Genomic DNA, 72089 nt, shown 5'->3' with positions numbered 1-72089 from the left:
CTATTTTTGGTGCTTGGACTTTTCCTGCTTGAAGCTCCTCTTCCCTTTCTAAAACCTTTTCTCTAAACCATTTTGATCAATGCTAGAATATATATCTTACCACAGCAACTTAGCGTCTCTTGGGAAGCTTTAGTTTTAACTTGAATTTCTCATTGCCTGAACCAATTGTTGTACATTGTATTATGTGCTTCCTGAACCAATCACTGCATATTCTATTATGTGTATTTACACAAAAATATTATGTCTTTCGATTCTGCAAGAGCTCAGTGTTTAGTATTAAAAACTCAGTATTACAAGTATGTATGCACTGCAAGTCATAGGAATGTGTGTAAAACCAGACATTTTTTTCCTTATGAACTAAACAGTCCTTAGTAAATGTATCCCTAGAATCTCTGCAGTGACATTATAGCAGAGTTTCAAAGCTAAGCAGGTGACTGGCAGCCTCATTCACAGGTTAGAAACCTTCCTGATTATCAGAATGCCTGTGGAAGCACAAGTGAAGAAAGTTATGGCATCAAGCCATCTGCTAAAATGTGTACTTAACTCAAGAATGTGATATTTGCATAATAGGTACTATATACTTAAAGACTCAGTTAACATGATACAAGCGATAAAAGGACTTTTCATTAAGGCATGATTGCCTATTTGAATCAGTGTGCATATTTATGTAATGAGAATGTTGATTAGCAAAATACTTGAGTGTCTGTACTCACAATAGTTGGTTCTTCAAAAACCACTGAGACCACCACCTATTTCTGATTATAGCCATAGAATTCTCTGAATCCCTCTCTCCCTAACAGTTTGAACTTCCTTTTAAACTGCTCAGTGCTAAGTATACCTTTCCTGTTCCAAAGCCACTCATATGCTTTTTCTTTTTTCTTTTGCAAATTATATTCCTATGGGCCCTATAGAACCAGAAGCAGCGCAAAACCAGTTCTTATCAGCTGGGCTGCAAAATCAAGCAGAGGAGATGAAAATATTAACTCTTTCAGTGCAAATATAGCTTCTTAACCTATCATAAAGATGGTCAACAATTATTTTGAATAATAATGGGTTTATATTGGAAAGAGAGATTTTGATTTAAGAAATGTCCTGATTAAATGACACAGTGGTATAGCATGCATATGGTAACAGTGACACAGGATTCCCAGAAACAGATGCAGAACTCTTACATTAAAGTTTAGCTCAATTGGATTTACAACCAAGTAAATATAGATAGGGCCAGGCTGGAAGAGTTGCAGAGAAAGGGGAATGTTAGGGAAATAAGATTTATTGTTTTTTAACTACAGGCAATTTCAGAAGCAATATATGTTTGGGTGGATAGGAATGGGAGACTGGCCATATTTATGAGAAATGTTGTGGGCATAGCTACACTACAGACTTAATTGGACTGGGGCCATGGTGCTTCTTGGAATATACTACTTCATGTATAGTACAAGGAATGAAATAACCCTAGTTGCAATTTACTTCTCAGGCAGTTAGGGACTATGGTAATTCCAGGATTAGGTCTTCATTTGAGAGGTCTATTTGCTATATCTAGGACATTAAGCAAGCCCCAGTTTGCAAATCCTCTGGTGTGTGCTCTTAATTAACAGCATTACAGAGAACCGTGGGATTATAAATTAGACGCAACATATTTTCTTTTATCAGGTGCCAGTTTAAGCACATGGACACAATTTTGACTATGTTATTCTATCATTTGATCATTTCAAACTAACCTGGTTTGGACAATTTATTATATCTTGTTTTTTCCTCACTTGAATTTTTTTAACAGGCCACAGTATTTTCTTCAATAAACCAAGAATTGCTTATGGCCTGTATGACTACTGCTGCAAGGTTTCTTTTACCAAACGAACACAATGTAACATTTTTTTAAAGCCTAATGTATTATCTTTAATCTAGCATATGGAAAGGAAACTTCACTCTGGTTTTGTTCAGTCAAAACATCTAATGATATATTGCATTATGAACATCTCTCTCCTCCTCATCCTTTTTTGCCCATTATTGACATTCTCCCTCACCCGCAATTCTGTTACTCCAAGGCTGAGATCCTTTGCACATTTGAGTGGGAGTAAGCCCCCTTGAAAAAAAGATACACAAAGCCTCTATTAAAAACCACTTGGAGTTATTGCCTCATCACATAAGGACTGGGAGCCTTCAACCCTAAGATGCCTGGACTGGGGCTACAATTGTTGTCCTCATATAACTCATACCTTACACACCCATATTTACCTGCCTTAGACAAACACTGTTGACATGGAGGGCGAGGAGGATTATGTACGCCACCTTGGGTTCCTTGCAAGAGGAAAAAGGGGGGATATAAATGTAATGAATGAATGAATGAATGAATGAATTACATGGTTGTGACCTAAGTAGGGCACAATCTAAGCAACCTTCCCCCGCCCCAGAGCCTGTCTCCCAGAAGAATACCAGTGGTCTGCAATGTCCAGAGTCTTAGAGCTTTTTTTACATGAGGGTGTTAAATGTTATATCTACTTTTGGTTTCATCACAGAATTAAGATCTGAGCTCTACACAAAGAGCTTTTCCTTTCCTCCTTTTTCACTACATAACCTCTAGGTGGTGCTGTTCTATAGCAGAATATCAAATTACACAAGTAGGAAAATTCCTTTTCTTTCACTTTCAGAAATAATACCCCATTTTCCCCACTCTAAAAAAATCTTGGGAAAGTGCTCTTTAAAAACAGAACTGAAACTGTACGATCACGACATCATCTTAAGACCTGTAAACAACCATGAGTAAAGAATCATGAATGCACAGTAAATTCCTTGTGTAGAAAAGCTCTGACATTGAGGGTCAAACTACATCTTACTTTAAAGACTAGCTATGACTTTTTTCATTTCTTTCTTCTTCTTCTTTACTGAAAAGTAAGCACAGGGTATCTGATCCAGGTTGAGGTCCTAGCATGGGTGGGGGGGAAGTGGCCTTTAACCCTTTGCCCCAATGCAATGTTGGTCTGGATTGGGCTCCCTGCTCCTATAATTTACATTGCCAAAAAGTGACCCATTGAAACAAATGGATCTTCTGCTGCAGACACCCAAAACATCAGGCCACATAATAAGGTGTTGGTTTTTGACCATAGCAGTGATTGAAAATTCAGTTCTTTCCAGTATTTGGATAAAATAAGACTACAGGGTTTTAAATTCATCAAGTTGGTTCTGCAAATAGAACTCATCATTCATTTATCATTATGGGAATTCATTCAGCACCACTATTTTATTCCCAGTTTTAACTAGTAAAGGAGCCATGTTTGGGATGTATCATGAGACAAATATCAATTTGTTCCCAAACATGTGCTTCACGTATGACATATGTTGAACACAGCAATGGTTATACATTGGGCATAGTGACTCTTCTCCATCTAGTGCATTTTATACTCTCAACATATGGTATTTTACTAAAGAGAGTGCTGCTTTTCAATGTAAGCTGCTGCATGGAAACAGGGAAGAAGCCAATTTTACTATTCAAATTAAGCCAATTGTACTATTCAAATTAAGCACAGTCCTTCTATATTCTCTTTGAATTATATCTGCATGGATTAGCTATTAGATGTGTGAGATTGTGAAATCATATATGTGTAGCCATATTCCAGTCTGACCTCAGTTATCCATTCTCTGGTGGAGCATCCCCCAATCTGGCAGCCTCCAGATGTATTTGACTACAACTCCCATCATGCCTAGCCACTATAGTGAGGGATGATGGGAGCTGCAATCCAATAACACCTGGAGAGCCACACATTCCCATCCCTGGTTTACAACTACTTAGGAAATCCAATACTATTGGATATTGTGATTAATCTTCTCTGATTTTATTTATTTATTTATTTATTTATTTAAAACATTTATATCTCGCCCTATATTTTTAGGATCTCAGGGCAGCATTCAGATAAAATCAATTTAAACAGTGTTAAACAATCATTTAAATAGCTAAAAACATATTAAAGCATTAAGCTAGCTAATACCAATTTAAAATCTGAAACAATAAAACAGTTAAAACAGTGTACAAACTCAGGGAATCCAATTAGCTCTCAAAGACTTTGGTAAAAAGCCATGTTTTAACTTGGTGCCTAAATCACTGATAACAGTGATCACTGATAACAGTGATCACCCTCCATCTAATTACTTTATGAAACTGCTTACATATTAGTTCAAAGTGTCATTATAATTCAAAATTACCCATTACAAACCAGCTGGATGTTCTTGCCTTTGTTACCCATGCCCTGGTAATTTCCAGTTTAGACTATTGTAAATGCATTTTATATGGAGCTGTCCTTGAAAAGTGTTTGGGAAACTACAGCAGGTTGTTATTTGGGACTTCCCACTTCGCGCATGTCACTGTGGTGTGAAAGTATCTGCACTGGAACCTGGCCTGTTCTGAGCTACAACTGAAGTGTTTGTATTGACCTATAAACCCTTGAATGTTTGAAGATCAAAGCATCTAAAGGATTGCCCTCTTCCACATTAACTTGTCCACTTGCTAAGGTCATCACTGGAGGTCAGCAGAAGTTAGAAGGGTGGTGACCAGAGAGGACAGGGTTTTTTTACTGGTGGCCCCAAGCTAAGAAATTCCCTTCCTAGAGATGTTCTGCCTAGTGCTACATCTTTTCTCCTCTCAGTAGCAGATTAAGATAGCATTTGAGAAAGGAGGAGTATAACATTATGCTCTTTTGTTGCTGTTTTTATTGTTTTCAGCTATTTTTGTTAGCTTCCTTGGATCCCTTTAGAAGAAAGGCAGGGAATAAATATTTTAAAGAAATAAATTAAGTTTGAGAAATAAATTGTACAGTTACTGAATCACTACAGAGTAGTAATTTAGTGTATGTGCATTAATAGACACAGAAATCTGTTAATAATTATGATATACTGAAATAGAAATTATTACTATTAAAATGTATTATTCCCATGCCAACAGAAATATCATATAATAATACTCTATTAATTTCAAGACTATTGCAGCAGTCACATTCTGCAGTATAGCTAAAAATATTGGTATATCATTAATCAAATGCAGCCTTCCCAAACCTGTTGCCCTCCAGATGTGTTGGACTACAACTCCCAGCATTCCCCAGCCAGCCATGGGGAAGGCTGGCTGTTGTAGTCCAGCACATTCTGGAGACCACCAGATGGGGAAAACTGACCTAATACTATTCCCTTCCTCCCTTCTCACTCTGCCTTTTTCCTTTTTGTCCTTTTTCCTTGCCTTATGACCAGTTGATATTTTCTTCCAGCAATACGATTACCTATAGGAAGCCCAGTTGTGTGATATTCCAGTCACTGCGTAAGCTGTTTGTATGAAAGTCTTGTCATATTGATCAGGCCAGCAGTTATCCTACTGAGGTCCTCAGCTCATATGTCATGGCTTCATACATACAGCTATCTATGCAGTTGCCATACACTGTCTTCCCAATAGCAACCGCTCTGCAAGGATAATCAAAACAAGCCCTTAAAAACCTACATTTTTATCGGTGGAGGCTTGTGGCTCCGATTTCGGTGGGGCTGTAAATCCATGCTGGGTTTCAGTCAGAACCAGCCAGAGCTCTAAAGGAGCTATCCACAGTGCTGAACCCTACCCCAAACTGGCTTCAGCACCTTGGATAGCTCCTTTAGAGTTCTGGCTGGTTCTGACTAAAACCCAGCATGGATTTAAAGGCCAAGCAAAATCCAAGCCACCAGCCTCCATGGCCTTTAAACTGTTTTTATATTCCAACTTTTATCCCTGACTTGATCCCCTTCTCCATTTTGTGTCTTCCCTTTCCCCTGTCATTTCTTTCCACGTTTTCCTCTGGCTTTCTTCTCTGCTTCTTCACTTCTGGTCCTGCTTCAGTTCAGTCACAGCAACTTTGATCATCCTGTCAGACCTTGCTTAGAGTTACAACACAAAACATGGTGAGAGATGCGGGGCCTTTACATCCATCGCCCAAAGCTTTTGAATGAACTTCCCACTGTTCATTGCCCTTCCAGAGGTGATTCAAACTGCATTTCTTCCATTTGGTTCAGCTAGCAATTTTCTTTTTTTACTGACACAGTTTTTGTTCCTGGTTTGTGAAAGTTGTTTCAGGGTGCAATCCTATGCATGTTTAGACAGAGAAAAGGCCTACAACTCCCAGCCTGCCCCAGCCAGCAATGCTGGCAGGCTGGGAGTTGTAGGCCTTTTCTTTGTCTAAGCATGCATAGGATTGCATCCTTATTCTATTTTATCTGTTATTGTATACCATGCTAAATGCTGGAAAGATAAATACACCATGGGTACAGAACTTCTTTCAGTCTGAGGGCTGAACTCCATTTCGGAGAAGCTTCTGAGTGCTGCATTCTAGTGGTGGGCAGAGCCAAAGGCAAAAGGGGCCGGCCCAAAATACAGAAGATACCAGCATATTGTAGTTCAAAGCTCTTACTGCCAGGAACTCAGCCTTTGGAAAGGCATTTCAACCTTTTAGACAGGGTGGGGGGAGCTGCACAAAAGCCAGGAAACCACTAAGCGATTGGTAGTTGGAAAAAAGAGGGTGGGGCCAGGGGGAGATGGGGCTGACCATTTGCGGAACTCTCTTCACTCTACAACCTATTCTGCCTTAAGAACTTAAGAAGAACCCTGATGCTGGATCAGACCAAGGGTCCACCTAGTCCAGCATTCTGTTCACACAGTGGCCAACCAGCTGTCGACCAGGAACCCACAAGCAGGGCATGAGTGCAACAGCACCTTCCCACCCATGTTCCCCAGCAACTGGTGCAAATAGGCTCACTGACTCTGGTACTGGAGGTAGCACATAGCCATCAAGACTAGTAGCCTTCTCCTCCAGGAATTTGTCCAACCCCCTTTTAAAGCCATCCAAATGGGTGGCCATCACTACATCCTGTGGTAGCGAATTCCATAGTTTGACTATGCATTGTGTGAAGGAGTCCTTCCTTTCATCTGTCCTGAATCTCCCACTATTCAGCTTCATAGCAGCCTTACTTGTTGCCTTACTGGCTACATATTGGGACCCAAGATGGGCCAATTTGGCCCTTGGGCCTGAGGTTCTATACTTCTGATGCACACGCAAACTCTAGACTCTAATAGCAAACTCATTCATCTAGTGTGGATCCTTATGGCAGAGGCCAAAATGGTAACATCCACGCACAAGAGGTAGATAGCAAACAGGCTTGAGGAAACCCCAAGATTTGCAAAAGCAAAAAAAATCCAAAAGAAAAAAACCCTTTAACCCCCATAATATGATGCTGTGCCTCTCTCTCCCTCTCCCTACCTTCCTTCAAATTTGTCCTCAGAGCCTTTTGGTTAATCCCTTAATCCTCATTCCCCTCATACTGGGGAAGCTGGAGCTAGTGCAGAATGCAGCAGCTTGGCTGCTGTTGGGAGCTGCCCCTTTCCAGCATGTAACTCCTTTGCTGAGTGCACTGGCTGCCTATTCGCTACCAAGCTAGGCTTAAGGTATTAGTACCAGTGTGCAAAGCCCTAAACAACTTGGGGCCAGGATACCTGAGAGAGCGCCTTCTTCTTTCCAACCTGCCTCACCGCTGAGGTCATCGGAGGGCTTGCTCCTGGTGGTTCCACATGGACCTATGGCCCGGTTGGAGTCCACCAAGAAAAGAGCTTTCAGTGTGGTGGCCCCCTTCCTGTGGAGTTCCCTGCCATTGGAGGTCAGGCAGGCAACAAAATTGTGTTGTTTTCAGCGCCTCCTGAAGACATTCCTATTTCGAGGTGCCTTCCCTAAGTGACCAGCTTAATAAACTGAACTGCAGTTTATTAAGTTCAGAATCTGTTCTTTTAAAATGTTTTAATTGTTTTTATTATGGGACTTTATTCTTTTATCTTGTTGTTCACTGCTCCAAAATCTTTGATGTGGAGTGGTATAGAAATATTGTAAATAAATAAATAAATAAATACAATACAATACAATACAATACTGAAACTCAGTCTAGATATGTATATCTGAACTGAGAGCATATACTTCCCCTGTTAACCTTGCCTCCTGTGCTCTTCCCTTCCTCTATTGCTTCCTCTGTGTCAAATTTTATATGTCAAGCTTCTTGGGAAAGGGTAATGGCACTATATAAACAATACAAATAATAACAGAAAGGTCATGGCATATAACGTGGGCAAACAACAACCAAGGCTGTGTCATTTACTAGAATAAATATTTGTGCCATCTATTTCTGCCAACGCAAGTCAGAAAAACACACACCATAACCTCTTATTTCTAAAATACATTAAAAACTTGGGACAGGGCCTAGAAAAAGTTTTCAAACATTACCTTTAGCCAGTTTGCATATATAATGGTTTTGTACTTCCCATGTAAAACAAACAAGAGAGAGAGAGAGAGAGAAAGGGAACTGGCAAAAAAGGGTGACTCTTCTTGGCACTTCATCCTACCCTGGCAGATATTTCTGAGAGTAACTACCTCTAGAACATGCTGAACATCATCTCTTTGAAACAATAAAGCACCTCCCTGCACCAGCACTGCTTTGACAGGACTGAGCTTCAGTTTGCTGCATTGTAAGTGTGAGTTCACTGTTACTTTAAGGTAAATCCTTTCTTAGCAGTACAGCTTAACTAGATTCCGAATGCGGCTGTAAACCACAAATATCGTCTTACACATGCCACCATAATAGTTGGTTTTACTTTTCAAAAATACTTTACAAAGAATTGCATCATTTATTTTAAAGACAGACGACGAGGACTAAAGTGTTGGATTAAAGATGGATTTTTGTTATGTCTTCCATGTCTTCCATGGCATATTCAGTATAATTTAAAAAGAATGAGGATTTTTTTTAGTTTCTGTATGGAGTTTGAGAGAGAGAGAGAGAGAGAGAGAGAGAGAGAGGAATATAACTGGATTATTTTGCCAATCCTACTACATTTAATGACTGAGAAAGTTACAGGAACACAAAGGCTGACAAGTAACAGTGTTTGATCAAACAATCTAATATGAACAAATATGTAAATGACAATTTCAAGTTGTTACAATGTTTATTTTTTCATGAACTTGAACTCCAATTTAATGTGACATGTAAAGAACTGAACGAGAAGTCCTAGGATTATACTTAGACTCTTATGAACAGCAGTTAGAGAGGGGCAATCCTTTTCATGTATCTGCTAAATTATCATCTCAGGTATGCTTTCCCAGATGTTTTAACAATATGAATCTCTGTGTGTGTGCACATGTGAGAATATACATTTTGTTGTTGTTCAGTCGTTCAGTCGTGTCTGACTCTTCATGACCCCATGGACCATAGCACGCCAGGCCTTCCTGTCCTGCGCTCTCTCCCATAAATATACACATTAATGTTAAAACTCTGTTTTAGCAAAGTTCTTTTTTACACTAAAACTGGTATGTGTAAAATGTCTTAATACTTACATTTATATTCCCAACGGGGGACTGCCATATCAGAATTGTCTCAGATGGAAAGAGGCTTCTGTGCTCAAAGCTACCTTCAGATCCCATAGGCAGTCCCATGGAAGATGTAAGCAGCAATGGGCGAACGAATGACATTTGAGATTGTGAGGATTCTCCCAACATTGCCTTACTGCTCATCTCATCCCCAATTCCCATTCCCATTTGTGATCGCTGTTTGCTTTGCACAAATTAAGAAGTGACTGAATGTGCGATTTGCACAAATCTCCCAAATTTGTGCAACTTTCCTCCATAGACTAAAGCAAGGTTGATTCAGTCTACTGAGGAAATTTGCACAGATTTGTGCAGTTCAAACTGGAAATCGGGAATGAGATGAACGTGAACATGTGTTTGACAAGTTGCGAACATTTTCGGCAGACACGCGCTCACGTTCGAGGCTTCAAATGGGGTACGCTCGCATGTTTTGCAAGTAAAAACAAATTTGCATACATCCCTAGATGTAAGTAATCTCTTGCTCGTAAACCTGTAATAAAGACACAACACACAGCCATTGGAATGAACTAAGGCAGGAGTGGGCAACCTGGGGCCCAAGATACTTAAATGGCCCTCAGCCAAATTTCATGCGGTGAAAGGGCTGGCAGAATGCAGGAGGAAAGGGGGTTCCCCCCACTTTGGCATCTGGCCCCACTCACCACTGGTCAAGGCGGGAGGATGCACATTGCCTCCATGCTAGAGATGTATGAGAAATTTGTTTCAGTTTGGTTTTGATCAGGAATTATCCACTGTGCAGCTTCCAGACTGAACACAGACTCAGACACAATCTGCAGTTGAAGTTCATACATTTCTGGGCTTACAGTGTAATTTGCAGAGACACCCCCCCCCCAAAGTGTTCGACAGCATGCCTACATTTGAAAAATGCACATGAAAAAGTTTGCACAAATACACTTTAATCAATGGGAGGAGTGTAGTGGTTAGAGTGGTGGAATGGGAGTCAGGAGATCCGGGTTCTAGTCCCCACTCGGCCATGGAAGCTCACTGGGTGACTTTGGGCCAGTCACAGACTCTCAGCCCAGCCTACCTCACAGGGTTGTTGTGAGGATAAATGGAGAGGAGGTAGATAATGTAAGCTGCCTTGGGTTCCTTGCAAGAAGGAAAAGGGCAGGATAGAAGTGTAATAAATAAATAAATAAATTTCAAAGTTCCACACAATTGATGTGTACATTTGGGAAACTATGCAGGGATTTTCATGTGAAAAAAAACAAAACACAAAGCTCACAATCTGATACAGACTCAGATCGGAATGAACTTCAACATGGAAGTCAGAGAACTTCAGTAAGCTCAGTTTTGCTGGACTATAAGGAAGGCTGAGCGCCGAAGAACTGATGCTTTCGAACTGTGGTGCTGGAGAAGACTCTTACGAGTCCCCTGGACTGCAAGGAGGTCAAATCAGTCCATCCTAAAGGAAATCAACCCTGACTGCTCATTGGAAGGCCAGATACTGACACTGAAGCTCAAATATTTTGGCCACCTAATGCGAAGAGAAAACTCTCTGGAAAAGACCCTGATGCTGGGAAAGACTGAAGGCAAAAGGAGAAGGGGACGGCAGAGGATGAGAGGGCTAGATAGCATCACGGATGCAATGAATATGAATTTGAGCACACTCCGGGAGAGTGCGCAGGACAGGAAGGCCTGGCGTGCTATGGTCCATGGGGTCACGAAGAGTCGCACACGACTTAACGACTGAACAACAACAACAACACACACACACCCTCTGCTGCCACCTCCCCCACTCAGTGCTTCACTCTGAGGGGTCCTTCCTGAGAACAAGGTGCTTGGGCTTGGCAGGCTTTTGGGGGAAGCCTGCACTGGCCACTTTCCAGAGCCCACTTGCCCACACAAAACCTCACTCTGAGGAGTCCTCAGAGTGAGGCATCAGGTGGACAACTATTCCAGAGAGCTACACTGGCTGTTTTCCTGTTAAAGTGGGAGAGTGGCCTGCAGGACTCTCTAGAGTACCCACTTGCCTTGATGCTTTGCTCTGAGGAGTCCTTAGAGTGAGGCATTGGCCTAGGTGGTGGCAGTAGCTGGCAGGTGGTGGCATGGGGCAGGTGTCCCTCCTTGCAGTGATGGGGGCATGGTCCACCCCCTCCTGATCTGCCACCTCAGGCGAGAGACTCACCCCACATCATGGGAGGGCTGGCCCTGAAGGAGATGATGTTGTGCCAAACCTTTGATAAGGCTCTTTGAAACACATTTCTCTGTACATATGCTGCTAACTCATTATACATGCATGAGTACTAAAAGAATGCTAAAGCTGACCATCATAGCTAGGAAAAATAATAATTTTCCTTTACTACGATGTTGATACCTGCCTTATTTACTTACTTTTCTCATTATCTTAAAGCTTGCCAAAATGACTAAGGTGTTGTTGTTTTTATCCTGGATTTTATCAAGTTCTGTTTTCAGCAAGCAAACCATAACAGACTTAATCCTCATCAGATTAGTGGGTTTAACTTCCATCACTATCATAAATGTCTTCCTTCCTTCCACTGCTCATCCTTCTCATATGTCAATGATCTTTGATGAAGCATGAAATGTTGTTAGAGATTTCTGAATCTCTATAGAGATTTCTGAATAGAGAAAAGAATGCTATAGCACACGCAGTCTGTGATCTATTTTTCACTTTTCTCACCTTCTTCTCTCTCTAATGATATTTTTTTTACTGGAAAGGATTGTTAGGGTTGGAGGGAAAGAGGGAGGGGTGGAATGGAATGGAATGGAAAAGAGTTACTGCATCTCTCACATGTGAAGAATGACTACCCATGCTTATTTAAATATGTGGCAGCTGGGATCTTATAATGCCATTACTGCAACCGAAATGTGGCAGATGAGAACTTTACCTTTTAACTACCCCACTGCTCTCATCACCAAATGTGGAGCTTGCATTGGTCTTCTTATAATACCCCCTAGTACCACCAAAATGACACTGTTTAAAAATGGTGCCTTAATTTCTGTTGCAACGTTTCATTTCCTACTAAAACCATATGCCTTCAACACATGATGAGTAGCGAGGCTTTTGGCTATAGGCATGGGATAAACAGACAAGGAGACTTATTTAAAAGTTAAAATAGGCATGAGTTATTGTTTATTTAAAACAGGGGTGGGGAACTTATTTAAAACTTATTTACAGATTAAATTTACAATTATATAGCAGGTTAGATGTTACCAGTAGGCTTTAGTGGTTGATTTCTTTAAAGGTCCTGTTTCTTTAAGGTACCAGACATATTCTAGTCCCCCATTAAAACATAGCTGCCAATTACCCTACCTTCACCACACTTAGCTCACACAGAATGACACAGAGGACTAGGCCTGAAGCTCTGTCTCTGACCAGGAACTTACTGGAAGGGTTGTAAAATGCCTTTTTCAGATGTCTCTCCCTTTGGACTCACAGATCCCTGAGATGAATGATCTTCCACTGGCAGGCCTGTTTCAGCCTCCCCTGAAGTCTTATTTCTGGTCAGGCACTTGCTGAGAAGGTCACAGCAAAAGAATACACCCCCCGCAAAACACAGTCAGTCACCTCCTTCTGAATCACTGTTTCTTGAGGCCCACTACCTTCTGTTGACCATTTGGCCAGAAGCCCCTCATGCAAACTGGTTCTGTAGTTTTCCTCTCCTAGCAGATCTTCACAGCCTCTGCCTTCAGCTCCCTTCTTCAGCTTCTTCCCTGAGGTTATGCTTCTTCCTCAGGCTCTCCTCTGCCTGAACTGACTGACTAACCTGCTCCAACTGACCCTGGACAGTATTGGGGACTGTCCCTTTATACACTCTAGCCAAAACTACCTGACCAATTACCTCTTTTACACACCATTATCTGCCAATCCAGTGTCCTATATTCATGAGCCAAGGAGAGTAAATAGAATGATCATTAACTGGCCTGTCATAAGTTGACCCTTTTTATTTTCCTATCCAATATATAAACGTGTGTGCATGTGTATCAGTATCAGCTTTACTGGCAGTTGGCAGATTGCCAACTAGAGCCTAGGCCTGGGTTACAAAGTAACTATTTAACATCAGTTAGAATTAACCAATCACAGCAAAGTTTATTTATTTGTATTTATTCATCTAAACATTTCTATCCCACCCTTCCGGTGTTTACTCACCACTCAGGGCAGCTAACAACAATTAAAAGCAATAATAAAATACAATAAAATTCCAAAAGTGTGTGGGAAAACACAATATAATAAAAATTGCAGACAGATGCAGCAGATAAAACAGAGACATTGGATAAAACTTATCCATCCAATAAAACAAACACCTGCCTAAATAAGAAGGCTTTTACCATATGGCAAAACACCATAAGAAACGGGGCAACTGAGAATTCCAGGGCAAAGAATCCCACAATTCAGGTACAGCCACAGAGAAGGCCCTTTCTCTCATTCCCATCAACCATGTCTCCACCATAGTTGAGACATAGGAAAGGGTCTCTTCATCAGATCTTAGGGCACAGGCAAGTTGGAATGGGAGGAGGTAGTTCCTAAATTATCCTTGTCCTAAGCCATTTAGGGCTTTAAAGCTCATCACTAATACTTTGAATTGCCCCTGGAAACAAACTGGTAACTAGTGCACCCTTTGCAGTACACGTGTAATATGATCCCATCAGCAAGTGCCCACCAGCATTTTTGTTGCTGCATTTTGGACCAATTAGTTGCCAAAAATCCTTCAAAGGTAATCCCATCTAAATAATATTGCAATAACACAATCCATGTGTAACTAAAGCATGTGTCACTATGGCCTGGTCTGACTTTCGCATGAATGGTCACAGCTGGCTCACCAGCCTACGCTGGGCAAAGGTACTCCTGATTACAGCTGCCACCTGAGCATTCAGGTGCAGATCTAAATCGAGAAGCAGTTCCTTGATTCTTCAAGGTAGTACTAACCCTTCCTATTCCAGAGTTCATCTTTCTCCTGTCCAGCAGCTCATCTATTTTGTCTGGATTGTCTCAAATTAACAGCCCTCATCCACCCCATTATTGCCTTCAGGCACTGTCAGAACATTAACAGTTTCTCTAGTAGTGAACAGAAGCTGCATGTCATCCACATGTTGGTGCCAGTGCACTCCAAATCCCCAGACAATTTCTCTATATGGTTCCATCTAGATATTCAGTAGCATGGGGGACAAGGTCAAACCCTTAGGAAAGCCAAGGGGTTCAAAAAACATCACCTTCTGAAATTGATACTTGAGGGAAGACTGGAAACACCATAAGAAGGTACCTCCAAAGCCCATCCCCACCAAGCAATCCAGAAGGATACCATGGTCAATGGTACTGAATGTTGATGAGAGGTCCAGCAATCTAGCTCCTGGTGTATATCATCCACCAGGATGAACAAAGCTGTCACAGTCCCAAACCTTGGCCTGAAGCTGGAGTGAAATGGGTCTAGATAATGGATTTTATCCAAGAAACCCTGGAGCAAAAATGCCAGCACACCCTTAAGTATCTTGTCCCAAAATAGCAAATTGGAGTCTGTTCAGAATTATCCATCATGGTGGTATCCAATGGGGCTTCTTTAATTCAGATTGCACAACAGCCACCTTAAGGTTGGATGGCATAACATTTTTCTCCAAAGAAGCATTTACTGCTTTCGGTGCCCATCTAAGCACAGTTAATGTATATATTATGTGATCTGACTTAAATTAGTACTTTCTATATCTAAACAATATTTTCCTGTGCTCCAATTTGTTCCTAGATGTGGAAAGAACAAGCATTATGTTAGACATTAAAGATTTTGTTATTAAGGAGCAGGTTATTAGACACTTTCTGTAATAACTGATAACTAAATTGCTGCATGACATGTTTCATTTGTGGGATAATGAAAAAATATCAATTTATACAGCCATAAATGAAACAAAAGTGACTGAACAAATGCTATAGCAAAATTCCTTTTCATTTCCATGATTTCCTTTATTCTCAAACAATCTGAAAGCTTAGCAGAGACAGAGGGTGTTATAACACCGTTTGGGTGTCATAGCAGAGGAGTTTCCAGTAGGTTGTCCCTGCTGTACCATTCTAGTAGAAGATATGAACGGAGGCTGCTAATACCCCCACCCTCTGCTGAAGAAAAACATAGTTTCTTTGAAATCCATGCTGGCTGTCAGATTCTGTGTTCAAACGTTGCAACTCATAATTTTTATTTATTTTTATTATTTATTGCATTTATATCCTGCCTTATTTCCTCCTGCAAGGAACCTAAGGAGGTTTACATTATCCACTTCCTCCTCTCCATTTTATCTTCACAACAACAACCCTGTGAGGTAGGCTGGGCTGAGAGTCTGTGACTGGCCCAAAGTCACCCAGTGAGCTTCCATGGCCAAGTGGGGACTAGAACCTGGATCTCCCAACTCCCAGTCCAACACTCTCACCACTACACCATGCTTGCAGAAGAACCAGTGGTGGCTCTGATATCAGTGGGGCAGTGAATCTGCTCTGGGTTTCAGTCAGAACTCTAAGGGAGCTATCCAAGGTGCAAAGCTTCTTTAGAGTTCTCTCTGAAACCCAGAGCAGATTCACCACCCCACTGACACTGGACCATCAGCCTCCACTGAGAAGAACACGAATCCTCCACAAGAGCAATTCACAAATGACTTTGATATACACTGCTGTCCTAACAAGAGCAATAAATGCCTATGGTCCAGTGGAATGTGAGCTTGTGAGGAAACTCCTAATCCAAGTAGTTTTTTTGCTGAGTTTTTATGCAGGTCCGGGGTCAGAACCTGGCATTCATAAGCAGCTGCCAGTGTCCCAGCAACCCCACAGTGAGCTGAGTGCCCAAATGAGTCTGGGGGGACCACAGTTTTAATTCCCACAATGCCCAAGAGCACTGCTACATCAAGCTCAGCTGGGCATGTATCACATCAGAGAGCTCCTGCTGCTGCTTCCTCCCTCGTCATAGTGGTCGCCCATCATCACCTGGTAAGCCCACCACAGGGCGGGCAAATGCCTGATTTTACAGAGGACAGTCCTCTGCTTTGAACAGCTGGCAGAGGACTGTCCTCTATTTGAAGGTGTCCTTTATTTGATGAGCTGCCAGTCCAAGCCTGGTTTAAAGTCAAAGAACCATAAGGAGGGAGATCAGCACAGGCCTTGAAGTTGTCCAGCAGCAGTTAGCACCTTGACAGCAGGCTGAGCAGGCACACAGGTCACCTGGTCAATCTTCCCCACTACGGTGATATGTCTTGTATATTTGTTTAAATTATAGTTGTTTCTAAACTGGCATCTATACATATACATTAGCATAAGCAAACGTTATGCACATTGGTGTTCTCTTCATCCTCTTTTGGGGTGATGTTGTTGTTCAGTCGTTCAGTCGTGTCCGACTCTTCGTGACCCCATGGACCAGAGAACGCCAGGCCTTCCTGTCCTGCGCTCTCTACCGGAGTGTGCTCAAGTTCATATTGATCGCGTTGGTGATGCTAACTAGCCATCTCATCCTCTGCCATCCCCTTCTCCTTTTGCCTTCAATCTTTCCCAGCATCAGGGTCTTTTCCAGTGACTTTTCTCTTCGCATTAGGTGGCCAAAATATTTGAACTTCAGTTTCAGTATCTGTCCTTCCAATGAACAGTCAGGATTGATTTCCTTTAGGATTGACTGATTTGACCTCCTTGCAGTCCAGTGGACTCGTAAGAGTCTTCTCCAGCACCAAATTCGAAAGCATCAATTCTTCGGTGCTCAGCCTTCCGTATAGTCCAGCTCTCACAGCCATACATTACTACTGGGAAAACCATAGCTTTGATTAGACGGACCTTTGTTGGCAAGGTGATGTCTCTGCTTCTTACTATGCTGTCTAGGTTTGCCATAGCTTTCCTCCCAAGGAGCAAGCGTCTTTTAATTTCATGGCTACAGTCACTGTCTGCAGTGATTTTGGAGCCCAAGAAAGTAAAATCTGTCACTGCTTCCATTTCTTCCCCTTCTATATGCCAGGAAGTGATGGGGCCAGATGCCATGATCTTCGTTTTGTTAATGTTTAGTTTCAAACCAGCTTTTGCACTCTCCACTTTCACCCTCAACAAGAGGCTCTTTAGATCCTCTTCCCTTTTTGCCATTAGGATGGTATCGTCTGCATATTGGAGGTTGTTGATAATTCTCCCGGCAATCTTAATTCCGACCTGTGATTCATCCAACCCGGCATTTCTCATGATGTACTCTGCATATAAATTAAATAAGCAGGGTGACAATATACAGCCTTGTCGTACTCCTTTCCCAATTTTGAACCACTCGGTTGTTCCATGTCTGGTTCTTACTGTTGCTTCTTGACCCTCGCACAGGTTTCTCAGGAGACAGGTAAGGTGGTCTGGTACTCCCATCTCTTTAAGAATTTGCCACAGTTTGTTGTGATCCACACAAGCAAAGGCTTTAGCATAGTGAATGAAGCAGAAATAGTCATTTTTCTAGAATTCTCTTGCTTTCTCCATGATGCAGCGAATGTTGGAGATTTGATCTCTAGTTCCTGTGCCTCCTCGAAACCCAGCTTGTACTTCCGGTAGTTCTTGGTAGGGGTGTACGAAACCCCGCTTACCTGGCTCCGCTGGGTTCTGCTGGGGGGGGGAGGCGCTCCGTCCCTCCCCCCGGAATCCTCGCTGGGGGGAGGCGCTCCGTGCCTCCCCCCGGAATCCTGGCTGGCCAGCTCCGCTCTGCAGGGATTCCGCGGAGCCACCAGCTGGCTCCGCCAGCAGCCAGACATCAGCCACTGGCTAGCAGGGACACAAATGGCGGCGGCTGTAGCCGCCGCCGTTTCCCTGTATTCAGCCATGATAGGCTACATAAAGACTTACGTAGCCTACCACATCTGGGTTAAAAACAAAACAAAACACGCGTATGCAAATGGCGGTGGCTACGGCCGCCGCTATTTGCGTTCCTTATTTTTGGCCGACTTAGTCTATGTAAATATTTACGCAGACTAAGACGGCAAAAATAAGGGGGAACGCAAATAGCATAGCGGGCGCTATTTGCGTTCCCCTTTATTTTCACCGTCTTAGTCTATGTAAATATTTACGTAGACTAAGATGGCCAAAAATAAGGAACGCAAATGGAGGCGGCCGTAGCCGCCGCCATTTGTGTACGCGTTTTTTTTTTAAACCCAGACATGATAGGCTACGTAAGTCTTTACATAGCCTATCACGGCTGAATACAGGGACGCAAACGGACTGCAAATGGCGTCGGCGGCAGCAGCCATTCAGAAGAGCAGCAGCCGCCGCCGAAGCCGCCGCTGGAGCCGCCGCCATCTGGAACATCCACCCCAGGTAAGTCTCATCCCGGGGGGGATCCGCAGGGGGCGGGGGGGTGGCAGGCCGTTCCGCCACGGATTTCGGGGGGCTGAATGCACTGCCATTTGGCCTCACCAAGATCCGTGGCGGAATTCTCTGACATCCCTAGTTCTCGGTTCACATACTGCTGAAGCGTAGCTTGTAGGATTTTGAGCATAACCTTGCTGGCATGTGAAATGAGCGCAATTGTACGGTAGTTTGAACACTCTTTGGCATTGCCCTTCTTTGGAAATGGAATGTAAACTGACCTTTTCCAGCCTTGTGGCCACTGTTGAGTGTTCCAAATTTGTGGGCATATTGAGTGCAGCACTTTAACAGCATCGTTTTTTAGGATTTTAAATAGCTCAGGTGGAATACTGTCATCTCCGCTAGCTTTGTTGTTAGTAATGCTTCCTAAGGCCCACTTGACTTCACCCTCTAGGATGTTCGGCTCAAGTTCAGTGACTGCACTATCATGGCTATCAGGGACATTCAGATCTTTCCTGTATAGTTCTTCTGTGTATTCTTTCCACCTCTCTTAATCTCATCTGCTTCTGTTAGGTCCCTGCCTTCTTTGTCCTTTATCATGCCAGTCTTTGCACAAAACGTTCCCTTGAGATCTCCAATTTTCTTGAAAAGATCTCTAGTCTTTCCCATTCTATTGTTTTCCTCGATTTCTTTGCATTGTTCATTTAAGAAGGCCTTCTTGTCTCTGCTTGCTATTCTCTGGAACTCTGCATTCAGTTGGATATATCTTCCCCTTCCTCCCTTGCTTTTTGTTTCCCTTCTTTCCTCAGCTATTTCTAAAGCTTCATCAGACATCCATTTTGCTTTCTTGCATTTCTTTTTCTTTGGGATGGATTGAGTTGCTGCCTCCTGAACAACGTTACAGACCTCTGTGCATAGTTCCTCAGGCACTCTGTCTATCAGTTCTAATCCCTGAAATCTATTCGTCACCTCCACCGTATATTCATAAGGGATATGATTTAGGTCATACCTGAATGGTTTAGTGGTTTTCCCTACGTTCTTCAATTGAAGCCAAAATTTTGCAATAAGAAGCTCATGATCTGAGCCACAGTCAGCTCCAGGTCTTGTTTTGACTGACTGTATAGAGCTTCTCCATCTTTGGCTGCAAAGGACATAATCAATCTGATTTCGATATTGACCATCTGGTGATGTCCATGTGTAGAGTTGCCTCTGTGCTGTTGGAAAAGAGTGTTTGCTATGATCAGCGTGTTCTCTTGGCAAAACTCTATTAGCCTTTGTCCTGCTTCATTTTGTACACCAAGGCCATGCTTGCCTGTTATCCCGGTGATTTCTTGACTTCCTCCTTTAGCATTCCAATCCCCTATGATGAAGAGGACATCTTTTTTTTGGTGTTAGTTCTAGAAGGTGTTGTAGGTCTTCATAGAACCAATCAACCTCAGCTTCTTCGGCCTCAGTGGTTGGGCCATAGACTTGAATTACTGTGATGTTGAATGGTTTACCCTGGATTTGTACTGAGATCATTCTATCGTTTTTGAGATTGTACCCCAGTACTGCTTTTCCCACCCCTTTGTTGACTATGAGTGCTACTCCATTTCTTCTCAGGGATTCTTGCCCGCAGTAGTAGATATAATGGTCACCTGACTTAAATTTGCCCATGCTTGTCCATTTTAGTTCGCTGATTCCCAAGATGTCGATGTTCAATCTTGCCATCTCATGTTTGACCACCTCCAGCTTACCTTGATTCATTGATCTGACATTCCAGGTTCCTAACCAATATTGTTCTTTACAGCATCAGACTTTCTTTTCACCACCAGACACATCCACAGCTGAGTGTCCTTTCGGCTTTGGCCCAGCTGCTTCACTCTTTCTGGTGCTACTTGGAAATTCCCTCTGCTCTTCCCCAGTAGTATATTGGACACCTTCCAACCTGAGGGGCTCATCTTCCGGCATCATATCTTTTAGCCTTGTGATACGTTCCATGGGGTTTTCTTGGCAGGAATACTGGAGTGGGTTGCCATTTCCTTCTCCAGTGGACATTTTGTCAGAACTCTCCACCATGACCTGTCCGTCTTGGGTGGCCCTGCACGGCATAGCTTATGGCTTCACTGAGTTACGCAAGCCCCTTCGCCACAACAAGGCAGTGATCCATGAAGGGGTTGGGGTGATGTACTTCCTCTTTTTTGGATGATGCATAAGTGGCCACCCCACCCACTAAGGGCACCCACCAGAGAGCCTCTGGCCTAGGGCCTGCTAACACCTGCAGTCATCCCTGGTTTTATGCATGCAGCAGGGTTTCCAAATTCTCTCTGACCTCACCCTATGCCACTCATATAAGCCTTCCCTAAAATTAATGGCATCTTTCTTTGGGGGACAGAGAGCATTTTTGACACACAATAAGGCCAACTCTGGTAGATGGTACACTGCAGCATATTTGCAGTGCTCTTTGGAGCTTATGTTAAAGATGCTCTCCTTCCCTCTGGATATAATTACCAATTTTGTGGAAGTCCTATGAGAGGTCATATTAATCACTGAAGCAATGTAAGGCTTGTGGAATATACCGAAATCACTGAAAGGAGGCAAAGTTGGATTGGTACAGCAATTATTGTAAGAATAAAACATTTTCAGATGACTGCCCTCCCAGTAATTTTACAGAATGTTCTAATTAAGGGCCAAGAGCCATTGTTGTTGTAACCAGTGTAGCTTGCAATTTTACTGCTCAGCTGCTGGTAGTTATTCTAGCCTGAGGCTTGGCATCCAAACCAATATCCCAAATGGAAATCTTTTGTTAAAAAACTATTTTTGTGGGTTGAGGCCAGCTTTATTACTGAACATAGGAAATAAAAGTCATTTCAGTACAGTTTAATGGTGGCCTGTGGGGAGTCATGCTACTGTTCTTTCTATTAAATTTAGGGATATGCTATAGGGGTACAGCAATTCAGGCAATGATACATGCCACAGGCCATCCTGTCATAAGGTTCTATCTATCTATCTATCTATCTATCTATCTATCTATCTATCTATCTATCTAATCAGCATATGTCAAGGTGAACCAGTTGAGGTTTTTATTTTATTTTATTTTATAAGCTGCCCTAGAACATTATTTTCCGGGCAGCTCACCACAAGAAATAAAGCAATTTAAAATTCAAACACAATAAAAACAACAACAGAAAAAAGACAGATTGCAGAAATAAAAACAGCTTAAAAGCTGAGACCGGTTAAAAGGCCTGGGAAAATACAAAGGTCTTTACCTGGCACTGAAATGACACACACCAAAGTAGGCTCCTGCCAAGCCTCTTGTGGAGAGCATTTCCCACCTGGGGTTCCACAGCTGAAAAGGCCCTCTCTCCCATAGCAACCCACTGCACCTCACACTGGGGCACTCAGGTAGATCTGCGAGTAGATTCATGGCCCAAGTGCAATGTTGTTGTTGGCTTTTGTTCTATATGTGTGTGTTGTGTGTGGTCTTCACCCACTGATTATTGCTATTGTTGTGTTGTGTCATATCTATGGACAAGGGTTTGTGGTTTAAATGAGTCATTTTTGTAAACTAAATGCTCCGTTTTTCAGGACTTTGCTGAGAACAATAAAGGGGCTTAAGGGAACCTGCTGCAGGGTGCAAGAGAGAGAGAAGCCACATACACAATCCATCTGCCATGTTGGCACCACTTCAAATTGCTACCAGCTGTCTCCATGGGGCCACCCATTTGTGTGCAGCAGCTCAACACATAATTCTTTCTCCATGTGCCACAAACTTGGGTGTGTGTTGGGGCGGGGGGGGGGAAGTATGTGAAGTGGCAATGCAAAAACCATCCAGTCTGCATAGTGAGCAAACTGCTGAACACATGGAAACAGCTATCATGGAGTGATGTGAAGCAGCCAATAGTTTATTTATTTATTTTATTAAATTTATATCCCACCTTTTCTGCAAAAAATGTCACTCAAGACCAAGGGGAAGAGATGCATGCCATCATGAGTGAGTTCACTCATATGCAAAAAAGAAGTTCCCTATGGCCTAAACTGGATAGATGGGAGTGAGGGGATATGATTTCTCTTGGATAAAGTCCACATGGTTAAAATTTGCTAACAAAATAAAGGAAAATTACAATCCAACTTTAAAGGCTCAGGCAAAGTTCAAAATATGGACAGATTCTGTGATTTTTACTGAACTGAGAAGTTCATTGCTTCCCAGTTTACTCCAGTGAAATAAATGAATCTATTTGTGGAGCTGAAGCACTACTTAATGGGATAGAGTTGGACTATAAGAAAGGAAAGCAATTAACTAATAGCCTTTGAAAGCTTTGGTTTTTCCTTTGGTCCAGATTAATAAGATAGAGGTCCAGCCTATATCCAATAGTGCATATTATTTATTTATTTACACACACACACACACACATTCCATATTTCATACAATATGCTTCTGATTTCTACAGAACAGGCAATTAGGCCTACCATATCACCTATAAATCTGTGTAAATCAGTGCATTAGATTGTGTTATCCAAGCGGCATGAGTGAAAGACAACTGGTCTCAACAGCAGTTTTTTTTTCATGACCAGTTCCATAGCTTCTTCCATTTTCAGTAAAGGACATGTTTCCTCAGTATAACTTGTAAAATGTTAACACAAAGCAACACACCTTTTGATATTTTCTCACATTCTTCTTTGCTCATGCATCTGGAAACAGGAAGTATATCTGCGAAACAGAAAAGTATTGCAGTTTTTTAAATATAAATAAGTTTTAATCATACCATTTTAACATTTAGTACAGAAATATCTGGATCAGAGAAAACCATCGAGAGGAAGGTTAATAAATGCTTGTGCAAAAAGAAATGGTTCAAGCCAGACATTTCATCTAAGAAATACACACCCAAGTTTCCAAGTTCCCCTTCTGTAGTTTGTGTCAAATCTGATCTGCTTGTTTAATTACTCACCCAATTTATTCAGTAGAAACAATCTAATAACAGAAGACCCCTGAGTTCTAATGAATAAGAAAAATGATGCCAACATCAGGAATGTAGCATATCAAAAAGCATCTACATATTAAAAAAAACATTTGCACATAAGGCTATATCAAAGCAAAGGGGATTTCAAACATATGCTCATGTATATGCTATAAATCTATGGTTGATCTCATCCCGAGCGCAAGCTCTTTCACCTCCTGAGGTGGGAGAGAACACTGCATTGCACCCCCTCCCCTGTCACATGCCCTCTTCCCCTTACCTTTGCCAGGTGAGGTCTGTCAAAAGCCCTGCAGCTGCTGCTTCTGGCTGCATGGCTCTCCACAGATCCGACACAGCCACAACAAATGTAAGGGGAAGGGGGGGGCATGCAACAAGAGAAACAGAGGGTGGGCAGCTGTCCAGAGAGCCGTGCCAGCCACTCTCTTGTTGTGGTTGATGGAGCTCTCCAGACCACCCAGTGGAGGCAGAGGGGCAATGGCAGTGAGTCCTCCTGGTGGGGGGACAGGGGAGAGCAGCGCAGTTCACTGCACCTTCTATTCTCCCACCTGATGTGGGCATCTCACCCTGCTTCATGATTAGGTGCCTGTATAGAAAGTAGGGATGGCGGAGAGTTCCGCCACGGACTCCAATGAGGCCAGATTCTAAAGAATCCCCCCCCCCCAGTCCATGGCAGAATGGAACACTTACCTCCACCTCCCCACGGAATCCTTTTCGGCCGGATCCTCCAGCTTCCGATTGCCAGCGACAAGGCTGCCATGCGTAGCCTATCAAATATTTGCGTAGCCAAATATTTGCGTAGCCTATCGTGTGAATGAAAAGCAGGGATGTAAATGGCATCCGGGCAGCCATTTGGCATCCATTTGCAGCCATAAAGGTCTTAGTTTAAGCTAAATGTAGCCATTTACGGCTGCTTTTACCTCAAACTAAGACCTTTACAGCCACAAATGGCGTCCTGGACGCCATTTACATCCGCAGTCATTCCCCTTCAGCCAGCGAGACAGCATGGCAGCCGTATCGCTGGCACTTCGGAGCCAGCTGGCGGCTCTGTGGAATTGCTGCGGAGTGGAGCTGGCTGAAGAGGATTCTGGGGGGAGGAACAGATCGCCTCCGCCCATCCCTAATAGAAAGCTGACGGGCTCATACAGCTATTGTGTGATCCTTTTGGAGGAATTGGGGTATATGAATTCTAAATGAATGAATAAGGAGGGTGTGAGGCAACTGGCTGGAGTAACAGCTGCTACCTCAGCCCAGCTAGTTAACCCCACTGGGAGTAATAGAGTACATATGCTGACCATTATTCCACTGCAGATCCTTTTAAAGTCATGACCCTAATTTTACCTAGAGCTTTGAGTCATATTCTCAGAGCATATGGATTACACAATTCTGCTAGTGCATACTGAGTTTTGAAATTCTAAGTATATTTATGTTTTTGGTGTGAGGTGTGTGGCAACAAAATTGTGCAAATTTACAACTTCAAAATGCTGAAATGAACATAGTGTTTCAAAACGACTTCATTGAAGTATGTCACAAAAGTACAGTCTCATTTGACCTGTACAGTATGAACCCCTGGTAATTTTAGTGAGGAGACAGTTATTGCCTCCATCAAATTAAGCTTCCAAATGTTGGAAGCTATGATTGCTGGAAGTTACTCCAGACATTGGGTTGGATCCAGAGTAGCACTTAGTAGGGTTCTACTCACAGTGGAGGAAGGGGGAAGGGAGGCAATCTTTTCAATTCCTCCTTCCCCCTCATGTGCTTCTCGAAAAGGAGCTCCGTGGGGAATAAGGACCCTCTAGAACAGCATGCGAGGGTACTGGATGCAGGGGGAATCAGTGAAGATTGCCTCTTTACCAACCTCCTCCAGCTGGATCCTGGTACTTTCTGTGAATGGAAGGAGCCCTTCCATTCATGGTATGGCCAGTCTGGATTCAACCCATAGTCTGTCATCAACCACTCCAATGTTGAAGGAAAGCAGAGTCTAGGAATGAGAGTATTCTGTGTCTTTATTGTTCACTCTGCATCCCATTCCTTGGTAAAACACCACACAAATAGTCATAGTCCATCAGTCATTTTTTTGTTTTTGTTTTTAGCCAACCACACAAATAGAATCTTGATAAAACTATGCATGCGGTCACATTGTGTTTGTTTTTTCTCAGTGTTTTAATAAAACACACAATCATGCAGATTGGTAAAACACTGCACCAAAGAAACAATGCAATAATACATTATGATCACACTGAAATTGCTTCTTTTTTGCAGTATTTTATAAATTGTTAATATGTATGTACATGGACAGGTGGGGGACACACAAATGAATGGAAGGATCTAAATATGTGCTAATTGCACATGCACTGTGTTATGTGCAATATTTGGAAATTTAAAAATGGAACAACAGAGAATTCCAAATGCATTGGGTCCTCTTTGGAAATAACACCATACTGGATTTCCAACATCGAGGAAGAAATTTGGACAAGAATTTTGAAAATGTGATAACTCTGCTGTTGTCCCAGCATAGCAATGCAAAAGAGTGCAATGTGAGTGGCAAGGGATAGTTATAATGGTCTTCCTAACATAATTTTGTGCATATAGTTGTACTTTGACAATGTGTGTTGGATTGTATCAAAGTCTTCTCTGTGACAAAGACTACATCTTCCTTCAGGACAATGAATCATAGCTTCTTTTAACTCACACCTGAAAACTTTCCTTTTCCATTTTCTTAGTGATGAGTGACAGTCTCACTTCCTTTCAACATTTTGTGACACTTACGTTAAGAATGTTTATATAATTAATTTTTGTTTATTTCTTGCACTGAAGTTAAACACCAGGAAAGAGTCAAGGGAGCTTGTTAATGTTGATTCATGGCAGTTTCTGATAGAAGAAATCTTGCAGTGAAATGAAAGCAACTTTCAGTTTCCAGTTCTAGCTGTCATAAGGAATACATTTATCTTGCTTTAATAAAACAAAAAGCTTAGTATTGGCTAATACGTAAATCAAGAAGATAGAATATAGTGTAGTGTATGTACACCATACAAGTTTATTATATACATCTGCTTATATTGAATGTTTGCTCCAGCAATGATTAAGCTAAATAGTTTTTTTAATCCTTTATATTGGGAAAAATGAACTTGTACCAACCTGTCTGATAGAAGAGTAACAATGTGTGCTACCAAAAGGGACACTGGGAGAAGAGTATTTCAGCCAAGTTAGTACTGATTTCTCAGGTTTTGGATCACTTCATATGTGTCATCACATAGTGGCCAAATTCAGACACTAAATTATGGTTTAGTGTGCTCCCCCTTCCATCACCTCCCACGTGACCAAGAAGAAGAGTTTGAGAGCTTTCACTTCTGCTTTTAGTTAATTGTGGTTTGTAGTATTGTCTGGAGCAACAAACTGTGGTTAACATTAGCTATGGTTAGTTTCAGACAAGCCAACTTCAAACTGTGTTTTCCAAAACAGTTGCTGAAACTAACCATAGTTAATGTTAACCATGATTCTCAGTTTGGATGACATAGGAAATTGCAGTTAACTAAATCTGGAAGTGGCCAGTGGCCACACAGGAGAAGAGATGATGGGAAGCACACGCGTCCAGGAGAAGGCTAGGCTCATTCATGTCTTGCTAAAGTTTAGCATGACATCCAAATGCAACCAGTATGTCACCCAAATGACATGGGTGCTTCCTCATGACTGCATCTCACACCATGTGTGTGTGTGCGTGCACACACACACACACACACACACCCTTAGGGTGAGTTCACACACATATTCATCATTTAATGTTAATATCAAATGATGACATGCATGTGTGAAACAGCCATCACAGATCAGACATTACAGACAGTACTTTCATGTCTACTGATGTCACCACAAATACTAATAGTATTATGGTCTATTCTATTCTGTTCCGCTAAGTAAAAAAGTACCCCTCTCTTTAGTTTCTTGTATAGCCTGCTAGTTGAAGGTAAACAACAGATTGTCCTTAAATGGCCCGGGCGTGGCTTCGGCGCACAAAATCCTTGGGCAGCTGCTGGGGCGCTAGCACTGTAGCAGGGTCTGCTCATCACTGACAGCTGCCAGGAACTGGCACCGGGTGCTGACTGACATCTGGGACACACACATATCAGTGTGTGTAGTGTATGCATGGCTGCCACCCTCAGACAGTAAACAGAAGGAGAGAAGGTGAGTCACTTGCACATCCAACTTCCCCACTTTAGCATAACGTCCAAAGCTTCTGCTAAAGTGCTGAGCGATGACTCAGACCTTACAGATGAACCTGGTCTCCAGATAGGCTTGAAAAGGATCCTGCTTGAAACCCTGGAAAGCTGCTGCCAGTCATCGTTGACAGTACCGGGCTAGATGGACCAATGATCTGACTCAGTATAAGGCAGCTTTCTGTCTTCCTATACATCCAGGAAATGCTGATATGAAATGCCAAACACACCAATTGACCATTGCAAGGTGTAATAAGAAAATAATTTAGCAGATGAAGAAGTAGAAAAGAGGTAGCTTGGTTGTCAGTGTTTCTCTTGAAGTCCATGGGACAAAGTGAATGTGCTACAGTCTGCAAGACTGTTGGAGAAATAAGAAATGAAAAAAAATCTGTTTCCCAAGACAATTGGGATCACCAAGGCAGAAGGAAGTTTAACCTTCACCCCAGTGGTGTTCCTGTGCATACCCCTTTACTTTCTCCCATATCAGTAAATGTCCGCCATTTTACTGGGGGAGAGTGCAACACTTGGATATTACCATTGTGATAGGCATAACACTCCTCCTGCCCCTTATGCTGGGTGTCCCTGCCCCTACCAGGAGAAACCACTCTGTGGGAGACACCATATGTCTGCAGAACACACAAAGATCCATGGTGAAACCAAACTGGACCCTTGCAGACTATACAGGCCATCTCCCCACTCTCTACTCGGATTCTTATTTCAGTTTTGCCACTTTGACTTTCAAATAACTCCCTGGCTTTTCACAAGCGTAAATGAGAACAGGTTTTTCTTCCTTACATTTGCCACATTAGCTGACTAGAGGCAAATTGTAAATGATTCCAGGTGTTTTGAGTAGATGTCTCTCCAACTGTTAAATCACTTCTCCACAAATGCTGAACACATTTCCCATAATGACAAAGTATTTAGACAGAACGTGATACTGAAATCCTTGCAAGTTATTGTCACCAAAACAAGCCAGACCACAATACATGCTTTGTTTTCTAAAAATAAAAATGGATCCACCCTTTCCTCTCTGAAGATGGGCTGTCATAAAGGAATATATTAGCCATAACAACTTAGAGCAATAAAACTGGTTTTAATTGTACACCAGCACATTATTGTGTACATTATTTGTAGAATACTACAATATACATTATTTATAATGTATACATTATTAGTATACATTACTAATACTTATTAGTATACATTATTTGTAGCCCATCCCGAAGGCTCATGGGAGAGCAGCATGGCCTAGTGGATGGAGTTTGAACTTGGACTGGGGACACCTGGATTGATATGCCAGTCAGCCCTGCTTTGTTTCACTTTGGATCATGCATTATTGTATGGATTTACAAGTGAGGGGGGCAGAATAGCTTGTTCCCTGCTTGGAGTAAGAGAGCAGGATAAAATTTGATAAAATTAGTAGTCCTTTTAATGTATTAATTTACTCAGCGAGGCTATGAAGTAGACCCTTCATTTCAGGGAAAAACACTACTATGAAACAGGGATAAACTAGATTTGTAACCAATTCTCTCTCTTTTTTTAAAATAGGGGGATGTATTATTTATTAGAGGGTGCTGGGGGGAATTATTCCTTCCCCAGTGGCATTTTTTTAAAATAAAAGTGTCCCCGAGTAGATATGTATTTCCCCTGCATGGAAAAACATAGACGTTATCATATGTATACCTGCCTGTTTTGCCACATGGTGGGGGGATTTTAATTAGGAAAATGAGATGGGTAAAGGGTTAATTCCTCCCAATGCCATGCTCCCATCCAGAATCACAAACACCCTGCCCCATGACTGCTATTCATGCTTAAAAACTGCAGAGGATCCTATTCACAGATCCCTCACATAATGTCTAGTTTGGCCCACCAGGTGTAATTTGAGGATTATGGCCTATGTGATTTTGAAGTCTATGATATAACATTATACTGAAGTCTAGTATCTTAAACACTCTATATCTTTTCTGCTTTATTATGGTCACACATAAACAAAATATCCCTAAGTATAAATTAGGAATATTTATCAGATTCAGATGAAGCCTGAAGCCCAGGTAGAATTGGGCCCCTTTGGACTGTTTCTAGTGCTTCCTGGCATGAAAAGGGCTTCCCTCCAAAGGCATCAGAACCAATGCTGGGCCAGAATGAGGATTCATGCTTGGAGACACAGACATGTTTTGTCCCCACCAAATAGCATCTTTTGGTTTCATTTTTTAAAATGGTTATGGGGCGGGGGAGTAAGAGAGTACGGCTGATTGACAGTCCCCCCTTCTAATCTAAGGGCATGTTCTTCCAGAGGCTCCAATCACTGTGCTTTGGGGAAAGGGCAATGATGGGACCATGAGATGGCCATTCGTCCAACACCACCAGGCTCCACTCTGAAAAAAGCCTTTTCTTGCCTGGGGCCACTTCTATGATTTTCATATAAATTGCCCCCCACCCAAAGTGGAGAGGGGATGGAAGGGGAAGCAAATCACCCCCTCCACAAATTTTAGGACTCCCCTTCCACATGAACTGCTGTTCCCATCCTTCTGAAACTTGTCAGATTTCTTATTAAGGGACATCTCTAGGCTGCCTGTAATTTTCAGAACAATCTTCCTCTTTGCCCTAATAATGTCATCTGCTCTTCCATGAAAGCCCCTGAGCTTATTCACCTCAAATTTGGCAGGCTTGGTCCTCTTAGAAAGGGCAACAATCCCTCTAAAATTTCATCTATTTCTGTCAAGAAATAAAAACATTATCAACATTTCCCTTTAAAAAATCAAAATCAAAAAGTTGTGTATGTAGCACAAAACCCCCTGCACCTATTTCTCTGCCAGTTTGCAGGTAAAATCCTCTCCTAAGGAATGACTATTCCAGCAAATATAATCTAATTCTGACAAAGGAAAAAAAGTTATAGCCATTTTTAAATTTCCCATAATAGTCAGTGGGAGGCACGAAGTCTGGGCTTCCCAAATCTCGGTTCAGGTTCAGTACCTCAGTTGGAGCAGATGGCCTCTAAATTAGTCCAAGCAGAATTAGGACATTTTACAAAGTACTGAATTGGGTCTGAATTGAATCTGGAGGTTGGTGCACACCACTAGTATAAATTATGTCCTGTTTTCAAGGAATAGTATTAATCCTATCCCACCCCAAAATTCAAATCACTAGTGTTTGCCAGATATTGTCATGTCCTTGCCACGGTGCTATTTTGTTCTATACCTTAATCTGTTTTAGGAAGCAGACCAACTGAAAAGTGCAAAAACATAAATAAAGTAACATAAGCAGATTACTGAATGCCCATTCCTAATCATTTTCCTTGCACAACTCTACTTATGTGGAAGAGAGATCCTCAGGTAATCTCCATTTCTACTGCTGTGGTTTACTGAATTAATGTTCTGTATGGCTGATTTTTAAAAGTTAGATAGGCAATGTGATCACCACCTTTCCAGTTGTATATGAGCAATACATTTTATTTATCTCATATATATATATATATATATATATATATATTCCGCTTGTAATAAACAATTTGTGCAACCAGCAAAATGAAAAGCTTCATTTCTCTCCTAAAGTGTCAAGACACAATGTGGCATAAAGTAGGTGCAAAGGTTTTCACTTTAGCTTTTGCAGGAAGCCAAAATTATCTTCTGCATATGCCTTCTGGCATGATGACTTGCCTCTGTAAATGAAAGTTGATAAAAGATACAGTTAACCTCCGATCCATACTATGTGGAACATAGTCATCTTCTAGTAGCAGAAAACAATATTCATCCTTGTACAGGTGATTGAAGTCTACAGGGCACTTTCACAATCCTTCTAAACTCTTATGAGAGAATGGGGTCTTGTTGTTTACAGGCAAATCTTCTTCACTGCCTTTCATATGTGACTGGTCCCCAAGAAGTCAGAGGGTCATAGCTTCCAGTCATGCTACTAAAACAACTATAAATAAATGTATTTAGAGATCTGTCTAAACTAAGCAATGGGAGAGCTATGCTCTTCTTAAAGTAAAATAATTTGCTATTTTCTTTTCAACTACCCTCTAACCCCATGTGAATGCAATTTTATGATGATGGTTATCATGATATATAAAGGCTGTCAAATCATAGAACATGTAGATTTGCCCACCTGCAAAACTTGCTTAACAGCTTCACTCCACTGTGCCCCCCCCCACCCCCCAAAAAGTCACAGGAACGCATAGAAAGACAATTCTGCAGATACGCATACACTGGGTTAAAACAACAAAGAGTCTTGTTACACTTTAAAGACTAACAAATTTATTCTGGCATAAGCTTTCTTGGGCACTGTCCACTTTGTCAGAAGAATGAAGTGTCAATCTCAAATTGGCTGATCTATATACACATGCTAGGAAGCACCTTCAGAAGCCTGGTAAAGTAAAATAAGCACTGTGTATTACTAAACACCCCCTTCATGGATCACTGCCTTGTTGTGGCGAAGGGGCTTGTGTAACTCAGTGAAGCCATAAGCTATGCCGTGCAGGGCCACCCAAGACGGACAGGTCATGGCAGAGAGTTCTGACAAAATGTGGTCCACTGGAGAAGGAAATGGCAACCCACTCCAGTATTCTTGCCAAGAAAACCCCATGGAACGTATCACAAGGCTAAAAGAGATGACACCAGAAGATGAGCCCCTCAGGTCGGAAGGTGTCCAATATACTACTGGGGAAGAGCAGAGGGTATTTCCAAGTAGCGCCAGAAAGAGTGAAGCGGCTGGGCCAAAGCCGAAAGGACACTCAGCTGTGGATGTGTCTGGTGGTGAAAAGAAAATCCGATGCTGTAAAGAACAATATTGTTTAGGAACCTGGAATGTCAGATCAATGAATCAAGGTAAGCTGGAGGTGGTCAAACATGAGATGGCAAGATTGAACATCGACATCTTGGGAATCAGCGAACTAAAATGGATAGGCATGGGCGAATTTAATTCAAGTGACCATCATATCTACTATTGTGGGCAAGAATCCCTTAGAAGAAATGGAGTAGCACTCATAGTCAACAAAAGGGTGGGAAAAGCAGTACTGGGGTACAATCTTAAAAACGATAGAATGATCTCAGTACGAATCCAAGGCAAACCATTCAACATCACAGTAATTCAAGTCTATGCCCCAACCACTGATGCCGAAGAAGCTGAGGTTGATCGGTTCTATGAAGACCTACAACATCTTCTAGAACTAACACCAAAAAAAGATGTCCTCTTCATCATAGGGGATTGGAATGCTAAAGTAGGAAGTCAAGAAATCACCGGGATAACTGGCAGGCATGGCCTTGGTGTACAAAATGAAGCAGGACAAGGGCTAATAGAGTTTTGCCAAGAGAACACGCTGATCATAGCAAACACTCTTTTCCAACAGCACAAGAGACGACTCTACACATGGACATCACCAGATGGTCAATATCGAAATCAGATTGATTATGTCCTTTGCAGCCAAAGATGGAGAAGCTTTATACAGTCAGTAAAAACAAGACCTGGAGCTGACTGTGGCTCAGATCATGAGCTGCTTCTTGCAAAATTTCGGCTTAAATTGAAGAACGTAGGGAAAACCACTAAACCATTCAGGTATGACCTAAATCATATCCCTTATGAATATACAGTGGAGGTGAGGAATAGATTTCAGGATTATAGATTATAGATTAATCTATAATAAATAGATTAGACCTGATAGACAGAGTGCCTGAGGAACTATGGACGGAGGTCCGTAACATTGTTCAGGAGGCAGCAACGAAATCCATCCCAAAGAAAAAGAAATGCAAGAAAGCCAAGTTGCTGTCTGATGAGGCTTTACAAGTAGCCGAGGAAAGAAGGGAAGCGAAAAGCAAGGGAGAAAGGGGAAGATATATCCAACTGAATGCAGAGCTCCAGAGAATAGCAAGGAGAGACAAGAAGGCCTTCTTAAATGAACAATGCAAAGAAATCGAGGAAAACAACAGAATGGGAAAGACTAGAGATCTCTTCAAGAAAATCGGAGATCTCAAGGGAACGTTTTGTGCAAAGACGGGCATGATAAAGGACAAAGAAGGCAGGGACCTCACAGAAGCAGATGAGATTAAGAAGAGGTGGAAAGAATACACAGAAGAACTATACAGGAAAGATCTGAATGTCCCTGATAGCCATGATAGTGCAGTCACTGAACTTAAGCCGGACATCCTAGAAAGTGAAGTCAAGTGGGCCTTAGGAAGCATTACTAACAACAAAGCTAGTGGAGATGACAGTATTCCAGCTGAGCTATTTAAAATCCTAAAAGATGATGCTGTTAAAGTGCTGCATTCAATATGCCAACTAATTTGGAACACTCAACAATGGCCGCAAGACTGGAAAAGGTCAGTTTACATTCCAATTCCAAAGAAGGGCAACGCCAAAGAGTGTTCAAACTACCGCACAATTGCGCTCATTTCGCATGCCAGCAAGGTGATGCTCAAAATCCTACAAGCTAGGCTTCAGCAGTATGAGAACCGAGAACTACCAGAAGTACAAGCTGGGTTTCGAAGAGGCAGAGGAACTAGAGATCAAATCGCCAACATTCGCTGGATCATGGAGAAAGCAAGAGAATTCCAGAAAAACGTCTATTTCTGCTTCATTGACTACGCTAAAGCCTTTGATTGTGTGGATCACAACAAACTGTGGCAAATTCTTAAAGTGATGGGAGTACCAGACCACCTTACCTGTCTCCTGAGAAACTTGTATGAGGGTCAAGAAGCAACAGTCAGAACCAGACATGGAACAACCGATTGGTTCAAAATTGGGAAAGGAGTACGACAAGGCTGTATATTGTCACCCCGCTTATTTAACTTATATGCAGAGTACATCATGAGAAATACCGGGTTGGATGAATCAGAGGTCAGAATTAAGATTGCTGGGAGAATTATCAACAATCTCCGATATGCGGATGATACCACCCTAATGGCAGAAAGTGAAGAGGATCTAAAGAGCCTCTTGTTGAGGGTGAAAGAGGAGAGTGCAAAAGCTGGTTTGAAACTCAACATTAAAAAAACTAAGATCATGGCATCTGGCCCCATCACTTCCTGGCATATAGAAGGGGAAGAAATGGAAGCAGTGACAGATTTTACTTTCTTGGGCTCCAAGATCACCGCAGACGGTGACTGTAGCCATGAAATTAAAAGACGCTTGCTCCTTGGGAGGAAAGCTATGGCAAACCTAGACAGCATAGTAAGAAGCAGAGACATCACCTTGCCGACAAAGGTCCGTCCAATCAAAGCTATGGTTTTCCCAGTAGTAATGTATGGCTGTGAGAGCTGGACTATAAGGAAGGCTGAGCGTCGAAGAACTGATGCTTTTGAACTGTGGTGCTGGAGAAGACTCTTACGAGTCCCCTGGACTGCAAGGAGGTCAAATCAGTCCATCCTAAAGGAAATCAACCCTGACTGCTCATTGGAAGGACAGATACTGAAGCTGAAGCTCAAATATTTTGGCCACCTAATGCGAAGAGAAAACTCTCTGGAAAAGACCCTGATGCTGGGAAAGACTGAAGGCAAAAGGAGAAGGGGACGGCAGAGGATGAGATGGCTAGATAGCATCACCGATGCAATGAATATGAACTTGAGCACACTCCGGGAGAGAGCGCAGGACAGGAAGGCCTGGCGTGCTATGGTCCATGGGGTCACGAAGACTCGGACACGACTGAACAACAAAAATTACTAAACACACTGTTTAGTATTACTAAACATACCATTCTGAAATTGGACTAGTAGAAGAAAACAAAACACATTTTCATGATGAACTAATGAAATGCTACTGTTTTTCTTGACTGGAGATTATGGTTATTTTCTGTCTAGCTACATAAAAGATTTAAAGGAAGAAAAAGATGACAGCCCTGCTAAAGGCTTCTGAATGAGTATTTGAAGCTGGTTGGCCTGGTGTCACATATAGCTGGAAGACTTTGAAGGTCTGACCTTGAGTTACAGTCAGACCTCAGGGACATGTGTCATTCAGTTGCCTTTAAACACTCTACACACGATATCTCAGTAGGAATACTAAACAAAAAGGGTTCTCCAGCCATTTTTTAATTCTTAAAATATATATTGGATATAGCTCTATTGGCTGAAAACTACCAATCTGCAAGAACAGTTTCAATGCATTTTAACTCTCTCAGTGCAGTTAAACTTGGTGCAGTTGTGATCTAGACATTGGCTAGGCCAACCAAGAGGATTAATTAGCTTTTTTTGCACTAGTCCCGTATACAGTGCCCCAAGTAAGTGCCTGACTATGCCGACCTTTACTGACTCTGCCTATATAAGAAATAACAGGTTTAAAGACAAGGGAAACTACTAAAACATAGCAAGGTTGCCATTCTATGCCCATGTAGTTGGGAAGTAAATATGCATAGAGCCAGGCTCAAAGTGTACTTCCCATATTGCCAATTCAACCCAAAGGACCTGTTCTTTGATCACTACTGTTCATGGTGACACTTATGACTTTATAAGTTACAGGAAGCCAGATTCCGGCTGAACATCAGGAAAAACGTCCTGAGTGTCAGAGCAATACGACAATGGAACCGATTGCCTAGGGAGGTGGTGGGCTCTCCCACACTGGAGGCCTTCAAGACGAGGCTGGACAGCCATCTGTCAGGGATGCTCTGACTTGGATTCCTGCACTGAGCAGGGGGTTGGACTCGATGGCCTTGTGGGCCCCTTCCAACCCTACTAGTCTATGATTCTATAAAAACTGCTGCTTGAATACTTCAGTGCTCAAGGAATTTGTCCAGGGAGCAGTAAGTAGCAACTTGGTGCATCTAAAAAACTTTCCTTCAGTATATCACAAAATTGCTCTGGGGCTACAGTAGAGTAAGTAATCTGATGGCTTCACATGACATTACTCAGTATGGGAGGCATAATGAATAATGTGAGTAATTCCATAAGTGGAAGTCCACTTCCACCAGCTCAGTTGATCTATCATAAATTTGGATTCAATCTTGTATGTTTTTCCCCTATTGGGATATGTTTCTGTTTCGATTTTTATTGAGCTGGGTTTTTTTCCCCACATTTTGATGTAAATAGGGCTTAAATGTTACATGGAGCACTAGTAACATTGCTAGTAGTAGTTAACTCAGCTATTCAGAAAACCACAACTGAAATGTACATCAACCACTTTACATACACCTTCTCCCATCCCTACCCCCCACAAGCCATGACAAATAAATAAGAAAATCGAAGAGCAAATGTGTCATCAAAAGATAAAGTAAGGTTATTATGAAAAAAAAGAGATGTGTTAGTATCATGATGTATATTATCAACACTGGAAACTTGCTATCAAAAATCAGATCTGTGATTGCACCATTGATTTCCTTGCAGGGTACAATCAAAGCTTGCTGTGTTTAGATTTCTAATGTCTTATCTGTTGATGACATTTCCATCTTTACCAGCACCTGGACTGAAATACCCTTGGCTTGGTGTGATCAGAACTATTTATGTGCAAGTAACACCATTTAAGAACTTAAAATATTAGTAAAGAGAAGAGAAAGTCAAATGCTGAGATGTCTGCAAATCCATTGGTTTGATCTAATGGTAAAAATGTGATTGTTTAGCAAGAGGGCTCCCTTAAACCTCTGCCTGTGCTTGTCTAAGTCAAGAGCCCTTTAGGGAATATCTGGCCATGTAAATTATTGATGTGATGGAGGTCTCCTGTGGAAACAGATGTTTTTTGTTTCTTCTGATATCCTGTTATGGCTGGAAATGAAAGCAAATTAAAAACGTCTGAAGATTCAGGTTCAATGAAACAATTCAAAGCTGTGTTCAAAACATCATGCTTAAAAGCAAATATTAAGCTTGAATGAACAGCTTGATATGAGAGACATGCTTCATGCATGTACTAAAGGATATCCACCCCCAGCAGTGTCTTCCCAAACCAGCCACAGATGAAGTGAAAACTGTATATGCCTGGATATAGTTAAAATATATACCTAAAATGAATATGCCTAAGACTTCCTCCCTCAACACGTAATATGTCACCTTCTCCTCTTTCTTCAGATCCTTTGTATGATCCAAATCCATCTTTTCCTTGAAGCCTTTTGCTTCTTGAAGCCTTGGTTGCCTTCCTGAACCAATGGCATTTTTCACATTGTTCCTTTCCTATCCTTGGCTTTCCCATTCTTTCACTTTCTTAGAGAGCGATCCTATGACCGCTATCCTATGGCCGCAGGATATGCTGTTTTCCAGAACCAACCTCAGAGCCCACGCTTTGAGGTCGGTTCCCAGAGAACCAACCTCCCCTTACTTCTGTGCTGCCTCGGAAGCAGTGCAGAACAGGCCCATCCTCCACACTCACAAGAGGAGCACTGAGCAGCCAGAAAGGGGTGTGGCTGGGGGCATTCCAGGGCGGGGAAATCGTAGTTGCCTGTACGACACATCCAATGTGTCGTACAGCAGCCTCCTTCCCTGCTCCATGCTCCTGTGGCTAGCCAGCTGCAATCAGCTGTCTAGCAGAAAAAGCAGGGCAGGAGAAGTACGGAGGGAATGATCCCCTCCGTGCTTCTCCTGCCCTGCTTTGGATAGGCGGTCGCCTCCGAGTTCAGAGGCAGCCGCCTATCTCGATAGGATTGCGCCCTTAGTGACTTCTCTGCATTGTTAGGAGTTGCCACATTTTGATTTTGACATGACATGGTATGACATGGTGAGTTACGACATTTAACAGTATCAGAGGTGTCAGAGTGAGTCCTGGCAACAGGTCCAGCACCAAATTAAATGGTGCCCCAAGCAAAGGAAATCTTTGGCACGCCCTCCATTTGTTCACTGATTTTTTATTTTTATATATGCCCATTTTACAACTTTGATACACAATTTGCATGCATGATTTATACCTATCATATAAGATGACATATTTGCATACTTGTACCTGATCATAATCTTTCTCTCTCTCTCCCTCTCTCTCCCTCTCTCTCTCTCTCTCACACACACACACACACACACAGAGCGAGAGAGAGAGCGCGCAATTGTTCAATGGGCACTGATGTAATTTTCCTGAGGTTTTTTTTTTTAATGCTGGACATGCAGACCAGTGTTGCCAACTTTACAAGTGAAGATGAATTCTTTGTATGATTTTTTTCCCCCATCTATTCGATGAATAGATAGCCTATGACAGTCCTCCCCCAAGTCCAGTGCCCTCTCCAAGCCACACATCTCAGGCTATCACACCTATTCTCTTAAGACTAGAACCTGGAGTCATCCCATGAAGCTGTTCATGGGAGGTGAGAATAGACAACTCACTCCCCTTCCAAGGACCACTGTCTTCAACAAAAGTAATCCAGTTTAAACCTTTAGCTAAGCGGTGCTTCAGATTAGGCTGGAGGACTCAGTATCAAAAATCTACAGTAAAGTTGTATTTAAAACTCCTTTTCTATTTCTTCCACTCATTGTTGAATTCCATAGTTCTAACACTGTCATATCCCAGGTACCTGGGGCTGAATGGCACAGCATATTCAGACGCAAACTTCACAACAGACCGAGTGGAGCTGGAAAAGGAAAGGCAGCTTGATCAGAGGCCAGAATTCTCTTCAGCTTGAATGGACTCCAAGGCTACTTTATAAAGGACAGATGCAGCCAGCCTGTTTTCAGAGAGCCCCACAGTTCAAAATAATATTGTGATCTTTATGCAGATCAACGCTATTCACCTTGTAAAGATCCGCATTATATAGGCTAGATGGATCAGCTAGTTTGGCCTCAAACAATCACAGAGAAATAATATTTTCACATGATCCGCCCTATGCAATTGATCCACACTGAACAACATATAGTGAATTAGGCCCCCTGAAGCCATACCGTGGTTACAAGAAAGCAGCTGCAGTTATCTCTGGGTGGGTGTGGGGCAGGGGAAGGTTCAGGGGGAAATGCATTTTATTTAACTTTTATTTCCAGAAACCTCAAAAGTGGATTTTGTAATCAGCCAGTTTCCCCATGCCACTTTAGAATAAACGATGCGTAACACTGCATAAATAATATCATTCTCATTTATCTGATAGTTCTGAATGTCCATCTAGCCATTTCAGTAAAAGAAGTATCAATAGGATTACAACTTTTATTAATCATTTCTATCGTACTTCCCAGTGTGCAAAGTACTTTGTAGTTTTTATCACTGTTAGTATAATAGCAGGCTCATGGCTAATCAGGAAGAATTAATGAGGAGACAGAGAGAAATATAGCTCTCCCTTTCCATAAAATCCTCACTGCCATAGAAATAAGATACTTCCTTTGGATTTTTTTTTTTTTTTTGCTTGAAGCTGTCTTAGATGTATTGCAGCATATTTCTACTACATATTCCAAATAGATATGCATTGTACAGAACAATCATATAAATACCTTATATATATATATATTCTCTCCTTATCTTAGGCTTCTCAGACAGCATCTTAGCAAAACTGCAAAAAATAGGAAAAAATGCCAGAAGTGAAGGAGGGTAATTGAACTGACATGTACTCTGCCTCTGGGCCATTTGATAAGGTTTTGGGCTTTACACACAGTATTTAGTTACTGCTTTCTGCATCCCTTCAGGTGCTGCTTTAAAAAAAAAAAAATCCTTGCCTTTTCAGTTTATTCTGCATTTTTCAAAACACACACGTATACACACATATTAACATCCCTGCTTCTGAAATTTAATCAGACTTCTTTCCTGAGGAAAAAGAATCACGCACACCTTCTCTTCTGCCTTGCATCCAGTAGATAACAGCAGTACCAGTCTTTCCCTGACTTCCACATTACCTCTAGCAGGTGCAACCCAAAATCCCTTTGCCTCCTCTCTGTCCAGTTTGTTCTTGAGTCGGATAATGACCACCTACTGCCCAAGGAACTGAGAGTGTTCTTTGGAGAGCACTGCAAGCTGAAAGCAGGACTGTTTGCATTGAGTTACTGTGTGCTTACGGGTAAACTGGCCATAATAAATACCCTGCTTCTCAAAACTAAAGACGATAAAACCAGACAGGATCTCACACCGCCCAAGGCAAAATAATCTAAGCTTCTAAAGGAGGGACAGCCATTCCCTAGACTGTAAAAGTTGAAAAGTGAGGAAAGAAGAAGCAATCAAATTGTCTTGAGACCATAACTTTAAAAAGCTGGAACCATTTTCAAAATAAGTCCTAAGAAAAAGACAGACAAAAAAAGAAAGAAAAAAGGATTCCTTGACTTTTCATGAAGTGCATGCTATACCTTTGTTGGGGAGGGGGAAACATAATGATGTTGGATTGATTTCACATTTTATCTTTTGAACAGGTCAACCATCAGGCCCACGAACTAGGACACCTGCAGCACAAATAAATTGGATGTTTACCTGGATGTCCTACTATTTTCAGCAGCAGGTACTCCCCAGTCAGTGTATTAGGACTGCAGCCTAAATTAACATAGGGATAGCCATGTTAAACTGCTGCAGCAAAAAACAAGAGACTTGTGGCACCTTAAAGACTAACACAAATTGGTCATGGCATAAGCTTTCGTGGACTTCATATATCTGATGAAGGGACTCTAGTCCACAAAAGCATATACTACAAAAAATGTGGGTTAATCTTTAAGGTGCCACAAGACTCTGCTGTTTTGCAGCCTAAATTAAGTGGTGCAAATTGTAGGACTTGGTGTGTGTGTGTGTGTGGGGGGGTAATCTGTACTTGATGTCACGCTTTTAGATGCTTTATTCTACAAACCATAGCCCCAAAACTTAAAAAAAAAAATAATGGGGAGAATATATGAATGCCAGTAACACTAATATATGCCTCGTCAGAAAATATAACACTTCATAAAGAATGTTATATTCACCCAAGCAAAGTATGCATTTATTTATTTACAATATTAGTAGGCCATCCTGCAGTAAAAGTTATCAGCATAAAAACAAGCAAGTTAAAACAATAAAAATAAAATAATAAAATGTGATGCTGTATTAAAACAAACTCCACACTAAGATAGGATGCTGATGGTGGCGGTAACAGATCAAAGTGGCTGCAAGTCAGAACAAATTAACTTTGGAGCAGAGCCACTGATTTCAGTGAAATTACTCTAGAATAAGTCGTCTGAAAGTTGCACTCTAAACGGCTGGGGTTGGGGTGGCGAGAGAAAAGAGATCAGCGGGATGCAGAGGAATGCACACAGAGAGCAGTGATGCCCCCAAGCCTGCTCCCTTCGGGGAACTACAGGCCTACGTCAGGAGGCAAGAGACCTCACAAACGCGGGGGAGGCAGATTCAAATGAGCGGGCGGGAGGGGGGGGGGGCTGCTCGGGAAGTGCCTTCCGGGCAGCTCCGGAGGCAAGAAATCAGGGCTGCTGCTTCTCTTCGGCAGCCCTCTCGGCTCGCAGGGGGGCGGGGGAGGCGCCAGCAGCGGCTCGACGAAAGGGGGGGGGGGGTCGGGCAGCAGGAACGCGGAGAGAGGCGGAGAGAGGCGGAGGGGGGCAGGCCTCAACCCCCCCCCCGAAGAGAGTTGGGAAGGGAGCGATTGCCCTCCTGCAGCAATTTCCCTGTGTCATGGCTCCGGTCTCCTAGCAACAGCAGCGGGTCGCAGCAGCAGCTCCCCGCACCATTCAGGAGCAGCAGCGTCGAAGCAGCAGCGGCTCCGCCGGGCAGGAGAAGACGCCTCCCGCTCCCAGCAGCAGCAGCCACAACAATAACAGCCGCCGCCGCCGGGAGGCAAAGGCAAGCGCGGAGCGGAGCGGCCGCCCCGAGCGCCAGGGCGACCCCAGGCGAAGGATGCCGGCCGGAGGCGGCGCGGGAGCCGCACTTCGGGGAAAGTCCTGCTCGCCATGGCTGCCGCCGGCTTGCGCGGCTGCGAGGAGGCTGCCGAGAGCGCCGCTCCCTTCGCGGCTGCAGCGGGGATGTGCAGGAGCGGCGGCCGCGTGAAGGGGAGGGGGCCGTGGTGGCCTCTGCCGAGGGCTCCGCTGGCGCCGGGCGGCGAAGTTCCTCTCCATGGTTCCTCCCTGGGCTCCGAGGAACTTGCCTGCGGCTCGGACACTCCGCGATCTTCCCTGGTAAGAGAGAAGCGGAGCGGCTGCGCTTACCGCGCGCTGCCATTTTGAACCAGAAAGTCGCCCGGGGATCCTGCAACGCTTCCCCTCCCCTCGACAACCCGAAAAGGCTGGCCTGCAGGAGACGCGTTCACCGGGATGGCCCCGGCCCCCTTTCCCGCCGTAGTGCCTCTCCCGGCACAGCAGTGTGGGGCCGCATCCCTTCCCGAAGAGGGAGCAGGGAGGCATCATGCGTTGCGGGTTATGAAATGAGTGGTGGAGGTGCACAGCTCCGATGGTCTCTGGCAAATGGGCACAGGTGATGGGCTCGCCGCCTGACAGGCTGGAAGTGCCGTTTGGTGGTTGCGCCTCAGGAGTGAGTTTCGATTTGGAAAGTTGACAGATGGGGCTGCCCCTCTTCGCTGACTCCAGAGCAAGCTGTATAACGGTTCCCTTTTTATTATCGCCAGTTTCAGCCCTTTGACAGGCTCTGCCAGATAGACTGTCCATCAGGCAGGGGTTTTCAGCGGCATCCCTTGGACGCTGTCCCCAGTAGGCGCTGGCAACTTTGCCAATTACAATGTGTAGGACAACATAGCACCAGGTATGTCAGCCACAATGTTTGATTAGCCTCTGTCCCTAAAGAACCCCCAAGGAATGCGAGAATGTTTAAACTCTCTTGCAACAGGCAGGAAATTCTCCCAAGATAAGAAGCTAATGGGTGCAGGACAGGTGAATTTACCCAGATGGAGTGGGGTGTCCCTCCCCCTTTCCCTACTCATTCAGCCAGCGAGAATGGCAAAGAAAACTAGAACCAAATGACCTAATGTCAGTTGTTTCTATCAAGTGTTGTCCTGCTGTATTTCTTTTAGATTTGAAACACAGCTAAAATCCTGGAAAATTGAGAAATGTGTTCAATAGTATGACATTTATTTAATAGTATAGTATAGTTAGTATAACTACTAGCTGGCATAGATCACATTGATATATCTGTGCATGAATCCTTTCAGAATCACAGACAATTTTCTCATAGCATATTCATGAACAGTAGCTTTCTTTTTAGGAAATCCACCTCTGCCTCTCCTTTTTTACTGTCCTATATACCAATATTGCTTTGCAAACATTGTTCACTGCTAAATATCAGGATATGCTTTCCCATCTTAGTTAATACAGATCCTCATCTATTGGCGTCCTGTGGTGAAATGTCAGTACATCAAAAGCTGAACCTTCCTCCTTTAAAAAAAAAAATCAAAAAAATCAAGCCCTGTTAAATTATTATCATTTTTTCCACAACCAATCTATTCCCTGACTGTCATATCATACTGTGCAAGATGAGGTAAGGGTCAACTGACTGACCAATTACTTTTAGGAGCAGGAATATTTTTGCAAGAAAATGCATGGATTTAAAATTAATCAGAAAATTGCTGAATCTGGTTATTCCGGAAATGGGGAGATTTAGCTGATGAGGGAAATGAGATTATCTAGGATGCTGACTTAACCAGATTTCAAGGCAAGGGATTTAACTTTGTGCAGTACACTGAACTGATTGCTTTTATCTTTCTTTCTTATAATCTATTTCGGACACTCCAGAAAAAGTCAGGAATGACCCTTCATTATTCTTTAGTATTTTCAGACTGTCTTGACAGTCTACAAAGAATTGTTGAATATTCAGTGGTTGCTTCATTATTTGAATACTCAGATTAATGAACCCTGATACTATGATGTAAATAAAACCTTGCAGATCATTTCAGGGTACTTTGTCAACACAACAGCATGATCTGTTCCCTTGGTGATTCAAAGGAGTGTTCCTTCTCTCGTGTTTTTTTTTAAAAAATCAGGTTCTGCACAGTATCTTTCTGTTCCTATTGCATTTTCACATCCATGGACTGAAAATTCACTGGTGTTACATAACCAGTTACCTTGAACATCATACATGATTACAAATAATGCATATGTCCAGAAGATATACTCACAACCTAAGCATAAAGGAAGATCTATCTGTCTGCATAGTCAAAAATAAGATCAAAAGGAATTGTTTCAAATAAACTTTTCTGATTATATTACAATCTGGTTATTTCCTTAATATAGTGACAGTAACAAATGATAAAAGCTAGATTTTTTAAAAAAAATCCTCAGCCTAATCAGTGCATATATATAATCAATGGCCTAAGTAAAACTGTTCATCTTGCCTTTTTGGTTTTATTTCCCACTTTTAAAAACTGAAATGCCTTTCTCTCTTGCATGATAGATCACTATCCCAAAGCCCCTTGTGTAATGTAACCTTCTGGCCTCATTCAAAGAAGATGGCCTGAGGCTAGGACATAGCAGCTTTTGTAACAAAAACAGGAACCTATGGGGAATTCTTAATAACACAGTATGGATTATTAAAGCGAAGCAATAGCTCAAGGTGTGATTAATAAGGCTGCACCAAGGTTCCCCCTCCCTCCTTAAAACAATGGGAAAATGCTTCAAATCTTGGTTATCATAAGACAGAAGATAAAAACTGCAGCATAAGGAACTGATATTGGCAGATGATTCCAAGGCTTAGTTTTGAAGTGTTTTTATAATGTAGCTTTAACCCTTTTTTAATTGGTTGATGTTTCCACCTCTGACAAATCTCTCTTTGCCTATAGTGTATTAATTCAGAAAAGTACAGTCTGCCAAACAACAACAAAGGCTTCATTTCAGAGTGAGCGCTCTTTTTTCATCTAGCTCATATCTGTGCATCTTGGGAGTAGCTGGTTAGACTGTACTCTAACCCCTTTTCAACATGGTCATTGAATGTGGAGAAGGGTGGAGGGTAATCAGGATTACATCCTCTGTCCCCACTCCTGATCTCCATGCATGCAGACATAAGAACCTAAGAAGAGATGTGCTGGATCAGACCAAAGGCCTCTCTAGTCCAGCCTTCTGTTCCCAGCAGCCAACCAGATGCCTATCAGAAGCCCACAAGGAGGACATGAGTGCAGTTAGTACCCTCTGCTCGTGCACCCCGGCAACTGGCACACAGAGGCATGCTGCCTCTGATGCCGGAGGCAGCACATAACCACCATGACTAGTAGCCATTGATAGCTTTCTCCTCCATGAATTTGTCTAATCCCCTTTTAAAGCCATCCAAGGTGGTGGGTATCACTTCGGCCTATGGTAGTTAATTCATACATGTATTGTATGGAGAAGTACTTCCTTTTCTCTGTCCTGAATCTCCCACCATTTAGTGTCCTTGGATGACCCTGGGTTGTAGCATTATGAGAGAGGGAGAAATTTTTCTTCCTCCCTACATTCTCCACACCATGCATAATTTTATACACCTCTGTCATATCCCAGATGTTGTAACCTTTCCTCATAGAGTTGCTCCAGCTCCTTGATCATTTTGGTTGCCCTTTTCTGCACCTTTTCCAGCAGTACACAATCCTTTTTGCAGTGTGCACAGAACTGTACACAGTATTCCAAGTGGCGTTGCGCCACAGGCATGATGAAATTGGCAGTTCCATTTTTTATTTCTTTCCTAAGAACTAAAGAACCAAACCAGTGACCCCCTTTCCTTCTTGGGCGTCATTCTTATCTCTTATATTTCATGCTATGGCTTGTTAGAGAAGAAGTCAAATAGAAAAGACACAATGAAGTTTGGGGACCTGAGAGTGAGACATCGCTGACAAGGATTTTCACACACGTGCACACGTATGCACACCTAGCATTTGTAAAGACTGGGGAGTGGGAAGCCAGTCTCCAGCCTAATTTGCAGCATACATCCAGCTCTGAGGGTTTGGGGAGGGGGGTGGGTGGGTAAGGGAGCTACCAGGTACTGATTGTCCATGGTGGGGTGGAATGAAGAGAGCCATTTCATTTCATTTTCATTTCATTTATTACATTTCTATACCACCCAATAACCAAAGCTCATTGGGCAAATTACAAAAATTAAAAACCTTAAAAATACAGTATTATGCATAATATAAAAATAGTTTAGCTACAAACGTATAAACAAAGCAGACACACACATACACACACATATCCAAACAATATTCCATAACCTGATTAAAAACCTATCATATACTGCCAAATGCCTGGGAGTAGGGGAAGGTCTTAACCTGGCACCAAAAAGACAACAATGTTGGCACTAGGTGGGTCTCACTGGCGGAGTTCATTCCATAATTGGTGGGCCGCCACTGAGAAGGCCCTCTCCCCTCTCGCCACCTTACGAGCCTCCTGCAGAGGAGGCACCTGGAGGAGGGCCTTAGACGATGAGTGTAGTGTACAGGTAGCTTCATGCCAGAGGCCAAATCAAAGCATGAAGGGAAAGGTATTTAAGATTGAGGAGAGGAAACTTAAGGGATTTGTATGACAGGTAGAAAGAATTGCTGTGTTCCAGCTTCCCTCAACTGGGGATATACAAAGTAAGCATTCTTCCTTCTGAGGGGAAAAAAAGAAGACCTGCAGTTTAGGGTAGATAAAGTTGAGTTATGAAGCCAAGCCAACCTTCTAAAGGTGGAAAAGAGTACTCACTCTGGAAAGGAGTCTAAACCATCCATACCACTTCAGGCCTTTCTCTTTTCACTTTCTTAAGACTTGCTCCTTTCCATAGTGAGTTCCCCCTAGCTCATATATGTTCATCTAGGAACATACTTTTCACATGAACAGTGGGGGTGCGAGCAGAATCAGGACTTCCAAGCATACAATGGAATAGAGCCTAGCAGCCACAGCAGTTGCAGTCTCAATTTACACACAGACATTGAATGTGTGGAAATGGCTCCAGTCTGGGAAGCATCACGGTGAGACACTTCTGCCTGCTCCTGTTTAGCCCAGCATCAAAGTGAATGTGCTTTGAGCCTTGAGAAAGAAACTCATCTGAGTCTCCAGAACAATAAATATCTTATGTAGTGGAACTAGAGACGTAAAATTTCAAGAAATTTTGAAGCCATGGGAAAAAATAGAAATTTGGGGAAAAATTGAAAAATAAGCCTTGCTATTTTTAGTGCTCTTTACAGATCAAAAGTCACTTTTCTTGCTTTAGGACAGCCTTCCCCAACCTGGTATGTTCCAGATATTTTGGACTTCAGCTCCCATCAGCCTCAGGCCAATGGTCAGGAATACTGAGCATTGTAGTTCAAAACATCTGGAGGGCGCCAGGTTGGGGAAGGCTGCTTTAGGAACATAAAGAAGCCTTTATGTTCCTAAAGTTATATTATGTATAACTTGGCTTGCTCAGAAAATTATCATTATATTTAAAAACTTTTAAAAGTAAACTCAGTAAATTTGTAATTATTGTGTGAATAAACTATAGTTTTAGTTTTGAATATACCAAGCATGATAATTTTATGAGCAAACCAAGTTATACATAACATATTTTAAGTTCTTATTTTATGCCTAACCAGAGAGAGCCTCAGCAAGTAGTCCCTGAAACATCTGAATCATCCTAAAAGTCAGAAGAAGCAGGAAGAACTGGAGGCAGAGGAAGACTGCAGAACAGTATCTGTTCCTGTTTGTAAAGAAGTTTAGGAAAATTCCTAAACCTGTTACTGTTTGTGGGTGGAGCGTAGGGAAATCTGATCTGAAGGAAAACCTATTGAGATTTTATTTAGCTGGGCAAGGCTCTGCTTAGGAATGGTAAGCAACCATATTTAAGAACGTTTAAGCAATCTCAACCTATTTCAAGAGTGACATTTTATTCACTTTTGTAAATAATTTCTGTTAATGAACATCTTATTTTTTGTTCATTTTGAAAGGTTGTCTCTAGTGGTAGTGTCAATCCCATACCTATGCCATAGGAACCAGGGCACTGAGTTTCTTTTAGGTAGAGAGCGTTTATTCTAGTGGCAGCAGTTAAAATGTTTTATAGCTGAGGCAGTATTCCATAGTGGCAAGTTCTAATTGAGAATTTTAGCCTCAAAGTTCATTCAAAAAAAAGAAACATAGATGGGATAACCCACATGCTATTTCGTTGCATCTGGTGACAGTGGAGAGATAACCTACAGTGTTTTTTCTTAAGTGGCGTTTAGATGAGAACTACATTAACTGACTGCTATAGCATCTAACCAGAACAAACCCAGGACTCTGTAGAAAAAAAACCCAGACTGTCAAGAATGCACATTTTCTTCCATATTATGATATTGTGATTCTACTCACATGATGGGAAACTGAGCTTGACTTGGAGCATCCCTAATTTCTATCAGTAAAAGATACATTAGATCAATATTTTTAATAAGGAATAAAATAAATAATTATGCTAGAAATTTTACAGAGAAGATTGAAAAACATTTTCCCCATGGCTTCATTATTTTCAGGCACTTCACATCTCTAGTCTTTCTTAAAAGTCTTCTTATTAGTTTTTAGAAATCATTTGGGCAGAGTAAAGGCTGGGTAACAATATGTAAACACCATGTCTTAAGTTCTAAAAGAAAATATTTCATAATCCAAAGATGTTCAATTTTTCCTATTTATCGAAGAAGAAGAAGAAGAAGAAGAAGAAGAAGAAGAAGAAGAAGAAGAAGAAGTAGAAGAAGAAATGGTCCTTGAAAAAAAACAGGAGAAAACAGGGTTTTTTTTCCAAATTTTCCCAAGTTTTTTTCTGGGCCTTCACATTTCTAAGTGGAACTCCATAAAGAGAATTCCTGCCTGTTAAACTACATAGGAGATTAATATTTCTGAGGCACCATGGGCAATTGTTAAAGGACGGGCAAACTTTCTTGTTGACCCACAAAACCACTGTGTGTGTGTGTTTCTCAGTTAGTGAAACAATGCTTCCCTACTGTCTCCCAACTTGCTCAGCACACCAGATCTTGAGCATGTTGGCCTTTTGAGGGCATAAGCTCACCAATTCTTTCCACAGCTGCAGGTTTGCCTAGTGAGGGCCCACACAGAGCAAGTAAAACTGGGTCAAAAGAATAGAAAAATATTTTTAGGTCTGCTTCCCCAAGATGATGATTCTATGAGAGGAGAAATGGCAGTTTGTTCTCTGAAGTTAAGGTACACCTCCATTACAAGCCAGCCCCAACTTACAGGATAGGAGATATTGGGCCTGTGTTTATCCTTGACGACCAGAAGTGAGGAAAAGAGGGAAGGACAGGGATGGCAAACTTGTGGCTATCCAGATGTTGTTGGACTGCAACTCCTATCCTATCATCCCTCATCATTGGTTGTGCTTGCTAGGGCAGTCCAACAACATCTGGAGGACCACATGATCCCCATCCCTGGGGTAGGGACCACCAGGGAATATTCTGTGCAGAGAAACTAATAGAGTTGGGGCTTGGGAACATGTACATTGGTATGGTGTGTAGCTGAGCTGTTGCCAGTAGGGTGGAGGTTGCGGGAAAGAGGGATAGGTCTAGAGGGAAAATAAGTTTCTGGGGTAGAGTGTTCATTCAGTTGAAGATTTCAGGTGTTTTATACACTGCCTTTCTACATGCATGTATTCCAGCCTGTGTCTAACTCATCAAACCCCAGAAATCATTTAAACAAGTTAACTAAACAACAGTATTACAACTACTTACATTGATATTAAAAGAACAATACAGAATGCTAAAGGCAAGAAAATGAAAACAAACTCCACATGAAAACATCTTGATCACCTAACTAATAGCAGGAAAAGATGGGGCCTGCTAAATGTCCTCAGGGAAGGAATTCCAGAATTGTGGAGTCACCACAGGAAAAGGCCCAGCACCTGGTAGCTGTCAATCATATGTCCAATAGAGAAAGGCCTCAGTGCAGGCCCTTACAGCTGACGCAAGAGGCAGGTCAGTATGGGCAAAGGCAAGCCTTTAGGGAACATAGTCCTCTTGGGCTCTTAATGGCTTTTAAAGTCAATACCAGCACTTTACACTGGGCTCGGAAATAGATCAGGAGTTGATACAATATCGACATAAGGCATTGAGATCATTGAGCTCCAACCAGCACCCTGGCAGCTGCCTAGGATCACCAAGCACCTACAGAGTACACACTTCTTCTTTCAGGGGAATACAGCTCCATCAGGGTACTGTGCACCTATATGCAATACACCAGAAACACCAACCAGAAGCACCTCCGTCTTGGCAGGGTTAAGTTTCAGCTGGTTCACCGCATCCACACCAGAAGATTCCAAACACTAATTCCCTCAGAGTCACACCCACAGAGGAAAGTGCTCTAAAACATTATGTGGCATTTTGTTAAGGCTGCTGTGCCAGCCATATACCCAGCAAGAGAGGGAACAGGTTTATATTCTCTTTCAGTCACTGAAATCTCTTTTGATATTTCTTTTCATCCGTCTTTGTTTTTTGCAAATGCTCTAGGGACCTTATTAGATGATTAAGTTAAAACTACTGCCACGTGGCTTTTATTCTTCTCTAAGTGCTCAGCTACTGATAAAGTGTCCAGCTACGATGCAGTGAACACGCAAAATTAAGGCCAAGTGGTCAGGGGCTATTCTGTGGTGATACCATTACTTAGACATGTTGCCTTGTGTGTCTTACGCACACGCCCTTGTGTGAGAGTGATTAGTCACCAGGGACTGAGCAGGTTTCATAAAAACTGAGGTGAGCTGTAATTTGCAAACTAGCAGGGATTTTGCAAGGTCAGCTGTTGATCTGGCTCCCTCCCAGGCTCTCATATTCTTTTCTCCTTTTGCTGCAGGAGCTGGAGCCGCTGTAGGGAACAGTGCCCAGGGTAGCCAGCCATGATCGCCACTGGAGGCCTCTTGAGGATCTCAGCCAGGAAACAGGATCCCCTGCGGCCTCAGAGCCAAGTCCCCAAGCGCAAGCGCAAAGCCAAAAAGAAACGCAAGAACGACGTGGTGGTGGTGAAAGGCAAGCTCAAGCTCTGCTCGCTCTCTGGTCTCATTGCTCTCTGTGGCATCCTGGTGCTGCTCGTGGGGATTGCCTTGGCAGTTGTAGGCTACTGGCCAAAGCCTCTTTACCGGGCAGGGAGCAGTGGGGACAGGCCAGTCTCGGCACCACACGGGAGCACCTCCAAAAGCCGTTCCAGGAACCAAACCGAAGATCCAGGAGACTCTCCCCTGGAAGGCTCGGCAACCAACTCCTCATCCGCTGGCAGCAAGAAAGGCCTCCTTCCGTCCTCATCTGCCCCCTTGCCCTCCTCCACCTCTGCAGGCTTCCTCTTCCAGCTTTTCTCAAGGTATTTGCATTCGGACAAACTGAAGGTGCTTGGGCCCCTCATCATGGGCATTGGCATCTTCCTCTTCATTTGTGCCAATGCCGTGCTCCATGAGAACCGGGATAAGAAGACCAAGATTATCAATCTGAGGGACCTGTACTCCACTGTCATAGATGCACACAGCCTTCGGACCAAGGATGGGGCCCCCTCAGCTACTGTTGCCCCAGTTCCCATCAATGGCTTTGTTAACTATGTACAGTCCCGAGGACTAGAGCTGAAACCTGGCAGTGGCCCTGGGGAAGGCATCGGGGCTGCTGCTATGCTAGCCAAGAGCGCCTGGCATCCAGCTGTTAGTGCTCCCCTCTCCCCTCCCGACTTGGCTTCCTCACCACGCTGTTCCTCCTCCTCCTCTTCTAGGCCACCACAGCCACCCATCTTGGCTGAGGCTGTGTACAGCATCTATCGGGAGAGAGCTGCCTTGGCCAGAACTGCCTGTAGCCCACCTTGTAGCCCCCCAGATGGCTGGGACCAACGCAGCACGGCCAGCTCCATTGTGGGCTCCTCGCTCAGCACCTTCACTCTGCTGCCTATGGCTCAGGAAGAGGTAGCAGATAGAAACCGGGGTAGCTGGCGGAGGCCGCTGGGTGAACGAGGGGCCAGGGAAATCCCTCGGGGAGAGTTTGAACTCAGCCTGAAAGACCTCCGGAGCAGCTGTGTAGACACAGGGCAAGGGAATACAATGCTGCCCAGGACGGGCAAGCGCAAGCTGGTTCTTAGGCGCCAGAGCACAAGCTGCCTGCCTGATACCAGGAGATCCCTCTCTCCAGAACCTTCTCAGACTTTGGGTAGTAGCACCGACCTAGACTCCAGCCTTTTAGTTAAAGCTTCATCTTCCAGCTACTCCAAATCCCTAGATCTGGGGGACTCTTCCCCTCCGACACCACCTGTGGATAGGAGAGATTCCCAAAACTCTCAGTGTGACCAGTACAGAAGCAATAAGGGCTACACCCCACTGGAGGAGACAGGCACCTCCCTGGAATCCGTTGCCAGCACCCCAGCCCATAAAACCCAGGACTGTGAAGTGAGCCCCAGTGGGGAGACTGGCTCCTCAGAGGATACCAGCAAAGAACAGACCGAGCAGCCGCCTTTGAAAATTCAAAGACAGTATACAAATAAAGAGAAACTTTTCATGATCTCCAGATCAGATGCCACTGTTGGGCTGGAGGAAGGAGACCTGGAAAACACTGGCATTTAAACAACGTAAGATAAAATGGAGACAAGCATCAGGACAACTTGTAATCCTTCTGCCCCCTTGTGGATCTAGGAAGCTGGTCAATATCCAAAGAGCTGAAGTATGCTATCCTTGAATTGCATCAATAAATTCCTGTACAGGTCTTCAGGAAAAACAAAAACACATAACAGGACTTTGTTCTGTTCAATTGTGAGTCTATATTCCATGCAAGCCAAATTGTATTGCACATTGACAGTCCAGTAAATTTTCTGGATCAAAGGAAATAGAATATTTTGACAATAATTGTGCACTTTACTGATTTTTAATTCTAGTTGCCCTTTTTGTTTCTCTCTTGGCTTTTGCCATGATACTAACTGTACACTCTTTCCCCAGCTTCAGATAGAGGTGGTTTTCAAGTCAGCAAAACTGATCTCTCTTTTAATGTTTGCTTAGGAACAGAGTACTGTTTTGCAGGGATTAACAAATGAAGTACTATGGCAAAAAGAAACCCACAGCTTTAATTTCTGTAAAAGTGTCAGCAGAGGAAAGACTGGAGATGGGTAACACTGTGGCCAGCTAAGCTGACATTCCTAAATTCAAATAATGAGTATTTTATTAAGTATTATTGCAGATGTATGAACTAATAGCATTAATAACCATTTTTAATTTAAATAAAATATGTTTACAATGACAAAGTATATTTAGGTAATATTTCATTTCCTGACACCTGCTAAATTCTTACAAATGAATGAAGGCTCGTTTTCAATGTAGGATTAGAAGGTGTTTTGATTTTAAAGGAGAAGGAGAATATTTGTATGTATTGGATTCAGGAGAGAAATAGTAAAAGTTTTCCTAAAGGAAGGAGAAAAGTGTGGTTGACTTAAATAAGCTAAGCCTATGCATGTCTGTTCAGAAGTAAGACACATTGACTGGGTTTGCATGATCACTGCAGCCCACCGTGGCTTATTTAAGCCTTAGTGGGTTGTGGTACGTGCCAGCAACCATTTTGAATATTCAGTCCCCCCAACGTGGGGGTGCCATGGTTTGTCGTGTCATCTGAACCCAGGTGGCAGGGGTTGTTGTTGTTCACTCGTTAAGTCGTGTCCAACTCTTCGTGACCCCATGGACCATAGCACACCAGGCCCTCCTGTCCTCCACTCTTTCCCGGAGTGTGCTCAAGTTCATATTCATTGCATCGGGAATGCTATCTAGCCATCACATTCTCTGCTGTCCCGTTCTCCTTTTGCCTTCAATCTTTCCTGGCATCAGGGTCTCTTCCAGTGACTTTTCTCTTCGCATTAGGTGGCCAAAATTAGGGATGTCAGAGAATTCCGCCACGGATCTCAGTGAGGCCAAATGCCAGTGCATTCGCCCCCTGAAATCTGTGGCAGAACGAAGCCCCCTGCCCCCCCCACAAAATGGGCCCAGAACGGAGCACCTACCTGCTGCCATCCTCACTGACTTGCGAATGGTGGCCGCATCTGCGGCCGCCATTTGCTTCTTCCATATAGCCGTGATAGGTTACGTAAATACTTACGTGGCCTATCACAGCTAACGCAGGGACGCCATTTGCGTCCCTGCGGAAGCTGTGATAGGTTACGTAAGTAATTACGTAGCCTATCACAGCAAAACTAAGGGAACGCAAATGGTGGCGGCTATGGTGGCCGCCATTAGCATTCCCTTTTTTTGCCGTGTGATGGGCTACGTAAATATTTACATCACCTATTACAACAAAAGAGAGGGGTGTAAATGGCGTAGTGGCTGCCATTTGCGTTCCCCCTTTTTTTTTTTGCTGTAATAGGCTACTTAAATATTTACATAGTCTATCATGGCAAAAAAAAAAAAAGGGAACGCAAATGGCGGCCGCCGTAGTTGCTGTTGTTGTTGTTTTTTGCTGTGATAGGCTACGTAAATATAATACAGGGATGCAAATGGCGGCAGCTACAGCAGCTGCCATTTGTGTCCTTGTGCAGGCTGCCCAGTGGCCGGATGTCTGGCTGCGGGCGGCTCTGGCCGGTGGCTCCGCGGAATCTCTGCAGAGCGGAGCTGGCCGGAGAGAATTTCGGGGGGAGGGACGGAGCGCCTCACCCCCACCGCAAATGTCACCCTTCAAAAAGGTAAGTGACTTTCGTACATCCCTAGCCAAAATATTTGAGCTTCAGCTTCAGTATCTGTCCTTCCAATGAGCACTCCGGGTTGATTTCCTTTAGGACTGACTGATTTGACCTCCTTGCAGTCCAGGGGACTTGTAAGAGTCTTCTCCAGCACCACAGTTCGAAAGCATCAATTCTTCGGCGCTCAGCCTTCCTTATAGTCCAGCTCACACTAGGGATGGACGAGAGGGACTTACCTCGTCCCGCAGTTTGCTTCGCGGTGGGGGGGAGGCGCTTCGGTTCTCCCCCCAAAGTTCAGGCGAGGGGGGGAGGCGCCCCGCCTCGCCCAGCCGAAATTCAGGCCGGGGGGAAGGCGCCCCATCCCTCGCCGGCGAAATTCAGGCCAGGTAGGAGCACCCCGTCTACCCGGCCATGAAAAAAAAAGTAAAAAACACACACACACACACCCCCGTGATAGGCTACGTAACGATTTACAAATGGTGGCTAGATTTCTAAAGTCAGCCATGATAGGCTATGTAAATCATCACGTAGCGTATCACGGGTGACTTTGAAAAAAAAAAAACACGTACGCAAATGGTGGCTCCCATGGGGACCGCCATTTGCATTCCTTATTTTGGCACGTCTAGTCTACGTAAAGATTTATTTAAAGAACGCAAATAGCGTTCCCTTGTTTTCGCCGTAGTCTACGTAAATCTTTACGTAGACTAGACATGCCAAAACAAGGAACACAAATGGCGGCGCCCCATGGGTGCCGCCATTTGCGTACGCGCTTTTTTTTTTTTTCAAAGTCACCCGTGATAGGCTACGTGACGATTTACGTAGCCTATCACAGCTGACTTTGGAAATCTAGCCGTGATAGGCTACGTAAATCGTTACGTAGCCTATCATGGGTGTGTGTGTGTTTTTTTTACTTTACTTTTTTTTTTTTTGCAATGGCAGCGGTGGCAGCCGGTCGGGAGACCGGCCGCCGCCCCTACCCCCGACGAAACGCCGCCGAACTGCCACCGGGACCCGCCGCCGAGAGGGACATTTGCCGAAGGTAAGTCCCATCCCGGGGGGGGGGCAGGGGGCCGGCGGAGAATTTCCCCTACACTTTTGGGGGGCCAAATGCGTCGGCACTCGGCCTCCCGAAGATTCGTGGAGAAATTCTCTGCGAACCCTAGCTCTCACAGCCATACATTACTACTGGGAAACCCATAGCTTTGATTATACGAACCTTTGTTGGCAAGGTGATGTCTCTGCTTCTTACTATGCTGTCTAGGTTTGCCATAGCTTTCCTCCCAAGGAGCAAGCGTCTTTTAATTTCATGGCTACAGTCACCGTCTGCGGTGATCTTGGAGCCCAAGAAAATAACATCTGTCACTGCTTCCATTTCTTCCCCTTCTATATGCCAGGAAGTGATGGGGCCAGATGCCATGATCTTTGTTTTGTTAATGTTGAGTTTCAAACCAGCTTTTGCACTCTCCACTTTCACCTTCAACAAGAGACTCTTTAGATCCTCTTTGCTTTCTGCCATTAGGGTGGTATCCTCTGCGTATCTGAGGTTGTTGATAATTCTCCTGGCAACCTTAATTCCGACCTGTGATTCATCCAACCTGGCATTTCTCATGATGTACTCTGCATATCAGTTAAATAAGCAGGGCGACAATATACAGCCTTGTTGTATTCCTTTCCCAATTTTGAACCAATCGGTTGTTCCATGTCTGGTTCTGACTGTTGCTTCTTGTCCCTCGTACAGGTTTCTCAGGAGACAGGTAAGGTAGTCTGGTACTCACATCTCTTTAAGAATTGGCCACAGTTTGTTGTGATCCACACAATCAAAGGCTTTAGCGTAATCAATGAAGCAGAAATAGACATTTTTCTGGAATTCTCTTGCTTTCTCCATGATCCAGCGAATGTTGGCAATTTGATCTCTTCTTCCTCTGCCTCTTTGAAACCCAGCTTGTACTTCCAGTAGTTCTCGGTTCACATACTGCTGAAGCCTAGCTTGTAGGATTTTGAGCATAACCTTGCTGGTATGTGAAATGAGCACAATGGTACGGTAGTTTGAACACTCTTTGGCATTGCCCTTCTTTGGAAGTGGAATGTAAACTGACATTTTACATTTGAGTGCAGCACTTTAACAGCATCATCTTTTAGGATTTTAAATAGCTCAGCTGGAATACAGTCATCTCCGCTAGCTTTGTTGTTAGTAATGCTTCCTAAGGCCCACTTGACTTCACTCTCTAGGATGTCCGGCTCAAGTTCAGTGACCGCGCTATCATGGCTATCAGGGACATTCAGATCTTTCCTGTATACTTCTGTGTATTCTTTCCACCTCTTCTTAATCTCATCGGCTTCTGTTAGGTCCCTGCCTTCTTTGTCCTTTATCATGCACATCTTTGCACAAAACGTTCCCTTCATCTCTCCGATTTCCTTGAAGAGATCTCTAGTCTTTCCCATTCCATTGTTTTCCTCGATTTCTATGCATTGTTCATTTAAGAAGGCCTTCTTGTCTCTCCTTGCTATTCTCTGGAAATCTGCATTCAGTTGGATATATCTTCCCTTTCTCCCTTGCTTTTCGCTTCCCTTCTCTCCTCAGCTACTTGTAAAGCCTCATCAGACAGCCACTTTGCTTTCTTGCATTTCTTTTTCTTTGGGATGGATTTAGTTGCTGCTACCTGAACAATGCTAGGGACCTCCGTCCATAGTTCCTCAGGCACTCTGTCTATCAGGTCTAATCCCTGAAATGTATTCGTCACCTCCACTGTATATTCATAAGGGATATGATTTAGGTCATACCTGAATGGTTTAGTGGTTTTCCCTACGTTCTTCAATTGAAGCCGAAATTTTGCAATACGAAGCTCATGATCTGAGCCACAGTCAGCTCCAGGTCTTGTTTTGACTGACTGTATAGAGCTTCTCCATCTTTGGCTGCAAAGTACCTAATCAATTTGATTTCGATACTGACCATCTGGTGATGTCCATGTGTAGAGTCGCCTCTTGTGCTGTTGGAAAAGAGTGTTTGCTATGATCAGCATGTTCTCTTGGCCAAACTCTATTAGCCTTAGTCCTGCTTCATTTTGTACACCAAGGCCATACTTGCCTGTTATTCTGGTTATTTCTTGACATCCTACTTTAGCATTCCAATCCCCTATGATAAAAAGGACATCTTTTTTTGGTGTTAGTTCTAGAAGGTGTTGTAGGTCTGCATAGAACCGATCAACCTCAGCTTCTTCGGCCTCAGTGGTTGGGCCATAGACTTGAATTACTATGATGTTGAATGGTTCACCTTGGATTTGTACTGAGATCATTCTATCGTTTCTGAGATTGTACCCCAGTACTGCTTTTCCCACCCTTTTGTTGACTATGAGTGCTACTCCATTTCTTCTGAGGGATTCTTGCCACACAGTAGTAGATATAACGGTCACCTGAATTAAATTCGCCCATACTTGTCCATTTTAGTTTGCTGATTCCCAAGATGTTGATGTTCAATCTCGCCATCTCATGTTTGACCACCTCCAGCTTACCTTGATTCATTGATCTGACATTCCAGGTTCCTAAACAATATTGTTCTTTACAGCATCGGATTTTCTTTTCACCACCAGACACATCCACAGCTGAGTGTCCTTTTGGCTTTGGTCCAGCCGCTTCACTCTTTCTGGCGCTTCTTGAAAATTCCCTCTGCTCTTCCCCAGTAGTGTATTGGACACCTTCCGACCTGAGGGGCTCATCTTCCGGCATCATATCTTTTAGCCTTGTGATACATTCCATGGGGTTTTCTTGGCAGGAGTACTGGAGTGGGTTGCCATTTCCTTCTCCAGTGGACCACATTTTGTCAGAACTCTCCGCCATGACCTGTCCATCTTGGGTGGCCCTGTACGGCATAGCTTATGGCTTCACTGAGTTACACAAGCCCCTTCGCCACAACAAGGTAGTGATCCATGAAGGGGATATATTTCATTTACTGTGTAATAAGGAATACATTAAATATTCATGTTAGGAAGAAAGTACATAATCCCAAATAAAATGCAGTTTCCACTACCCTGCATTTGACAGGACCTACAGTACTACAGACAAGACATGAAGGAAAAAAGCGAAGCGAATTTTCAGTCCTGTCAGTGCCGCCTCCAGATTTTTGAGGGCCCTTGGGTAAGACATCTTCAGGTGGCCCCTCCCTTGGTGAGTCTACCTCACTACCACCATTGTCACAGCTGCGGTCGCTCCTCATCCTCTTTATCATTATTGCTACCCCTTGTTTGCTTGCTAGGCAGAGAGCCAGAGAGCAAGCAGGCAGTGGCATCTACTGCTTCTCCTTCTCACCATCACTGTTGTCTTGGCCAGAGTGAGAGGTAGGTGAACAAGCAGGTTGCAGGATGGTGAAGAGGAGGAATAACTTCAGGAATCTCTTGACAGTGGGCCCCAATGGGCGTGGGCCCTCAGCAGATGCCCAAACATGCCAACTCTTGTCGGTGGCCCTGGGTCTTATAGTCAAACACATTCCAGGGAATATCTAAAAGTAGCAAGGTTTAGTAATATAACTTCTAACTAACAATTGTTTTCCTATGAGTAAAGGATTAATAAGTAGTCTTGCCTAACTTCTGAAGGGATATGATTTAGGTCATACCTGAATGGTTTAGTGGTTTTCCCTACGTTCTTCAATTGAAGCCGAAATTTTGCAAGGAGCAGCTCATGATCTGAGCCACAGTCAGCTCCAGGTCTTGTTTTGACTGACTGTATAGAGCTTCTCCATCTTTGGCTGCAAAGGACATAATCAATCTGATTTCGATATTGGCCATCTGGTGATGTCCATGTGTAGAGTCGCCTCTTGTACTGCTGGAAAAGAGTGTTTGCTATGATCAGCGTGTTCTCTTGGCGAAGCTTGAGGGTTAAACAACTCTCAAATAAACCCTTAACAGACCATGGGTTGAGGGTTAAGTCTCAAACAAGCCCTGTCACCCAGGTTCAGATGACATGACAAACCATAGGAACCCACCACCCCCAGGGACTGAATATTCAAAATGGTCACCAGCATGTGCCACAACTCACTGAGGCTTAAATAAGCTGTGGTGGCACTACAGTGATCGTGCAAACCCGCCCATTGAGTTCAGTGGGGTTTACTCCCAGGTAAATGACTATAGGATTGAAACCTTAGTTAAGGCTTATGGAGATGGGGTAATTTGGGGGTATGATCCAGGCAAAGTGAAGAAGCACTTTTTAAGTCCCATTGATTTTACTGGAAGAAAAAGTTACGCTTGTTTATTTATTTATTTAATCAATGTATATACCGCTTACCATATCTAAAAATATCTTAAAATGGTTTACAAAATCGGGCATTAAAATACAACATCATAAAAAATACCAACCCCCTTCAGTTAAAACTTTTAAAACTAAAAATTCAATAGAACTCTCAAATTGAAAGAAACAGAACTTAGCACAATCCCATGTATGTTTACTCAGAAGTAAGGGCAAAACAAGAGGTGGTTAATTATGTGAATGCAATTACTGTGCATATTTAAAAATATATATAAATAGTATCCAAGCAAAATCAGGAACCCAGAGGAAGGGAGAATTTAACCCTTTCCTCTCTGCCATGGTCCCAATCAAAATTTCCACCTAAAGCTGCTATGTGCATTAGAAGGGAAGTCTCTCCCTAGCCACTCTGTGGTCCTGATGCTTTTTAGGGGCCCCCATGGCTATTTCCATTTAAAAAAAAAAAAAAATGCACGTTATTGCATTAACGCAGTTGGCATCATGTGTAATTTATTTCCTCCTCCGTTCAATGGGTGCTGAAGGCAATGTACAAATAAAAATAAAAAGAATAAAATATATACGCTACTAAAAGCTGAACAACCTTTTATAGAATCAAACTAAGGATTAATAATAAAAACAGAGCAACGTTAAACTATGGAAAGCTCAGTGGAACAAGGACAGCCATCTGGCTGGCACTCAGCTTTCCTGGGAAGGGAGTTCCACAATCAGGGTCCTGCTACACAAAACGCCCGGTCTTAAGGACTCTGTCTAGGTGCTGGAACATGTAACAGGGTCTACAATTGTGAATGTGAATTTTAGGCAGGCTCGTACGGGAAGAGGCAGCCTTTCAGATAACCTGGCCCAAGTGGGGGGGGGCAGGCAGTGACTCAGTGGTAGAGCACATGCTTTGCATGCAAATGGTCAATCCCTGGGACTCGAAATCTTCCTGCCTGAAACCCTGGAATGCCGCTGCCAGTCAGTGTCAACAATACTGGGCTAGATTGACCAACGGTCTAACTTGGTCTAAGGCAGCTTTCTTCGTTCCTAAGCTGTTTAAGGTTTTTTAGGCAAGATCCAGCATCTTTAATTGGGCTGAGAGAAATTGGAAGCCAGTGCGGTTGTTTCATGAACAGTGTTATATGGTCTGTAAAATGCACACTGGTTTGTCCCTAAATTGCACTGTATTGGCTAGGGCTTACTCCCAGAAAAGTGTGCACAGGACTGCAACCTTTAAAAATGATTAACTTTAATAAATGTTTGTTCTTAGAACTGTAGCCTTGTACCCTGGTTCTAAATACAATATTTGGGAGTGTCTTACTGAAATACATGAGATTTAATTCCAAATAATTTGTTAAGAGTAGGGTACAAGCTGAGCATGATTTCCAGGTTAATTTCTGGCATAATGTCCTAATTATGGAATTGTTTTGCTATGAGATTTAAGATATCCATTACATCTCCACATGTATTTATGAACTCAAAGGAAAACACTCAAAGGTTGAACTAACAAACCTCCTGATGCGGCCAATATCAGCTGGTCCCACAATACCAATTGTATTCACAAGAAGAAATATTTTCAATATCATACTGGTGAGGTAAAGGCATCTTGTGATGGCCTGAGCACATCAAAAGTATGCATGGTACTCAGCCCAGATTTTCATAGTAATATCCATAATCTGATACGCTGGCATTTAGTAAGTTGTCACTTGATGGCCTACAACCGAATGTATGAACTGCCATTATTGGAAAACTCTGCATCAGATGTGACATGAAGTGATGTAGAAGTCAATTTTTGGTGGCTGTTTCACATGTGCAAGACATTACTTGATGTTGTAGTCATAAAGTACATGGATGAATTGGGCCCTAGTTGAAGTTAATCATCTCGTGATAGACAAGGCAGATGATACACAATTTGACTATAACCACACCTAGTGGGTAGCCCAAGCCACACTATTTACAATGTCTTTAGATTTAAACTTTGCAGGTAAGGAGATGTACTGGGAAGTAAGTTCTATCAAAATGAATGAAGTCAGTGTGTTGAGACAGCCTGTGCCAACCTATACCAGTTTATATGGGACTATACTGGATTAAACTGAAGTGCTTGATGTTGATTTGAATGTGGTTTGGACAGTAACGGTGTAATCCTATGCATGCTTAGAAAGAAAAAAGTCCTACAGCTCCCAGCTTTCCCATTGCTGGCTGGGGAATGCTGGGAGTTGTAGGACTCTTTTCTGTATAAACGTGTGCCCTAAACCATGTTTGAAATTAATGTTCTGGCATTTTAACTGGGATTTCAAACAGGGTGAGGTTTTCTCCCACTAACATATGAACATTATAAGCACTTGTGTACAAATAAAACAAAAGGTTTGAAGTTTTGGAAGACGTTAATTCTCTAAACGTTAATTTGAGATCTTTATTACTGATGGCATTTTTAAAGCAGCCTTCTTAAGTAGTGAAGAATCTGAGAAGTGTGTACCTTTATCATGCCCGTCTTTGCACAAAACGTTCCCTTGAGATCTCCGATTTTCTTGAAAAGATCTCTAGTCTTTCCCATTCTGTTGTTTTCTTCGATTTCTATGCATTGTTCATTTAAGAAGGCCTTCTTGTCTCTCCTTGCTATTCTCTGGAAATCTGCATTCAGTTGGATATATCTTCCCTTTCTCCCTTGCTTTTCGCTTCCCTTCTCTCCTCAGCTACTTGTAAAGCCTCATCAGACATCCACTTTGCTTTCTTGCATTTCTTTTTCTTTAGAATGGATTGAGTTGCTGCCTCCTGAACAATGTTACGGACCTCCGTCCGTAGTTCGTCAGGCACTCTGTCTATCAGGGCTGATCCCTTAAATCTATTCATCCCCTCCACTGTATATTCATAAGGGATATGACTTAGGTCATACCCGAAAGGTTTAGTGGTTTTCCCTACGTTTTTCAATTTAAGCCAAAATTTTGCAATAAGAAGCTCATGATCTGAGCCACAGTCAGCTCCAGGTCTTGTTTTGACTGACTGTATAGAGCTTCTCCATCTTTGGCTGCAAAGGACATAATCAATCTGATTTCGATATTGACCGTCTGGTGATGTCCATGTGTAGAGTTGCCTCTGTGCTGTTGGAAACGAGTGTTTGCTATGATCAGCGTGTTCTCTTGACAAAACTCTATTAGCCTTTGTCCTGCTTCATTTTGTACACCAAGGCCATACTTGCCTGTTATTCTGGTTATTTCTTGACATCCTACTTTAGCATTCCAATCCCCTATGATGAAAAGAACATCTTTTCTTGGTGTTAGTTCTAGAAGGTGTTGCAGGTCTTCCTAGAACCGATCAACCTCAGCTTCTTCGGCCTCAGTGGTTGGGCCATAGACTTGGATTACTGTGATGTTGAATGGTTTGCCTTGGATTCGTGCTGAGATCATTCTATCGTTTTTGAGATTGTACCCCAGTACTGCTTTCCCACCCTTTTATTGACTATGAATGCTACTCCATTTCTTCTAAGGGATTCTTGCCCACAGTAGTAGATATGATGGTCACCTGAATTAAATTCGCCCATGCCTGTCCATTTTAGTTCACTGATTCCCAAGATGTCGATGTTCAATCTTGCCATCTCATGTGTGACTTCCTCCATCTTACCTTGATTCATTGATCTTACATTCCAGGTTCCTAACCAATATTGTTCTTTACAGCATCAGACTTTCTTTTCACCACCAGACACATCCACAGCTGGGTGTCCTTTCGGCTTTGGCCCAGCTGCTTCACTCTTTCTGGCGCTACTTGGAAATTCCCTCTGCTCTTCCCTAGTAGTATATTGGACACCTTCCAACCTGAGGGGCTCATCTTCTGGCATCATATCTTTTAACCTTGTGGTATGTTCCATGGGGTTTTCTTGGCAAGAATACTGGTGTGGGTTGCCATTTCCTTCTCCAGTGGACTACATTTTGTCAGAACTCTCCACCATGACCTGTCTGTTTTGGGTGGCCCTGCACGGCATAGGTTACGGCTTCACTGAGTTACGCAAGCCCCTTCACCACAACAAGGTAGTGATCCATGAAGGGGCAGTGAAACTTACTTCCATGTAAATGGCTTGGGATCTCAGTTTAATAGTCCTATGAGCCACTGTGCCAACAGATAAATGCTTAGTATGTCATAAGCTTTATGACATACTGTAACTGCTGCATCAGTTTAGTCGTGTAATGGACATTATGAGTGAACTGTCTTAGCACAGCAGGATAACTCACTGCCATAAGTGGTCACCATTACTAGGTACAATGCAATATAGCTGTGATGTAGTAAGAATTAAGAGATGTGATGTGACAGGGTGTGGACGGGTCAGGTGACATGCTATGCAGCTTGAAGGCATTACAATCAGTAACAGAGCAGCACAAACCAATGTATCTCATACTACCAGCTCATTTAATTGGGACTGCAGGTGAGAAGCAACAAATCTACATCCAGCCATATTGTGGTCTGGATCCAGACATCCTGGAGCACTGTAGCATGTTGCACTCTGCTTAATGTAGCACCCCTTCCCTCTCCCAACCCACCAGGCATCTTTTTTCTAGGAGGAGGAAGGGCTCTCTGAGCTCTACTATTCCTTCAGCTCTGTAAATGTAGTCAATTAGAATAACTTTTTAGTTATGAAATTTATATCCCGCCTTTCTGCCAAAAATGGTGCTCAAGGTGCCTAACAATAATAAAATACAGATTAAACACAGAACCCTAACTAAAACGTAACATAAAGTCAAATCAACTAAAAATGCAACAACAAAAGAAATAAACAGCACCCAATAATCCGAAAGTTATGCATCTATTTGTAAAACGCTAGAAAAAATTGATAGACATAAGGGATCATATGGCTTTAGAATAAAACAAATTTGAATACTGATATGATTATTTCTTTCAGACTTTCTGATACATTTATCCTTTCTCTTCATGTATTGAAAGCCTGTGTTGAGATGGACATGTGAAAAGTGTGCATTCTCCCTGTCGCACATCTGGTGCTTCAATACCATTGTAAATGAGTTAGAAAATTCCCATTACTTTGTCTTTGAATTACGCAAGGTTTACAAATTGCACACATTTTTAAAAATGTAGGCAGAAGTAAATATCAGGAGTAGCAATGCTTGACTAAGAACTGGGCTTAGCAAATTAAAGTGTTCTGCAGAAAGGGCTTTGGCTCTTGGGTGGTATAAAAATGCCAGAGACCCTGAGAAATGTAGTTCACCAGGATACCTGAGTCTTTAGTATGAAAGTCAGGCATCCTGGAAACTACTTTTCCCAAGGCTCCTTGCATCTGGGATGCTGCCATTACAGTGTTCAGGGAGACAACAGGGAGCAGGGAAAGGGAAACGGAGGCCTCTCAGAGAGTCTCTTGTGATACATCCCTGCTGCTACTTTTGTCACCAGATGAGCAGGAAAGGGATAGCTATGGTGGCAAGGACTATGATGTTCCAGCAAACTATGCATGTCTATTTAGAAGTAAGTCCTTTGACCAGATTTGCACCATCACTGCATAAGCCACAGTGGGTTGCAGTGCATGCCAGCAGCTATTTTGAATATTCATCACCCAGCAGGTGTTACCATGGTTTGTTGTGTTCTCCAAACCCAGGTGACAGGAGTTGTTTGAAGGTTAAAAAACCCTCAAATAACCCTTCAATAGACCATGGGTTGAGAGTTGTTTAACCCTCAAACAACCCCTGCTGCCTGGGTTTGGATGAAACGACAAACCATGGCAACCCCACAGTGGGGGTTGAATATTCAAAATGGCTGCCAGCACGTGCCACAACCTACTGTGGCTTAAATAAACCATGGTGCGCTGCAATGATTGTGTGAACCAGCCCTTTGAGTTGTTATATCATCAGTCAATACGGACTGTAACAGAAGATATGGTCTTGCAAAAGTTTCCTTCCTTTCACCTAGTCTGTAGCCCAAAGCCTGCAGCCCAAAGCCTGCTGATTTTACAATATCTACTGCCAAGCAAGGTGACTTTTTGATCAAAAGTTGTTATAGAAATATTTTTAAAAGCAAGACAAAAAGAAAGGGACTACTGGGGTGTTAGGCTGCAACCCTATGCACACATACCTGAGAGTAGGCCCCATTGAACCCAGTTTATTTCTGAGTAAACGTGCATAGGATTGTGCCATTAATCTTTTATATAGTTTTTCAGTTCAGCTCTCTATAATTTAGTGTGTGTGAGAGAGCGATCCTGGACTGCTAATGTTTTCAGGGACACCGAAAGCCATGGGATGCTCTAGAGACCCAGCAGGGCATAATCGCATTTTCTTGCGTTTCTTTCTAACTTGCATTCTTACCACGTAACCAGCAGTCTTTGCCTGTGTCCCCTGGGAACCTTTAACAGCCATCCCAGTTGTCAGTGTGTGTTAATCATACTGTTCTGACTTGCACTCCCACTGTTTTGTACTCCCACTTCCTTGAGCAATGGCTAGCTCAAAGGACAGCTGGTGTAAGTGCCAGAAATTTGTGGCGCCTTTTGTAATCAGTTGTTTGTTCATAATTGACTATTTGGTAACCAGCTGTTTAGTTACAGTTACACAGGTTGAGGAGAGGGAGCATACAGCAGGCATGCATACACAGTATTAGCAAGCTGGTGCCAGCCCAGTACCTGGCATCCTTGGGCAGGTGCCAAGGCCCCAGTGCTGATGTCTGGCCACTAATCATCTGCTGATGCCTGTCCTGGGCTCCCTTAATTTTTTTTTCTGACCCTGCACCAGGGTGGCTGAATTTAGTCCCGATTTTAATTTCTTACAACTCTTAAAATTGTTTCTTACATTTATATCCCAGTGCACCACCTGGAGATCCAGTGTGGTATAGCGGTGAGACTGTTGAACTGGGACTTGAGATATGGGTTCTAGTCCCCACTCAGCAATGAAGCTCACTGGGTGACTTTGGGCCAGTCACTACCTCTCAGCCTAACCTACCTCACAGCGTTGTTGTGAGGATAAAACGGAGAGGAGGAGGACCATATAAGCTGCCTTGGGTTCCTTGCAAGAGGGGGAAAAAAGGTGGGATATAAGTGTCATAATAAATAAACAAGGCAGCTTAATTTTTAAAAATCTCACCTTTCCTCCAAAGAGTCCAAGGCAGTGAACATGGTCCCCCTCCTCTCCATTTTATCCTCAGAACAATCCTGTGAGGTAGGCTAGGCTAAGAGGCAGTAACTTGCCCAATGTCACCCAGTGAACTTCATGGCCAACTGGACTAGAACTCGGATCTCACGAGTCCCAGCCCAACACTCTAGCCACCACACCACACTGCCCAGAATACCCCTGACACAGCATGGCTCTGCAGAATGGGAGCTAGACTGAACTGCGCAGTACCCCTCAGCGTGGTGCCAACAAAGCCAGACAAGCCCACCAGGGTTCACTGACAGAAAGGGGAATCCATCAGAAGATATTTTGTTCAGGGCCCCCTGAGACCTCAAGCTGGCCCTGAGTACTAGTCCTAAAATGGCACCAGTTTTTAAAAAGCAAAAGCGGCCCACTCATCCCTCTGCCTTTCCGGCCCAAGACTCCTTGACCATCAGCTGCAAAAATGCAAATTGTGTTTCTTTGGCCAAAGGAGTGGCTCTGCAGGGATGACTTAACAGTGGAAGAACTGAATGAATTTTCACACTGTTTTGTTTTTCTTTGCATGCATTCTCAAAGTAGAGCAGAGGTCTCAGCTTCCCCCCAAGCCCCATATGCTGACAACAAGTGGGTGTGTGACGCATATCCCCAGAAGACCTCAATTTCACAAAGATTAGCATTTGTTTATTAGTGGCCAAACATGACAGAGGTCAGAATGGCTTATCATGACAATCTGTATAGGGATGGGTGACCATGCGTTGTTCAAGCTCATTGAGGATCTCCGAATTTTGCCTTGTTTGCATTTGCAAATACAAGCGTTTTTTTTCTTTTCAATTGGGAAAAATGCACTTTTAAGTATGCATTTTTCCCCAATAGAAAAAAAAAAGCACTTTTAAAAATGTGCATTTTTCCCCAGCTGAAAATCCACACTCTGCCCCACAGGCTAAAGCATGAAAATTGAGATTTTGGAGGGATTTGCACTTATACTTTCAAACACAAACAAAAGTTTGGGAAATGGCAGAAATTTCCTGCGAATTGCATTCCTGCTCACATTCATGTTCGGGGTTGTGAGTGAGGCATGTTCTCATGATTTGTGAGCAGGAACGAACTTCTCGTACATCCCTAAATCGATACCATCTAAGAAAGGTGTGGCTGATGAATTGATTTCTTAAAGGTAGATTCTGCCAGCCAAAGTAGCCTGTGTTTTATTATGATAAACAAAATTAGAGGTTGTGTTAATTAGAACAGTAATCAATATTCTTAGGGCAGTTTAACTTCTGCACTTTCACAGGCTATTTGCTCTAAAGCAACTTTTCTTTCATGTACCTGCTCTCTGCATGCAGAGTGCTGGTGTCTAGAGGCTGTACTGCTTGGTATACAGGGTGCTGGTGTACAGATGGCCCTCTCCAGCAGGGAGTAATCTTGCATAATGGCCATCTGGTCTCTTCCAGTTCTTATGATGCTATGAAGAAAAACTGCTCAAAGATCAAAGCTTGATGGCCCAAAACAGAAAGTTGCTGTACAAACACGTTAATGCTCAAAATGGAGCATACACCAAATACCAATACAAAGTCACAAATAATGCAGTGGTGGCATAGCAGGAATGTTTTTGTTGTTCAGTCGTTCAGTCGTGTCCGACTCTTCGTGACCCCATGGACCATAGCACGCCAGGCCTTCCTGTCCTGCGCTCCCTCCCGGAGCGTGCTCAAGTTCATATTCATTGCATCCGTGATGCTATCTAGCCATCTCATCCTCTGCCGTCCCCTTCTCCTTTTGCCTTCAGTCTTTCCCAGCATCAGGGTCTTTTCCAGGGAGTTTTCTCTTCGCATTAGGTGGCCAAAATATTGGAGCTTCAGCTTCATTATCTGTCCTTCCAATGAGCACTCAGGGTTGATTTCCTTTAGGATGGACTGATTTGACCTCCTTGCAGTCCAGGGGACTCGTAAGAGTCTTCTCCAGCACCACAGTTCGAAAGCATCAATTCTTCGGCGCTCAGCCTTCCTTATAGTCCAGCTCTCACAGCCATACATTACTACTGGGAAAACCATAGCTTTGATTAGACGGACCTTTGTCGGCAAGGTGATGTCTCTGCTTCTTACTATGCTGTCTAGGTTTGCCATAGCTTTCCTCCCAAGGAGCAAGCGTCTTTTAATTTCATGGCTACAGTCACCGTCTGCGGTGATCTTGGAGCCCAAGAAAGTAAAATCTGCCCTTCTTTTGCCCTTCTTTGGAATTGGAATGTAAACTGACCTTTTCCAGTCTTGTGGCCACTGTTGAGTGTTCCAGATTTGTTGGCATATTGAATGCAGCACTTTAACAGCATCATCTTTTAGGATTTTAAATAGCTCGGCTGGAATACTGTCATCTCCGCTAGCTTTGTTGTTACTAATGCTTCCTAAGGCCCACTTGACTTCACTCTCGAGGATGTCCGGCTCAAGTTCAGTGACCGCACTATCATGGCTATCAGGGACATTCAGATCTTTCCTGTATAGTTCTTCTGTGTATTCTTGCCACCTCTTCTTAATCTTATCTGCTTCTGTTAGGTCCCTGCCTTCTTTGTCCTTTATCATGCCCGTCTTTGCACAAAACGTTCCCTTGAGATCTCCAATTTTCTTGAAGAGATCTCTAGTCTTTCCCATTCTGTTGTTTTCCTCGATTTCTTTGCATTGTTCATTTAAGAAGGCCTTCTTGTCTCTCCTTGCTATTCTCTGGAACTCTGCATTCAGTTGGGTATATCTTCCCCTTTCTCCCTTGCTTTTCGCTTCCCTTCTTTCGTGAGCTACTTGTAAAGCCTCATCAGACAGCCACTTTGCTTTCTTGCATTTCTTTTTCTTTGGGATGGATTTCGTTGCTGCCTCCTGAACAATGTTACGGACCTCCGTCCATAGTTCCTCAGGCACTCTGTCTATCAGGTCTAATCCCTGAAATCTATTCCTCACCTCCGCTGTATATTCATCAGGGATATGATTTAGGTCATACCTGAACGGTTTAGTGGTTTTCCCGACGTTCTTCAATTTAAGCTGAAATTTTGCAAGAAGCAGCTCATGATCTGAGCCACAGTCAGCTCCAGGTCTTGTTTTTACTGACTGTATGGAGCTTCTCCATCTTTGGCTGCAAAGGACATAATCAATCTGATTTCGATATTGACCATCTGGTGATGTCCATGTGTAGAGTCGCCTCTTGTGCTGCTGGAAAAGAGTGTTTGCTATGATCAGCATGTTCTCTTGGCAAAACTCTCTTAGCTTTTGTCCTGCTTCATTTTGTACACCAAGGCCATGCCTGCCTGTTATCCCGGTGATTTCTTGACTTCCTACTTTAGCATTCCAATCCCCTATGATGAAGAGGGCATCTTTTTTTGGTGTTAGTTCTAGAAGGTGTTGTAGGTCTTCATAGAACCGATCAACCTCAGCTTCTTCGGCCTCAGTGGTTGGGGCATAGACTTGAATTCACTGAGTTACGCAAGCCCCTTCGCCACAACAAGGCAGTGATCCATGAAGGGGAGCAGGAATGTTAAGCTAGCACAAAAGTTCAGTACCAGAGCACAACTCTTTATTTTGGGGGCAAAAAATGCCAATTATTTTATATTGTATGAATAAGTATAAGCCAATATAATTCTTTATAATGGCTACCCGAGGACACAATGAAAAGTTATGGCTTAGTGATGGAGGGAAATAATATACCATTTAATAAGGATGACTAAATTAAATTACAGCACACTCCTATACAGGTTTATTCAGAAGTAACTCCCATAGTATTCAATGAGGATCGCTCCCTAGTAAGTGTGCTTAGGACTACAGCCTTAGGGTGTAGTCCTATGCATGCTTAGAAGGGGAAAAGCCCTAGAACTCCCAGCATTTGCCAGCCAGCCATGCTGGCTGGGGAATGCTGGGAGTTGTAAGACTTTTTCCTGTTTATACATGCATAGGATTGCACCATTAGAGACTAGTCTTAAAGACAGCTTCTCTTCTTTCCCCTGCCCCTCATCCTGGTCCTCAGCATATCAACCAAATGAAGCACAATATCCAGTAGATGTATTCATTCCACTTCTGCACAGTAAACCATGACAGAAGAGCCCGTGGCCAATGAATAATGATTGCCAAAAATCTGATGTTGAGCTTTGGCTACAGATAGAGAAATACCAGCCTTCACTTCTGGAGCAAATGTGCAGTGCCAGCTCCAGGTTCTTGAGGGCCCTTGGGCAAGGCACCCGGGGCCCTCCCTCAGTGATCTACCTTCTCACCACCATTGTCACCAGCTGCTATTGCTCTTCAGCCTCTTTCTCATCTTTGCTACCATTTTATTGACAGGTAGAAAACCAATGAGCAAGTAGGCAGTGACATCTACTGCTTCTTCTCATCCCCAATGTTGTCTAGGCCAGAGCAAGAGGCAAGTGAACAAATAAGTTGAAATGGTGAGGGAGGGCAGCAACTCCAAGGTTCTCTTGTCAGTGGGCCCCTGCTGGGGCGCAGGCCCTTGGCAAGTGCCCAGCCATACCTTCCCTTGATGCCAGCCCTGCAAATGTGATGCTGCCCTGTGGCTCAGTGAATTCGTAAGTGGTTAGGCCAGGTGTGGTCAGCCATTATCCTCCATGCAATTATAATTGTGTGGAGGAAAAGAGCAGGGCTG

General features: G+C 43.1%; 1 protein-coding gene across 1 annotated transcript; it reads left to right on the top strand.

Annotated features, from left to right (window-relative positions):
* The first annotated feature begins 42156 nt into the window (after positions 1-42156).
* Positions 42157-53909, top strand: TMEM200C (transmembrane protein 200C). The gene is made up of 2 exons (XM_084848099.1): positions 42157-42765; positions 51340-53909. The coding sequence occupies exon 2, from the start codon at positions 51383-51385 to the stop codon at positions 53072-53074; it is 1692 nt and encodes a 563-aa protein (XP_084704225.1). The 5' UTR covers positions 42157-42765; positions 51340-51382; the 3' UTR covers positions 53075-53909.
* The last annotated feature ends 18180 nt before the right edge of the window (positions 53910-72089 follow it).

This window comes from Heloderma suspectum, chromosome 4 (genome assembly GCF_057233095.1).
Source record: "Heloderma suspectum isolate Gila_16-S chromosome 4, 16-S_ref, whole genome shotgun sequence".
Taxonomy (NCBI): domain Eukaryota; kingdom Metazoa; phylum Chordata; class Lepidosauria; order Squamata; family Helodermatidae; genus Heloderma; species Heloderma suspectum.
Note: the sequence above shows the minus strand (reverse complement) of the source record. Positions and strands in the feature narration are given on the sequence as shown.

Coding starts and splice junctions, on each gene's coding strand:
- TMEM200C (XM_084848099.1), top strand. CDS start 51,383: ATGATCGCCACTGGAGGCCTCTTGAGGATCTCAGCCAGGAAACAGGAT.